Source organism: Maylandia zebra, linkage group LG16 (assembly GCF_041146795.1).
Source record: "Maylandia zebra isolate NMK-2024a linkage group LG16, Mzebra_GT3a, whole genome shotgun sequence".
NCBI classification, from domain to species: Eukaryota; Metazoa; Chordata; class Actinopteri; order Cichliformes; family Cichlidae; genus Maylandia; species Maylandia zebra.
This window is the reverse complement of record NC_135182.1, coordinates 27,896,337-27,968,425: the sequence shown is the minus strand read 5'-3', so window position 1 is coordinate 27,968,425 and position 72,089 is coordinate 27,896,337. Positions and strand designations below refer to the sequence as shown.

Sequence of the window (72,089 nt, the reverse complement as noted above, 5' to 3'; positions counted from 1 at the left end):
TTTGGAGCACAATAAAGCACTCTAGTGGGTAACAGAGCTCTCTTTGTGGCACGGGCCCCTGGGGGCCGCTAATCTCTGCCAACGAAAACAATAGCGTGCTGCTGCAGCAAGGCCCGCTCCTGTCAGTAATGCATCAGGTTCAAACACATGCTCAGATGCACGCACACACTCACATACACACAGGGAACATGGTTGCTGCCCATCCCTACAACCAAAAGCAGCAAATAACTGGATCCCAACCTGAGTGTCAATAAAAAAATGAGCAAATATGGCCAGTTATTTTCCCTGACTGCCTCAACACAACATGTTTCTTCTGTTAAACATGCCACTGCAATTATTACCTAGCAAAGAATATTGTTGATACATGAGCATGCAGTTAATATGTCATCAATAAATAAATCAAACAGTGCTGGGAACCTGATTTACAACACAAATATTCAAAATCAGGTCAACATTAATGAGTGCTGAGAATCAGAGGTTTTCTAAATATCTGTTCTAAATATCTGAAAGTTTAACTTCTTAAATCATTAATTTTTCGTGATAACCTCAGAGCTTAAAGTGTGGGTGTTTGAATGTTGAAAATCCTCAGGCATCCAGACAGCTATTGCAGATGGCTTAGGCAAGAGCGCGAATATCAACAATGAGTCAAGAACAGTCTGAAGCAGCACTCTGCAGAGTCAGGACTGTAAGGTTTTCTGATCTGACTCACTGTTTAATGGCAGTTTGTACCTGCTTCCATTTATGGTATCTTCACTGGACTGCATTCGTAAGCTCTTTTGACTTTTGCGCTGTCCCTCTCTGGTCTCTTCTCCCTTACCTCACCCCCAACTGGTCAAGATGGATGGCTGACCCTCTCTGATCTTTGTTCTGCAGGAGGTTACTTCCTGTTAAAAGTGAGTTACAGCTGAATAGTGTAGTGGTAAGACTACAGACCTTTGGAGCGCGAGTCGCAAGTTAGATTCCTATCCAGTAAGGGTCCTGGCTAGACTCCCCATGCTAAACCAAGCCCTGGAATGGTGCGGCTACGTGCATGGACACAAAAACATTTCACTGCACATTGTACTCTGTATGATATTGTATGTGACAAATAATAAAGCTTGTTTGTTTGTTTTGTTTGTTCCTTCCTACTGTCACCAAGTACTTTTTCACAAGGCTTGTCTGATTGTTGGTGCTTCGTTCTAATATTGTAGTCTTTTACCTTCTAATGTAAAGAGCATTGAGGCAGCTGTAGTCATGATTGGTGCTATATAAATAAAATTGAATTGAACTGAATAATGCAATAATGCTTAAGCCTTAATACAATTTAAACAGTTACAAAAAATCAACTTTTGCACAGTTGTTATGAAGGAAAATTAAATAAAGAGACCAAAACTGTTTTTTGTGATAAGCTGCAAACATGTTTATTTCTGATGTAAAGTTGGACAGCCTCAAGTGGACATTAAGAGAATAACAGCTTTGGTACTAGTGCATTTGCGTCATGAAAGCGTGTTGTGTTCCAGACGTTTTCATTGTTAACACTCTTTCTGCAAAATCATTCAGTTAGAACTGAGTGGCTGGATGGAGACATCATCTTGTTGTGCCAGACTTACAGAAACAAAAAAACTGCAGCAGCATATTTAGCTGCACCTGTCAATTGCTTCAACTTCCTCACTGACTCAAAATTATGTTCAGAGATGTTTCAGTCTAGTCTGGGTGTTTTTCATGAGGTAAATAACTGCCTGTCCAAACAAAAAATGACTAATGGGAACACAATCCCAGACTGGACAGTGACGTCAGAAACTAAAAGGTTATTCGGTCTGAACTCCCTCAGTTTAGAGAGCTTTTTTCACTCTTTTTGTTCCATTAAGTTTTTTCTCGTTAACGCCAAAGAGAGGCAAACTCTCAACATTTAAGTGTGAATACAATACAGTCTTTTGAATTCAGTCAAATGTTCCTCTCCCTCAGAGACCTGACTCAAAGACTGGTGAGGATGATGACTGGCCTGTGTCAAATCAAACACAATTATATTGTTTATAGTCTGACATGAAAACTGTGTTTGTTGTCACACAATATTAAGATTCATGGATGCAGTGAAAGAGGACATGTACATGGTTGGTGTGACAGAGAAGTTTATAAAGCGCAGGGTGAGATGGAGGCAGACGATCTGCTGTGGTGACCCCTAAAGGGAGCAGAAGAAGGAAAAGATTTATCAATTCATTGAAGAAAGTGTGAGAGGGGCTTTTTTCTCCCTTCCCCGCCACCACAACAAATCCAGTCGTATTCTGTGGGAAACACTGGGATGTTGTCACAAATCATGTGATGAAAGTTTCTTATTTATGAGTTACATCACACAAGTCAAATCACTATTTGCGTGTCTGTGTGACCATGTTTTGCGAGATACTTGTGTTTTTCCTGTGCCTGAAGACAGCTCTTAATGACTCTGGTTGCATGTTTGGGCACACTGTCATGTTGCAAAATGAAGTGGGGACGGATCACCTCCCTGATGGTATTGCATGATGGATGGGAATCTAAACATGGGCCTGAACCTTTTGTGAGTTTTTGGCTTTTTTCTTCTCCTGAATGACGTCTTGTAGCAATGCTGCTGTATTCCCAGAGCTCACCACGCCGGTGCACCTTTTTGCACATTTTCCATGTGTGCTGCAAGAGTTTGTCTTGCCATAGCAAAGGTGATAATAATAACATTAGCAATGATTCGGTTCTATTTGATGTTCCAATGAATAGATCCTGACAACCCTTAAAGTGGAATGCATGTAATGCTATAAAGTACACCTGTACTTCTTCTGTTAAGACAAGTTGAAATGTCTGCAGGATTTATAATTAGCAACAAGAGTGTCGATTATGGCTACTGAAATAAAAACTGTCCTCTCACAAAGCCAACTGTTTATTTTCAGCTGCTGTATACCATGAGAAAACTCACTCCGCTTCTGCTATTGGAAACATGAAGGATGACAGAAAACCTCTGGTATACAATAATGACAGGTTGAAAAATATAACTGTCATTTGGAGTCATTTCACCAGCCAATGACAATGCAGTGAGTTGAATTAGAACAGCAACCAAAGCCTATAATCTACATGTTCTCTTTGCATCTGACCTAGATCTGTTCTTTATTGGTTAACCACATGTGCTACAATGGCCAAACCACATGTAAGAGACTGTATCAATAAGAGCAAGTCATCAATCAAGCCTGAACGCTCAGCATCGTGTTTGCTGAGGTTTCCATGCCTTCAAATGAAAGGCGGGATCATTGGCTGACGAGGCAGTGATAGCTTGAAAAACATCAGAGCTTTTTTTTTTCTTCTTAAGTCTGAAAGGGGTGGATGAGCAGTCAACTGTGACACGATATGCCAAACAATACGGCTAATATTTAGAGCAACTCATCTCCCCTGAGGATCACAAAGCGATGTGGCACACTGAAAATAGGTGGGTTTGTATTTCATTCAGCGATCTCTTTTCATATCTGTTGAAATCTGTGTTGTCAAATTTGACAAGATATATGTAAATTCATACCAGTGATATACTAAAGAGTAGAGAACTCCAATGGAGAGCAAAGACGTGATAAAAATATCATTCTCCCCACAGTTTCCTCCCGCAGGATTCCTAGTGATAGGTAGTGGATGGGAAGGAAGACTAAATGGACACAAAACAACCACAATAAGACAAAAAAAAAAAAACTACATGAAGGTACTGAAGGGCTGTATAGAAATTCAGAATCACCAAACAAATGAAAAATGACCGCATTCAGAGGCAAGACAATCAAAGAGAGATGCAAAATGACCACAAAGAAACACAAACTGTCAAGAAAGAAACAGAAAATTGCCACATTGGGAGAAACAAAAAACTTGATTTAAAAAAGACCACAAAGAGATCGCAAAACCATACCTAGAAGGAACAAAAAATCGTGTTTTCCTGTCTTAATTTTTAATTATTGATTTATTTTTTAACTTTTAATATCTTGTTTCTATGTGTGAAGGACAAGGAAGACTTTCTTTCGGAGTCTATCCAAATCCATATCCGTATTTGGATCCAGGGATTTTTGGAAGGATTATTTACCATAGCAAAACTGGCCCAAACTTGACAAACACAATGAAACTTAAGTAAGAAAAATAGGGAGTCATCATCTTGAAGTTCTTTTGGAAATATCACAAATGGATCCAGCTGCAGGGCTCCTCATGGAACCGAGACTTAATTCATGCACAGTGTGGAAGGAATTTTCAGCAGCGTTATAATCTCAGCTTGAATCTTTCGAATTTTAATGTTAAAATTTCAAGAATCTATATAGATCAGTGAATTGAACCCTTAATGTGATTCTCCAGCCCCTGAGTTACACCAGCCTTTTATAGCCATATCCTCTACATCCTGATCCAAACACTGAGCTCTGAAGTGTCTGGACAATATTTGTGTATGAAGAACTACCCAGGTTGACGGCTAGATAATAACCTACCCCCATTACCCTCATCGAACACACACTTTAGACCCTCGATGTGTGCTGTCAGCACACATTGAATAGGACGGATTAAACCCCTCTTTCATCCCCTTCTTACGGGTTTTATATTGGTTCTATGGGTCGCCAGATCCAGCTGGGAGTCTTCACTTTGCCCAGAACGCCTCCCTGTGTTGTGACACAAACAAAGTACACACTGAGGAATCAAACTGCTGAGCTACTTTGAAGATCAGCAGCTATTATTCCTCAAGTACCCACATTGTTCTATGCTTGAATTAGTGCACCTGAATCCACTAATCGATGGCTGTTAGTTCTCTGTGCACATGAATGACATGTGAGGGCTGTTAAGTGATCTTTGAGTGCTTCACAAGGAAAGGCTGTCTGTGTGTCAGTGGACCATGATGCCCATCTGAAGTTAAACAAATCCATGACAATATATTTTGGAAGCCGTGACTTTGGGCTCTCTTATCCTTTTCTTGAGCTAACGAAAACCAAAAACTTTCCAGTGAAGCAGAAATTTTAGTCTGCAAAGTTCCTTCCAACATTTCAGGACTGACTAAAGGCCATTTTACCAGTGTGTATGGAAATACCCAAGAATGGGGGAATTTGTGCTCCTGGCCTCTGTCCAGAGGGATATAAAATTGAGGTCAGAGAACACATCTTTAACATCAAATTACCAGTACACCAATTATTTAGCAATGACTTAAGGTCTCGTTGTTTTCCCTTGGAAAAAATGACTCAAAGGATCTTTGTGTATTATATAGATCTATCCTTTATTTATCCAGCTAAAATGTCTAATTGGAGAGATCTAGCCTAGAGGGCAAGAAGTATAACAAACATAACATAAGAAACAAAAAGCACCCACCATTCAGTACAGGCCAGTGGACACAAACATAGAAATCAAAGATAAACCAATGACAATAATCAATTAATTTGAGATTACACTTTTGCAACAGACCTTCGGTTTTTCACATGAACCTTTTACTTTAACCAAAGCTTTCTCAAACAGTCTCAGTCAATACTATATGGACTACAAGTGGCCCACAAAAGGAAGATTAGTCCTTTTTTTTTTTTTTGCTCTTCAGCCTAAATGAGCTTGGTGAAACATGAAAAGCTCTCCCCCTGCTGCAGGATCCAGCTGGATCGAGCAGCAAGTTAAAGGTTTGAAGATCTGGAGTCTTAGTACTGCTGGCTTGCATGTTTACAGTGTTTAAAGATTCAAGATTCAAGAGCTTTATTGTCAATACAGTAGTATACACAGTATACAGTGTACCGAAATGCTGTTTCAAAGTTTATCATTGTAGAGATCTAAGACTCCTGAGGCTAGCCTTTGCAGAAACAGCCGTGAAACTGCAGTTTCACAGAACTCAAAGCTACTATGAAAAATATCTGAAACCCAAGCAAATCATTCACTGACAGTTTGATGGGTGTTCTTCCCGTGAAGCAGAATGCCACACACGTCTTTTCTTCTAAAACAAGTGTGAGGAAAAAAGGGATCATCTTCAAGCCACCTGTCACATCTACTAAATTTAGCACATGTAGCAGCAGAAAACAACTTTTACCAGAAAATGCAGTCCTGCTCATTCTAACTAATATACTTACAGAATTTTGAATGTTAATGTAATTTTTACTCAAATAAAGAGACAGTTCTGTTGTACACAACAAACTATAAAAGAGCCCCAGCATACTGAACATGGCCACAGATGAGTGTTTGCTTGGGTTATTTGTTACGTCCACTAAGCGTGTTTTCTGCAGGATAAGGCAAAGTTTCTGGCAGGTCAGAAAACACGTTTAGTAAAGGTAAAAAAAAATACTTTAATGTAAAAAAAAAAAGCATTGACACATACCTCGGTCTGTATAAAAGTTGCACACTTTGCTGACAGACCGCACTGACTTCTGTGTGTTATGTCATGTAATTTCTGCCTTCAGGAGGACAGTAATTACCATTATGACAGTCAGAGGGTGTTTTCAGGAAAGCGTCAACACACTGTCGCTCATATTATGTGTTTGAACAAATGACTGGTGTGGCTGTTTTTGTCTGTGAACAACTGAGCTCATAACGTTAACGTTACATTAGAGCTTGAGGGTTTTTCCTATCACACTTTGCAGAAATATTTCAGAAGGAAACTAAAAATTTAATGAACTATCAGGTCAGGTTTGGAGTTCATGCTAACATATGGCAGGAACAATGCTGGTGAATGTTAAATAAATATCCTTGGCCAGTAAAGGCTTTGGAGAGATCAGCAGGCAGGACCCTGCGGCCTCGCTGAGTAATGGACAGTTACAAATCTTTTCCATGGGGATCGAGTGAGGAAGGGCTAGAGACAGACATATACTGGGGAAAGTGTGGGGGAATCATTTGGTCGCACACCTGCACCAAGACTGGGTTGTGGTTTGTGATCCCTCCTGAGGGGACGATGAAAACCGAGGACTCCCAGTGAGATGTATGATAAACTGTTTCATGGTACTGTTCAATGATATGGGAAATTATGAGGTGACAGCGGCGCAGCGTGAGAAAGGTCAGGCAAACTAATTTTCCCTTGCGAGTTCTTTTCCTCTTCTTTTACTAATTCATCCTTGCAGTTTTGTTGCATCACTGCCCAGAAAGTAATAACATATCAGACCTTTGAACAATGAAATGTCTGTTTTGCTTTTGCTGATTCAGCCTACATCATGAAAGTGTTCCTCAGAAATGCAGTGGCGCATTTAAAGAAGATATCCATGTCTTTGCAAGGGATTTAAGTGGCATTACTTACCTAAAAACAGCCACAGATCAGTACAGGTTTTTCAGCATAAGTCTGTAATCAGTCATTTTGCTTTGTGGTTTTTACGATACTCTGCAGACTTTTGTTCACTGACTTCAGCCTTTAAGGCAGTGCCTTCTCCCAAGGCAACTGATGTACCCCTAAGAATCACAGCTCTTGCGGAAAATATCTCCTCTTTCAATTATCTCAACCGAGAGATACCCCAGTGCAATTTTGAGGTTGGAGGGTTTTAGCTGGATAACTCAGAGGTTAGAGAAATTTATGTTTAGCTTCACTCTTGCTATTTTACTTTCAGTTTCACTCACTGGCTGGGTTTATGTACTAATAAAATAAAAATTCAAAAAACATGGATGGATAGTGCTGTCTAGTTAATCGTATTAAAATGATGTTAACGCCATAACCGCATTAACATGGTAAATCTCTATTAACGAGTTAACGCGGCGCTAACGTGTTAACTGTGCCAACGGGTCGGTGAAGCTGATCAATGAATGATCTGATAAACAGAGTGAAGATGACCCGTCAGTCGTATAGATGTATGTGAGGATCCGAGGAGGCATCATACCAGCAATCGTGGGTTTGTGAACGAACTCATTTTCTGTCACATGACTTTTTTTTCCAATCTAATACAAGAGTAACTCACACCTGAAATGAACAAATGATAAATGAGCTCTCTTCAAAATCTCCCTGCTCAAAACTGGTTTATAAAAAAAAAAAATGATGAACTGACTCATTTGTTGACATCAGAAGTAAGGCCTAAATTATTTTTTCCAGTCTTGTTACGACACGTTGTAAATGAGGTCATGTTAAGGATCGCCTTTTTTCCACAGAAGGAAACGTGAGACACAATCATCTCTTCCCTAAATGCATTTGCACTGGCGATGTCTAACAAAACAACTATTGTAGGCTACCTCCTGCACTTAAAATAAAAAGCTAATAGAGGCAGCAAGAGATAAAACGCATAGATTGTTTATTCATTTCTTGAAAGGTGATGTAGCAGAGTGAGGACTGTATGGCAGGCTCCTTGAAAAGTGTAATCTCATAAAATAACATTTAAGGATTAGCTTTAATGTGAGGTTATGCCCAGCACACAGCAGTGTCTGTCATCAGAGGCTTGACTAGTGTTGGCTTGAAGGCAGCTTTGGATGATCCACACTGCTATTAGATGATGATACAAGCGTGATTTAAGGTTCTAGAAAAATCTGATTCCTTTAAAAAAATTCAGAATTCTTTTCTGAAACATTTGTACACATTTTTTTATATATTCACTTCAAGTGAACATAATGTCTGCTCTTGTGTACCAAAATGCTTTGGCTATGTTAGATTTTTATGAAACTGGTAGCAGCCTTTTAGTTTAAAGAGGAGCTCATTTCAAAGACTTTCTTTCTCACGAACCCTCTGAGGTTTAAGTCATCATCTGTGACCCCAACCTGAGCCACGAATCCTCACCATATGTTTTGGAGACAAGCAAAAAGAACTTTACGGGGGGGGGGGACGACGACATGTAAACAAGTTTTTTATGTATGTAACTTAAAACTATATTTTTTCTCCCTGATTGCCACAACTTGGGTTGACTTTCTAATTTTGGAATTGAGCCAAACTCAAATACAACATCTTATTGTTTGAAAGTCAAGACAACATATAGTTTGTTTGGTTTAAGACGCTTTCCAACAATGGAGAAATTCCGCAATGCAAGAAAACATTCTTGCATTGTTTTCCACATAACACTGTCAGAAATTAAGCCTCTATTAACCTATTTGGCTTTCATCTATTTTGCATCCTTGTCAGAGCTACGAGTTTCCTCATCCCCATTTACTTGGACTTAAACTACAGCAAATATCAGCCTGCTCCCATTCTCAGACTGTCATAGTGCCATTTCTCACAGATATGCTAAGGTGTCCTTTGGCAAGGGACCTTGACACACAGAGTTATGTTATTAGTTAGACACGCATGGTTGCAGCTGTGATATTTAACCCAAACCACAGTCACATTTCACTGCGTGAAAACAAAAGCAAAAAGTGAGAAAAAAGCAAAAAAAGGTATGAAACAGAATCAAAACAGCAAGTAATCCATGTCTCGTGGTTGACAAACATGTGACACCCTTCTACTATCCTAATGAGGACTTTGTAGTGTCTGAAATGTCATCTTTTAGCAGCTCACTGCTCAAGAAAACTGAAGGAACATTTTGAAAACACATTAGATGGTAAATGGCCTGCATTTGTATAGCGCTTTACTTGGTCCCTAAGGACGCCAAAGTGCTTTACACGATATTCAGTCATTCACACACTGGTGATGGCAAGCTACATTGTAGCCACAGCTGCCCTGGGGCACACTGACAGAGGCGAGGCTGCCGGGCACTGGCGCCACTAGTGACCACCACCAGTAGGCAAACATGGGGTTAGTATCTTGCCCAAAGATATTTGACATGCTGCCTGGAGCAGCCTGGGATCAAACTACCGACCTTCTGGTTCGTGGCTGACCTGCTCTGCCACCTGAGGCACAACCACCCCAGATCTCAATAGGCAAGAAAAAAAATCACGCTGGACGTCATTATTGATATTGACTGGATAAGGCTACATTGTTCAGTGGAAATGAAAGTTATTGACCTACAGAGGAATTCAAAGAAACCCTGAAAATCCAAATGAAAAAATGATGCAAGTAGTCCATTTTGAAGAAATTACATTGCAGCAATTATATTCATTACTTCATTTGACTCCCATGTGCCTGTATGGATGCCTGAGAACATCAGGGCATTCTCCTAATATGAGAGCAGATGGTGTCCTGGGGGATCTCCTCCCAGATCTGGACTAGTTGCTCACTGAGCTCCTGTAAAGTCTGATTTGCAAAATAGTGACATCAGATGGACCAAAACACGATGTTCCAAACATGATTGTAATTAGGTCTGGTGACTGTGGGAGCCAGTCAGTGCTACCACTTCCTAGGGATGTTGTTACATGTACTACAAAGAGTTTTCAGGTATCGGTGCACTAGAAAGGGGAAAAAAATATAACAAAAGTGCTTTTTTCTTTTTGCGCACTTGTGCTGCCATCAGCTGGTTTCAGTTTGTGTGCAGGAGGAGGAAAACGGTGGTGAAAATGGTGGACAGAAATACAACTTTTGATGAGTATAATTATGGTCATCGCTTTTATTTTTACTCCACAAAGCACAAGACTGCAATGCCAAAGCGGAAATTGCATCCAAGACAGAAAGAGCCACATTATATTGCTAACAGACTCTTAGCGCAAAGCTAGCCAAGAACAAAGCGTGATCTTAAAGCTTAATGCATGTCAACCCCAGCCCAACAGCCAAAGCCTGATTTTCAACATGTAAAAAAAGCAGTGACAAGCAGTCACGGTTGAAGCTTCAGTTTCTGCTTGTTCATTTTTTTTTTAAGTGGAGCCCCTGTGCAGATCACTTTAAAGTCTCTTTGGGCTTGTTTGGGCTTTCATACATGTTCATACGTAAAAACTAAAAGAAAGATGGTATGTGTGTCCTCATTAGGATAGAGATTTGTGTTTGTTTGTGGGATTGGAGCCTTATAGGTTTTATTGTTAACTAGTATTTGTGTGACAGTGCGTCTGAGGTCACTTTACAGAGTAATGAGAAAGTTTCGTAAGGTAAGTAAGGTAACAAATTACCTACGGCGTAAGGTCTGACAATAAGTCCAAGGATTTTATACTGATATTGAATGGCAGTCAGGGAACCCTGGCCTAGCCTGTAGAGGCCTGTGCGTCCCTCCAAACCGGTCATGCCACACAATGTAAAAGACAGTATACATAGCGTTCATCAGAGCCTTTCTCAGGGTGAATGCACTCTCATTTGTTAAAAGCACAGGGCCCCAGTAGTGGACCTATCAATTCTGTTATTCTATGGTAAATGCAGATAGAGCTGGACAGTGAGCCCAGTACGTCAGGCCCTCGGGCCACCCTCATGAAGTCTATTTCTGATTGTTTGGTGGCCTGCTGGAGGTCATTTTGTAGGTCTGTGGCGGTGCTCATCCCGTTCGTCCTTGCACTAAAGAGCAGATAAGAGGAAATTTCCAATTTCAAAAACCTTGTAGATCAGATGTTCTGTCAGACATCCCAGTGACCCTGTGACAACATTTTTTGAACCCTGCACTGCATTCTAGACCCAACTGGATTCATACAGATTATTTCAAAGATGGAGCAATTGTGGCTCAGAAGGTAGGCAGGTTATTTACCAATTGGAAGGTTGGTGGTTCTGTCCCCAGCTCCTCTAGTCTGCATGTTGAATCAGGTACACTTATACTATACAACTAATACGCTTATACTCTGAATCTATCAGTGTATAAGTGTATAAAGGGTTAGGTAGGTCAAGTTTATGCTTAGATAAAGCTTTTCTACACTACTTGACAACTTGTACGACATTCTTACTGCAAGCCTCATTCACCTATGCACTTTCTTCTATTTACAAAAGCCCAATTTATCTACAACAAACAAAATATGAATCTTTGCTGAGACTGCAGCACTTGGTGTGCGATGCTATCAGTGTAAGTGTCCTGAGACTGGAACTTTTTTCCACAGCATGTTTATTACTGTGACATGGAGGAAAATCCCCAAACAGACCACACTACTTCATCCAAATATATGTAATGTAATATAGCGGTGGTAACAAATTTACAACATCAGCACAAACACTCAAAGAGCTTTAATGTATATATGAATGTGTATGCTGACCCTTCCAGCTAAAGGGCAGTGCGTGAGGTGTTCCCAGCTTGTTCTCACTGTCTCTGTGCCAGCCCTAAAGCTATGTAAACAGTCATTACAAAATTACAATCCCTAACCCAAACATTAGGGCTTGGATTTAAACACAGAAATCAGCTGGAACATACTCGAGCAACACTTTGCTTTCTCTTGACGTGACATATCGATGAGTGCCTGAGAGTGGGAATTTTTTCCCCCCCTGTAAACTATAAACTCTGTACCAGATGAGCTTGTTCACAGTAATGTCGCAACACAAAAACAATGACTTTTGTGTCATTCAAAGCCCATGAGAAAACAGCAGGCTTAAAGGCTGGCACTCAGATTTACACAAGGCAACAATAGAGGCATTATGTTTAAAATTGGTCATGGGAGCAGGAAAACACCAGTGTCCATCAACATCAGTAATATTTTCATGTATCAGAGTCTATTCAATTCTGTTCCAATTCTGTTTCCCATCATCACAAAAGACAATAAAGGCCAGCACAAAGCAAAAGCAGATTGTTCTTCCTCATCCACCAAAATAATCAAAGGATGATACAACAAGGAAGCTAAGCGCTTGCCACATTCCTAAAGCCAATTATGGCCTGTGGCCAGGGTTCATTTGTTTACTGTGAACACACATAAATATCTTTAAATTTGTTTGTTTGGGCTTCTATTGTGGGCTTTGATAATTGAGCCTAATCATCAGAAGATTGCACGCTGAGAGCATTTCCTCTGATTTAGGTTTCGATATTAAATTTGCACAGGAACTGCTGAAGACGACAAGTTGAAGCAGCGGAGATGAGGAGCTAAACAAACTTTAAATTAAGAGTTTGGTGGATGTTTCCTGTTTGTAGCCGCTTCTCACACTCATCTCATGCCAAGTTTTCCTACAGCTCTACCCATTAGCTCAACCCTACTGCAACCACTGTTACACGGCTACATTCACACATGGCTCTGCTTAATATTTGCAAAGGTTCAAGTAGAGTGCTGTGATTTACTGTATGCTGATACACACCTGACAAAGGTCAGTTATATAATCTCGAAAGCACTGAAGTCAGGACAGGTTCATGCAAGCATCAAACAGTAAACCCCCAACGCTTTAAAAGATATTTATTGTATGTACTACTTTCTTGCCTCTTTACTCTATCTTTACTCTTCAAAGAATTTAAAGATATGCAAGCACTGAAGAGCGTAACATCAACCAGGTAGCCGGTAACTTGTTGAGGGTGATGATGAGGTACATTTTTAACCCTAACACTCATAAAATTTTCAGCTATTTGGTGTTCCTCAGTGGAGAGCATGTAGAACTTTAATGTCACAATGCTTGTAAAACACTTTAAAGGATCTTCTAGTTTCTGTTTTTTCAATTCCAATTTTACCCTCTCAAGGCAGGCGTTGCTGATTTGCAACAGTTAAAAACTAACAACCTGATTACCCCACATACATATTTTATGAGTTTTTTTTACTCAGAAGTACCACTGCAGGACTTGGTTGTGCATTAGCAACAAAAAGTTTAATTTGAGCCTGAGAGGGTTAAAACATGAAGGGGGAAAAAGAAATATATTAATATATACTTTTCGTAACCACTTATCCAATTCAGAGTCACGGGGTCTGGAGCATATGGCAGCTGTCATAGCGTAAGAGGCCCGGGGAGAGCATATAACCTCCATACAGAAAGGCTCCAGATAGCTGGCAGGTTCAAACCAGGGACCTTCTTGCTGTCAGATGATCAATGGTAAATGGCCTGTATTTATATAGCGCTTTTACTAGTCCCTAAGGACCCCAAAGCGCTTTACATATCCAGTCATCCACCCATTCACACACACATTCACACACACTGGTGATGGCAGCTACATTGTAGCCACAGCCACCCTGGGGCGCACTGACAGAGGCGAGGCTGCCGGACACTGGCGCCACCAGGCTCTCTGACCACCACCAGTAGGCAACAGGTGAAGTGTCTTGCCCAAGGACACAACGACCGCACAACGATCAATGCCAGCCAGTGTACCACGATACAACCCAAAGCTGTATTTTTTACAGTGTTTGACACTTTGTAACTAATAGGATTTGTTTTACAACTCACAAAGTGTCAAACAGGACAAAAACCATAGTCTACTAGCAAACATGTGAGTTTCTCTTTCCCTGCCCCTGAAAACTCCAAATTTAGACTGAGTCATTCTTTAAAGGGGAGTGTTTTGGAGCATTTTTAATCCAATTAAATAACAAATAATACACTGACTGTGATGGACTGGTCACCTGCAAAGGGTTACAGACTAGGCTCCAGCTCTCCGTTCACCCCATGTAACTCCTCCCACTTGATGCCATTTTTTTCTGATTGGCTGCCCCTCATGACCAAGAAAGACTCTGTGAAACTGATGTTCAGAGCAGTCTGAAGCACGAGCTTTCATTGTGTTGTGTCTCTGTCTCCTCATGTGTGTTTTAGGACTAGTTATTGTAATAATTGGCATGACATAAACAGAATAAAACCCAAACATGTGCATCTCCTGTGTCTCAAGGCACAATAAGATTAGCTGCTCAGCATGAAAGGTATAACTGTTTAACCTAAAGTTTTTGCAAACATATAATCTGTATAATAATTTGTTATGAAGACAGTGGGACAATTGTAAACTGAGTAGCCGCAAAAAGAAAGATCCATGTACGATATTCAGCCTGAGGGATTCCCTCGTTTGGCAGGAGCAGCATGCCTGAGAGACTGTGCACAGGGAAACATAAACCACATTGACGAGAACAAAGGTCATGACTCAGAGACTAAGGTGTAAACCCCCCACTCTATTCAGCCATGGTCTTCATCTTGCTTGCTCTTTGGCAGCCACTGATCCTAACCAACTCTCAGCTACAAGGTCGAGAAGCTAGAAACTGCCCCCCGTCCCCCCACTCGCTGTTCCTGCCTGCCTGCGTAACTGAAAACTCTCAGCATAGGCTATGCCCTCCACATGTCACTGCCTGGGCCATGAGTAGTGGTGTAACAATGCCAAATGTATGCCAAATGTTTGTCTTTAATGGCGGGTAATTTATAGACACTGGCAGGAGCAAATTTGGACTTGTGGCCAAAGGTGTTGATTACCCTTTTTATCTGGCCGTTTGTTTGGGAGCGTGATCAAAGCCTCCCGTTAGCGATCATGCGCTTTTCTTCCCCCCACAATTCTGCCCCCCTCTGCTAAAACTCTGGCACACGGCCATGCATCAGCCTACTTTGCTTTGTTTTATTACTTCAAAAGGTTAGCGCCTCACCCCATTCATCACACAACACTGCTCCTGTCGAAGCTGTAACAGAGTCAAATTGTTCAGGCATTTGGGCATCTAACAAAGCATGGTGAGCATCTCAGAATCTGATGTAATTTAAGGAGGGATAATTCAACACTCCCAGAGTCATCTTTGATCTGTGATCTGTGCCATATCTGCACCCACAGTCACCCGTGGCTTGTATTATCATGCTTTGTTACTCTTTTGATATTTCATCTGGCCTAACCCATTTGAGCATATCACCACAAATTAGCACTGAGATGTGGAATACTCCTTGATGATGCCTTTGTTTTTCAGTCCCTCTTTGGAATAACTTTGATATAGATGCATCCTTGTTTATGCTTTTTTTTCTGTTTTGAAGAAAGGACAAAGAATGGAAAACATCCAGAAGAGCTCATGGCAGGGTGGAGAGTTTAGCAGTGTTCCCTCTCCTCCAGGCTTTCTTTCAAGCCGAGCTGTGGCTGCCGGATGGATTTGAGCTTATTTATCTTCCCGTTCAGGCCTGTGTTTGTGCAAAAGTTGGCTGTGGAGGGAAGGCACATGAGACAGAGGAAGCCACTCTGCTGCTTTCAGAGGCACCCTGCCCCTATCTTGAGGCCTAATCCGATGAGCTCACACTCAGCATGTTCCTCTCGTGAGTTCTGCATGACTTACGCTGCCCCCAGAGATAAAGGCTAGATGGGGTGCTGCTGTCCTCATGGGGAGGCCAGTGTGTGCGTGTGTGTGCGAATATGTGTGTATGTTGGGGGGTGGTGTTACAAGAAGGTGGGAGGGAGGGAGTGGGTGAAGAGTTAGGTTTAGATTGTGGGGAAAGGGGTAAGGGAGGGGCTGTCTCATTGTAAGCACCTCTCCTGCCCTCGGACACTGGCCTCGTTGTAAGATTCATATTAAAAACTCCAGCCCTGTGAAGATGACCCCCTAAGACTAATCCTGTGACCTCCAGCGCATTAGAGTGACCGTTAGTGGACATGGCAAGAACAGTCTGTCATTTTGGAATCCCCTTGGAAGGATGGCAATGTGTGTGCGAGTGGTCAGTACTTGTCAGGCCACAAGTACAAGGTGGGGTGTGGGGTCTGTTGGGGAATTGGGCTATTACAGGGGCCCACAACCAGACTAATGTGATGTGGTTGTTACGCACGCCTCACTGAGCCAGCATGTATGCTTCTTCTTATCATCCTTATTAACCCCTGAGCATCCACCAGGTCACCGGCGACCTGCATAGTGTTAGGGTTAGGTTGGTGTCTGCTGCTTCATTAATAATTATCACCTATTTTTAGACAGCGAAATGGATAGAAAGAGCTGTAAGGCCAAAATGCGTGTAAATTATTTGATTTAAAGGTGATATCATCCAGATTATGAAACAACTGTAACTTTAAGCAGTTTGCCAGGATTGTGGTGGATGTTCAATCCAAAAAAAAACAAACAAAAAAACAGTTTTAACTGCAGCAACTTCCTGGTATGTTAAGCATCGTCTTTGTTTGATCCATGGTCTGGTAATCCATGGCAGTTTGAACCTGTCCAAACCTTGGGTTTCAACAGATTTCTTAAACTGTGTGTTGGATTTAGTTTGCACAGTTTGGAAAATATCCCACGTGTCCTATCTCTGTTGTCCTTTGGCCAGCTTCCACATTTGTGATACATAAAACACTGGGAAATATTTAGTGTCCATTGAATTAAAATGTTGCAACAGTTTATCAAAACTAGCTTTGTTGTTGAAATTCCCCCAAAAGTCTGAACAACAGCCCAGTCATGCAGGGGCGTCATTTGGAAAAACCCTTAGTATCTGTTGTGTTGTTCTTTCATTTCTGCTTGCCTACATGAACCGACATGAGAGAACCCTTTATAGCTTCCGAAGTCTGAAACCACCTGACCATTTGGCTGGTAATATTCAATAGCGGCTCAAAGCACCGACTTGTTGTCTCTGGGACCTGTGGACATCTTCTGAAGCTCTTGGAAGCAACTTTATGTGGTGATAAAAAAAAAAGGGCCCAATAAAGCCTTCTCACCACCGGCAGATCCTCCCAGTCCAGCAGTCCTTGTTAATCACAGTAAACAGTTGGAGATCCTTTCAAAGGGGATTAGATCAGGGTCAGGAGCGTTTGGACCTTAATTACCCTTGACATAATGTTTGACCATTCTGTTACCACTGGGGAGGGCAACACTTATTAAGGAGACATGGGTCTAGGGGTCAACAAGGTTACTCAGGTCAACAACACAGCCCATCCCAACCCCCCAGCCAGCTTCTTCCATGTTACATAGGAGGATCCCTCTGCAACAGATGATCCCAGGAAGGAATCTGCTTACTTAAGTTAAACGGTGTTAAACGATGGGGATTGGGCACCAGTGTTGGCTGTTGTCTTCAGCTGGGATGGACCATGTATTGCAGGGCTGAGCCATGACGTGCGGACACATGCTCTGAGAGAGGGCAACTGCAGCCAAAGGGTTAGAGGTCACTGGCTCTAATCCTCAGACTATCAGAGTATATCTGTACTTTAGGATATTGCATCTTTGCTGTAATTGCTTCAGCATCCTGTGTTTTTTCTGTTTGCAATAGGAGTAGCACACCATGTGCTTCTGTTTAGTGTACCTATAGTGTCCAGTGTGTTTGCTCCTGGAGTAATGTGAGAAAGAATGTGTCCAGATTTAGCTCAAACTCTCAGCTCCACTGTTTTCTGTTACTAAAAGAACCTAAACATGAGGTGTCTGAGTCAAGTCTCTACTAGGAATACATATATACTTGTGCCCTGATGCTTTTCTGCTACTCTTGTAGATAACTACTGAAGATTCTCCCAGAATGTATGATGTTAATTCTTTCAGATATCCTTGCAGACTTTCGAAGTCTGTAAAATATAACTATGTCTGGGCGTAATCCACAAACAAGGACACTGAAGACCAGCATGGGAGCTTCTATCGCTTTGTGTGCTGACTACGCAGCATGCACAAGTCAGTAGACACAACCAGAATGTGAAGCAGATAATATATAACGAGGATGCATGGTATGCAGTCAAAAGCATCCAATCTCTGGGTGGCTACAGACTGTATACATTCTGTCAAGGATGTCTACAGAACCGAGAACATTTCCATGTAAACACACAATGCTGTGCTGTGTATCACGGGCATTTTTAGCTTGTTTTTTGAAGAAATATAAACGTCTGTGGGCAGCTGAATTGTAGCAAGAGCGTTTGACCTTGAAATCATACTCTGCTACGATATTTGCACTCCAGTTTTCACCAAAACCAAACCTTAAATAGAAAGAGGATATAAAACCTCCTCTTTGAGACGTCTTGCTGTTTGCCTCCCAGGCTGATGTGTCTTCACTGATTATATGGGGCCCCACAGCATTTGCACAAGTTCAATAATTTACCCAGAGTAAACAGTCTTTTGTCCAGCATCATGCTTCACTGGGAAAGCACAATATCCACCATCAACACATGCACACAACACAAAATCCCCACTACCACAAAATGATGTCTTTCTGTCAACTTCATGCTCTCGTCTGTCAAACTAAAAGTGTATGACAACATGTGTCTGTGAATGTAAAATAAAAACAATCTCCTCTGAGCTGACATGAGGGGGAGCACATAATTGGAGGAGTTACTGTAGCTGTAAGGGGGATTGAGGAAGGATTATGGAAAGGTAGGGAGGGCTGGGAAGGAGGGGGAGGCAGGGAGGGGGTAATCTGTAATTAGTTTGTAATTGCATCTTAGATGGTTCGAATTGCCTTTGTGCCATGATCCATGACTGACAGAGGGCATGAAGAAACTTAGTCACATAGAGTTTTTGCATAAACATGGAAAGAACCCATGACATATGACAGGAGAGCCATTAAGATCCATCACTTTACAGCTGCTTTTAAGCTTCCATAATAATTAACAAGACTGCGTGATGGATTTTGTTCACTCCATTTACTTACTCACCTTTTCATTTTAGAGTAGACACTCTGGAGCGCTGTATGTGTTGTGACAACAAGGTCAAAATCTTTCACGCAATGTCGCAGCCTTCCCTGAATTGTTGGGAACAAGCTAACGCAACCCAAGCCTGATGTTGGAATTATAAAGTTTATTTGTTGTAATATCATGTTCTTTACATAACCTTGACTATACTCTTGTCGAGAAAAACACATTAATTTGTGAATTATTGCATTTCATTGACTGGTTGTCGTAAAGTTGTAACTGGACTCAAACCGCTCGCTGCAGCCTTCAGTTCATACACAAATAAGCTGCCCGTCATCCTTGCTTTATAATGTGTTTTTTAAGATTTAAGGCAGGTTTTGAAAACAATTATAACAGCATAACTTACGATAATTATGTCTGTACTGGAGTAGCAGCGCAAATGTATCTTTTTTTCCAACAAGCTTATTGGTCGTTATGCTGAATGTGACTGTGAGCTACACAGTGTACTGTATATCCAGTCTGGCTCCTGCCTGAGAAGTGCGCAGTCTAAGATTAATATCACCAAATGAATGCTGGAACATACTGCAAACAAGTATGACAGACAGCTGTCTGTGTCCTTAAAAAGGGGAACAGTCGCATGATGCTGGAGTCAACCTCAGACATTTGTCAGGGAATCAAAATGAATAAAGGTTTGTATTAACCACGCAATCACCAACAGGAAAACACTTGTAACCTTTATGGTGGTGCCACGGGGGATGTTGTTAACATACAAGGCATTCATTGGAGCCTCAAGAGCGTCTGTAGAAAAACATTTTCCCCTAATGAAAATGACAAAAGTGTTAGACGTGTACAGTGAGGTGCTGTTTTAGAAGCTGCTTTATGGCCTCCCTTGAGTTTTACATGAGACATGGTGGCTAGGCTGCACAATGAAATAATGAACAGATACTGGGACTGCATTTAAACTGAAACTTTGCCAAGACAAGAGTGGAGCTTTCACTCCTGTCCTCATAAATCTATCACTGGATCTATTAAATGATCCTAAAACGGGCACAGGCGTTTTGTTTGTTTTTTGCTGTAGGTTACAGTAGTTGATGATGCTCGCAAGTAGCAATTTGAGAGCGGCATAAATTGGGGATTTTATGGACTCAGGTCTGCATGGTTTTATTGCAAGAGTGTAAATAAGCATGGCAATGTTTCCAATGCTACATTCTTCACAGGGTCACAGTGATGAAACACGCCACATCACAAATATTAATCTGTGTATGAATTAAATCCTGATGAGCTTTGGGAGAGCCAGAGGTGCATGGACGAAATCATGTTTTGTCATCAGGTTTTCACCAATAAAATAATAAAAAATAGCATTAAGAAGAATTAACATACTCTCTGCCAGCTCGGCAGTCACTGCAAAAAGATATTTGTTAGGGAGAAAAATCCCGCTTATGGTGAAATTCCACACGTGCTCTAAATCAAACATTTAAAAGGTAATCCACAGATGCAGCAGATACTATACAGGCAGTACTTTGTACTTAACAAAAGCCTGAACATAATGCAACCCTGCAAGATCCTATCACATATTATCCTGCTATTGTACTCTACAGAACCAGTACACAATACCTGACATACTTTCATCTGCTCTTTATTTCTTTCATGTGTGTGCACGCAAGCATGCACGTGTCTTTACGAATTAGAAGATGCACTATATTATACTGAGCATACATATATATATAAAAAAAAAAAACCCAGCACGCCCCTGCGGGCGGTTTTATCCTTCAAGCTCGGGTCCTCTACCAGAGGCCTGGGAGCTTGAGGGTCCTGCGCAGTATCTTAGCTGTTCCCAGGACTGCGCTCTTCTGGACAGAGATCTCCGATGTTGTTCCTGGGATCTGCTGGAGCCACTCGCCTAGCTTGGGAGTCACCGCACCTAGTGCTCCGATTACCACGGGGACCACCGTTACCTTCACCCTCCACATCCTCTCGAGCTCTTCTCTGAGCCCTTGGTATTTCTCCAGCTTCTCGTGTTCCTTCTTCCTGATATTGCTGTCATTCGGAACCGCTACATCGATCACTACGGCCATCTTCTTCTGTTTGTCTACCACCACTATGTCCGGTTGGTTAGCCACCACCATTTTGTCCGTCTGTATCTGGAAGTCCCACAGGATCTTAGTTCGGTCATTCTCCACCACCCTTGGGGGCATCTCCCATTTTGACCTCGGGACTTCCAGGTTATACTCGGCACAGATGTTCCTGTACACTATGCCGGCCACTTGGTTATGGCGTTCCATGTATGCCTTGCCTGCTAGCATCTTGGCCAAGCTTGGCCATGATCCTATTTTTCGGTGTATATATATGTATATATATGTATATATATATATATATATATATATATATATATATATATATATATATATATATATATATATATATTTGGGGTGCAACGATACACAAAATTCACGGTTCGGTTCGGTTCGATACTTTGGTGTCACGGTTCGATATTTTTTCGATACAAAAAAATGTTCATGCATTTTTAATTTGTCATTTATTAAAATTATAAATATATTTTTTAACTCAAAAGTACAGTTTTTAAATTTAACCCTAACCCTTGTGCGTGTTTTTTATTTTGACAGCGAATGCGCACCTGCGGACCACTTATGTGCAGCCCTGGTTATTTAGCTTGTCATATTGCAGCCACAGAAATTCTTTTGTCCATGAAACCATAAAGCTGCACTTTCTTTTTGCCTCATAGTCTGATTTGTCATAACTTCTCCGTTTTGTGGTAAGCTTTTCTTTGGCTGTCACTTCTTCACCCTGACCTGTCTTATTTGGCTCAGCAGAACTGAAATGCTTTTACACACTCACTCACATAAGCTCAGCGATTCTCTGCGCGATCAACCTCTCACATGTTTAAGCTTGCTGCGGGAGATTTCACTTGTCATGTTTGCATAGTAAGCTAACGATTAATAAGACGATGTCAGAGGAATTGGTGCACAAATTATCATCACTCACAGATCAGTGCTGTCGCTCTCTATACACAGTTCGCACGATTGCAAAGTGAAAGCAAAAAAACAAGCGCAAATTCAAACGCGACTTCAATATGTCACATATTGACAGTGGCTCACCGATGCCAATGACATAATTACCCAGCTACATTTCCGAAAGAATGCAAAAGCATTGACATATATTTTTCCTACAATAGTCCGACGGGCAGGGAAGAGATAGATTTTGGTAGCCCGACTGAAAAAATCGCTAGCTCCGGGACGTCGGGCTAGCGATATTGCAAGCCCTGTATCTGATTGAGGAATCACTCATCTTTGGAAAAGAGAGTTTATTACAGAGAAATGTCTCTTTCCAAAATAAAAGCTATACTATCCGCTTCTTCTGGGCTATATTCTCAGCAGCATAAGGAGAATCATGTGCTAACAGCTGTCTAAATGACTCGGCTAAAGTTAGTAGCATGCTTGCTTTTTTTTGTCTGCTTCCACTTGTCTTTGCACTACGATGATGTCGGCGTAAATGTGCAGTCATATTCGTTGTGTTCCCGCTAGTGCTTTCAGGTTAATCTCGTTGAAATGACCTTAACGCCACAACACGGCAAATCTCCTTTAACGAGCTACCGCCGATCGCTCCGTGCATGGGGCTAGACGGCCAACACGTTAACGAGCTAACTGCGCTAACACACTAGTTCACACCAATGTAATTGAGCATTGCATGGCACATTCAACATACTGTTTTACTTTAGTCCATGACTCGCTTACCTTCAGGGTCATACGTCACATGAAAACCAAAATAATTCCAAACGCCAGATCTGAATGACGTTCAATTTGCCTGTTGCAAGGAGAGCTTAACTTCTGTCTCGCTAGCTTGCCCTGCGCACTTCCTTCTGACTATGCTGTCTGTGTTGAGCGCTCAGTGGATCTGCGACAGTGCAGCCTAGGCGGAGTAGTCGAACACAGATTCACTGAGCGCTCAACACAGACAGCATCGTCAGAAGGAAAATTGATAAAATAAATTACAAATGTTGTATTGTTCGATACATATGCGTACCGAACCGAAAGCACTGTATCGAACGGTTCAATATCGATACGAATATCGTTGCACCCCTAATATATATATATGTTCAGTATGATGTCCTATAGACAATATTATGCTGAAATCAATACTTTTTGACTTTACACACAAGATTTGGCAGGTAGTATTTTCCATAGAGACTTGGTTTTGCTAATTGTGAGTCAGCTCCACAAATCTGCCAGTGGTTAGCTTGGAATGTTAGCTGATAAAGGGACAACTACAATTCAAAAGAAAGACCACTCAGCATTGGATTTATTCCCAAAAACCACATGACCTCCATGAATCAAGTGCACAAATGAACCTCTATATGCAGGATTATATGGAGGCTATTATACAGAACCAGTGAGGGCTCATAACTACCCATAGATCAGTCTAATGCTTTACTTTAGTTTCTACATTCTGATCCAAGCAATGAGCGGAAATATCATTCCAGATTCTCACTCATTTGTTAGTAACTAAGCAGTTTTTCATATCCCTAATAGTAAAATGTGAAACAGACTTGTATTGCCATCACAGTGTGAAGGCGCTGAAGCAAGAAGCAGCCTGTATCACACTTTATCAGCAGCCAAACTGAATTCGAACAACTTCATGCAGTCATTCTCTTATTTACTTCACTGCAACTCCAATCAGTAAATAAATCCTATCAATAGATAAAGACATACTCAATCTCCACTCGATATGCAGCTGCAATAACGATCAAAAACATCCATCACGTGCACTCAAGACATCTCTGTTATCTCCACACAGTGACTTAGACACTCGACCGGTGCAACAATTTGCCAGAGCCTTATTTATCCCAGCTGCATTCCTAATACTATAGATTTCTAAACAGTTTTTAAAAAGAATATCTGAAATCTATTTACTGAGGTTCTGCTTCCACCTTGTTTCAGGCGCTTAGGGGCTTCCTGCGTGTTGTTGCACGTACATTATATAACTATTTCACAGCTCACTTTAAATGTCAGTAAATAACATGCAGCTCTGTGCTGATCCCAAAGCTTCCAACGATACCAAATATGTCAGGCAGAATAATGATGATTTCGATGCAAAAAAAAAAAATGTTTTGAGTGTGAATGCCAAAAACGTCTTGTATATTCCTGACAGTAAAAGTGTGCTCTGAAGTACAACAAGATAAATCACTCAAAGTGGAAAAGGCGGCACTCCATGAAGGCATGTTTGTGAGTATTTAATTATAATTCCAGGGCTGGATCGAGCTCCTACAGCCACACAGTAAAGAATATGATGATTTTAATGAGCCTGAAGCAAGTTACAGGGAATTAAATTTTGAAATAGTAGAAAGGGAGCCTTTTTTGGGGGGGGGGGGGGGTATGCAGAAAGAACATCAACTCCAGCCTATTTCAACACAGCTATTAGAGTCAATTTAATACTTAAGACTTATATAAGGAAAATGAACATGTGTTAGAAGGCATGAGACAAGTACAGCTGAAACAACCAGTGCCACCTTAAAGTGATTTTTCATATTTGTTTAATTTACAAAAAATCAACATCATAATGATTTTTAAACAAATGTAATGAGCAATTATACATAGACAGCATTTTAACAGAGCATTTTATGGTGTGGCATGTATACTTTCACATAATAGATCTTCCTATTTCTATTACTTTGGACTTGAATTAAAAAGAAACTAAGTAACTTCAGTAAAGAAAGACACGTTGTAGTAAAAGTCAGTAGGTGTACTTACTAACTGACAACTTGTGTAATGTGAAACTGTTATGAATGGTGGGAGGAGCCAGAGATGCTGATCATACCAGCACCACAAACTGTATAAAAGATGGGAGCAGCTTGCTGATTTAAAAAGAGAAGCCAAACCAGAATACCTCCATTCTCTCTAAAGGTCAGCAGGGGGCGGCTCCTCTGACTACAAAAAAAAACACTTCCTGTTGTATAGACATCTATTTGAAATTGGCTCTCAGCTCCCTTGCTTTGTGACCTCAGTAAGCACTGTTGACTTCACTGGCTCATTCACCACTTTCAGTTCATAATAAAAACTTGACATGCTAATCGTTAGGCTCAGAAGGAGAATCATCTAGGGCTTGTGGTTTGCTCAGTTTCACAGTTTGACAGTAACCACTGACACGTCACATCCAGCTTAAAAAACACCAAGAAGGTGACAGTGAAAATGCTCAGCTCAAGGCTTCATAACCAATGGGTGACCTCACTGTGGCTACGTCCATGTTATTTATGGTCAACACTAGAGAGTGAGCCATTAATGAAGCTGTAAAGAGGTGAGCATGCAGAGCAAAAATATAACTTGCAGGGAAAAAATACTAAAACATTTTAAACATTATTTTTCTAGCAAAATGTTTCTATCAAAATTTTACTGAAGCAATAAGAAAGAACAAAGTGTTGATCACAGATTACATACAATTTTTTTATATAGAGACAATTCACAACGTCTTCAGACACTTTATCAAACCTATGAGAAGCATTTGCAGTGGTGTGGAAAAAAAACTCCCTTTTAACAAGAAGAAATCTCCAAAAGAAGCAGGCACAAGGAGGGGCAGCAGTCTGCTGTGGTTGAATGTGCGGTGAGGTAAAAGAGAAGAGAAAAAAGGAGAGTATAGGGAGACTAAAACAAAAGAACTATAACAGAGAGAAGACAAAATTTAATGGCATGTAAAAGTGGCAGATTAACAGATTAGCAGATTAGAGAATAAGAAGAAGGGGTGAAGGAGAAGTGTTCAGTGCTTCATGCGATTAATCTACATGCTCAGCAATCACCCAAATGAAAATAACAGGGAGGACAGGACTCCCGGAGTCATTCCCCATGTTGGAGCAGAGCTAGTGGATATGTGATAGAAACTTCAACACGCTGTGGACATCCAGAGGGACAATGTGAGGGTCTGAAAGACAGAGAGAAAAATTCATGTTGATATTTAAAGAACCAGGTCCAAGAACAGGGTCAAAGATCAGTGGACAATCACAGCAATGCTGAAATTGTGAATGAAATGATTTTGACAGCGTGTGAAAGGGAAAGTGATGATGCACTGAAAACAGCTGGATAAGGGCAGAATCTTCCTGCCTGAACGTCTGCTTTGTGGTAGAGGTCAGACACAGGCCAGAGAGCATGCACAACCGGACTGATATACTCAACATGTCACATCAGGCACAGGTGAGCCCCGAGACAAAAGGACAGGGAGGAATTCTGAATTGGAAAGTGAGCAGGAAAGAGAGGGAGATTGAGAGAAAGCCCTATTTTTCTTTCCATGGTTTCCATAAAGGCAAGCTCTCTGATTGCCTGTGTCAAAGTGACAGAGTCTTTTATGAGCACTTGGCGGGTCCCCGCCCTGGTTTGTATTGCTGGGCAGTGATAGCAGCGGCCATTGTTGGACTAAGGAGAGAGGAGCGGCCCCGTGCTATTGAGAGGGGAGGAGCCCAGCCCCACTTGCCCGTCCGAGGCAGTGTGTTGGTTGAATAGGCAGCTAAGGTGTCCATGCCCCCCAGTGCCCTTCAGTGTGGGAAAGCCAGTGCAGAAAGCACCTGCAGCACCTTGACAGCAGCTGACACAGGATTGCGTGCTAGTTCTGGACGCACAGGCCACGTGACCTGACACTCCATGCTGACGGGTACACTAGGAGTGTCACACTCCCATGCCGTGTTAACATCTCTGGTCAGAGATCAAACGGATCAAGTTCACACACACCATAACATAGGATACACACTGCATTGTGCATGCTCATAGAGATATAGTGTAGAATACACCAGCAGTGTAACCAGACACTCTTTGTGGTACAGTAGATATACAATTGCTCTTATACAATTATTGCAGTGCACATGTATACAAGTTATCCAGGAACAAATTACAGCACATAATGCGGCACGCTTCAAAGCCACTCAGAAAAATGTGCTTGAAATGGTGCTAAAAAGGCTTTTGTTTTTAAAAAATGAATAGCCGAATAATCAGCCGATCTGATGCTTTTAGATGTTCCCTGGTATAAATTAAAGACAAAGGGAGAGAGGGCGTTTGCTGTGGCTGCACCCTGACTGTGGAACAGTTTACCTCCTCACGTCAGATTCTCCAAAAGCCTAGAAACTTTTAAAACTGCTCTTAAAACTCACCTCTTTTCATTGGCTTTTAGAAAGGTTTAATTTATTTGTTTATTTATTTTTTATTTGATCAGCGAGGTGTTTTTATGAAATTGTGTTCTATTGTATTTTTATCTGTATTTACTGTACAGCACTTTGGTCAGCCTTGGTTGTTTTTAAATGTGCTCTATAAATAAACTTGACTTGACTTGACTTGACTTGACTAGAAGAGACACATGCAAGGAGAACATTCACAACCATGACACTAAAGTTGGAGGAAGCCATGAACACTCCTAACGACAGAGTTCCTGGAGTTGATTGGGTGATTTTATTGAAAGTAAATTGGGTGATTTACTGTAACCATAGCCTGCTCAGAGGAGGATTTCTACCAATTAACTCATTAAATAGGGAGCAGTGAATGAGTATAGCTAGAGTGAAAATATCCTACATACCTAACATTTCTAAACTATCTGACAATATGAGAGTCAACGCAGGCAGTAAAATAAAAGTGACTCAAGGAACTTTAGTCACTGTCCGTGGAACATCAGCTGGATTGGACTGCTTTGGGAAAGTAACACAAGAGATGATGTCATTTTCCAAATGTAGTCATTTCTGTCGAATGTACGGCCTCCATCTAGGCTCAGAATCACCAACAATATTTTATACTGATTTCAGTCAGAGCGTCAGTCATTCTCAGTCATGTGTTCCCTGTAAGGTTTCTGTACTGCAGACTTGACATTCTTCACATTCCTCCCTACGATGCACAAATGGGACCTCACAGAAAGGCAGAAAGACCGTAAACCAAGACGACATTCCTTTCAGCTGCACTCGATACTGTAGGTAAGCACTGCAGGAGAAAAGATGGCCATCTTGAAGGCAGTGTTGCATAATCTTTTAAAGAAAAAAAATGTCAGTATTACAGTTCACAGGTGTGCAAAGCACGAGAGAAAAAAAATAAGAGAAGGTACAAGCAACTTTTCTTATTTTGAAAATATACTAGGTAAAGTTAATCTGTACTAATTTGGCCGTGCATATTTGGATATTTTAGAAACAAGGAGTTCACAATAAGGAGATGATGACACACGTAAAGAAAAAAAACAACTAAATAATTAATTAGTAGATCACCTTCAATCACTTATTTTAACTCATTCAGATCTGGAATACTCATTTTTTCTCAACACTTTGAGAAGGAAGAAAAAGGAAGAAAAACATCTGACAATAAATCTGTGCTGATAAAATAAATGCATGACTTAATTTAAAATGTAACATCTTCACATTTTCCTATATGTGCTTATTTAGCACAAAACTCAACACTAATCCTACCTCTAACCTTGAGAAAGTTGTGGGTTTGAGTTTAAGGTCATATTTAAAGAGAAATCAGCCTCTCCCCCCAGGTGTCCTTTGGCACATCTGTTTAGTTAGTTAGCCATCTTTCAGTGACAACCTTTTTCTACTTTTTCTACTTTTCTATTCATCCAAAAAAAGGCCTTGTATTGGTATGCTTGTGTTGAGGACCATAGGCAGAGCCTGATGAAGCTCTCTCCAGTAATGTTGCCTTCATGCCCAGACCACTCTTGAAAAGCAGGGTTTGTTTTTTTTATTTCAGTGAGACTTTTAGCTGGAGAAATAAAGGATCCATTATATATTATTTATTCTGAAAGTGTTCACATACCCAGAGAGTAAGATGGCAGATTGAGAGCTATGCTCCTCCAGCATAAAGGTTTACCATTATCATGGCATGCTTTCATGTGAGGGGTAATAGAGAACTGAGCAATGTTTTCCCACAAAAACATTGTCCATGCTTTTGTGCTTCTCCACTGAACTGGATAACTGGTATCTGCCATCTCTCCCATCTTTTCTTTATTTGTTGTGTAGTGTTTAGACTATGGATGCCGCTCCTCTTTACCATGCGTCTCAGATGGGTCTTTGAAAAGTTCCTTATCGATGTATTATTGTAGGGTTTTTACCTTTTAAAATACAGTAACGCACCTTGAGGTGACTGTTGTTGGGATTGTATGATGTAATTAAAACAAAATTCAATTTCATTGGTTCACTGACTTCTCTGATTTCTCTCCTTTTCCCTGTAGTAACTTTATATTTTGATAAGTTTTTTTTAGAGAATTTGTCTTATTTCCTGTATGATATTTAACCATTAATCGCTGTTAGAGGGAAACCCCTGCAAATGTTGGCAAAATGGACAAAAAAAAAATCAGCTGACATTTCTGAAATTTCTCTTTTATGTAGGATTAATATTATCAGTCATTCTTTCTTAGAGATGACTCCTGATTGGTCGCCGCTGTTTCCTGGGACAACAAGCGGCAAAGCCATTTGACACATGACAAGCAGCTTGAACTAACTTGTTTTCTGATGGGAGGGGGGACTCAACTGGGTTCACGGCAGTGTGGCTGTTGTTCCAGCACAGAAGGATTACAATTAACCAGCCACTCCTGTTGGGCTTAATGACCGAGCACGGCAAAAGCCAGCAGCAGGGACACTTCCTGAACAGCGCCGGGTTAGCCCTAATTGGTTCTGGCACAGCAATCCTCACTGCTTATCTCATAGCCAGCTGAGAAAAATCAGCAGTGAAGTGTGAATCAAAACATGTTGATTGCAGGAAATTCAGCAGCATACCTGATGAAAAGGCTTCTTTTTATGGCATCATGAATAGTCACACTTCCTCAGTTTTGTTTTTTCAGACTGCTGCATTCCGATTGTGTGTTTATGTATAATTATTATTTACATGAAGTATGGAGAACTTATTTTAGATATGTACTGTAAAGGGCTTTAGAAACAAATAAAGCCATAAATTGCATATGACAGGGACTCCCGGAGTCATTATTTTAATATAATAGGGACCCTGTCAACACATGTCCAAGCTCAGAGTCAAATGGGGCTGGGGGGCTTTGGATGGGAGGTCCAGGGGATTTGGGTAAACCATCTGTTGACCAAAGCTTTTGGGAAAGAGCACTAATATGGATTTAGGATATTATTCTCTCTGCAGGTGGGATGGTTAAAAACCCCTGTGGATTTCTCTGTGAGGAGGGGGGGAGCCTTAAGAATAAAAAAAAGATTTCAAAAGAAGGACAAGGCAGCATAAGACCAGACAAAGGCACTGCATTACTGAGGTTTTCCTTAAACCCTACAACATGCTGGAAGCGGAGTCAAGTAAGAGCTGGATCAAATGGGATGGAACAAAAAAAATGGAAGAACAATAAAATACTTCACTGCAAATATTTGATTATTTTTGAGGTGAAGTTTCTTTCCTACTTTCAAATCCTGGCCAGAATAGCAGCAGCAACATTTGGAGCATCTGGGTGGATACCCATATAAGCCAAGACCTTGGACTTTGGTAAACCCAGAGACCCTAGTGTTGGGTCAGGATCTCTTTGGTTCACTTGCCGCCTGGGGTTATTCCAAACGCATCCGTCTTTACTGGGCTTAACTGTGATTTGCCCCCTTTTGCTTACTTGTTTGTTTATCAGGATTGAACTCCAGAGCTTTAAGCTGCCAGTTGCTTTCACTCTATCTCCGGCAGGAAAGATGCACAGCTGCTCGCATCTGCATCGAGATAGCAGCAACAGGACTGTACTTCCTGTGGCCACAAATAGGCCGGATGGCTGTTACAAGTTTAAATATAATCATAATCTCCTTAAACTCCCAGACTCCCAGTAAACTGGCTTCCATGTGACTCTAAATATTACTTCTTTCTGCAACCTGCAGCTTCTAGCCTATGTCAAAACAAATCATTAATGGTATTTGCTACAAATGCTTAACTGAAGACTTAACAAACTGTAAGCCTTGAGGGAAAAAAAGGATTTTCGAGTCACGTAACGCCCAGTAACAAAACATGACTTATAGAGCAAGGTTGAATTCAAGATGAAAATGTGAAATATCTTCAAGATTGTGCCATATGGTCTGTTTTTTTCCTGACACTAATATTAGACACTGAGCTGAACAAGATTGCCAAGCTATAGCATGTACCATCATGCTATAGCTCAACATTAAAGCAAAACACTTCTAAGAATTCAAATCACCAAAGAAAAAAAAAGGTGGTGATAATGTGAAGCTCTTTCCCAGCTCTCAGTCAGTAAATTACAGCTTCACTCTAATCCAGCTCTGATCCCATCTCTCCCTCCCTGGCATCCTCCCTCCCACCACTCCATTCCCCAATCTGAGATACTGAGTGAATTGATTCCGGGAAAATGTCTATTTCAGGAACAGATTGTGGCATTGTTGTTGACACAGTGTGTTAATGTAGAAGTAGACATAGCTAACACACTGGGGTACTTTAATGATTAATGAGACAGAAACACATCTGTCATGTTGGCTTTCCTCTTCTGACCTAATCATATTTAAGGCATTTTAAAGCAGATCTTTAAAACATTGGTCATCAGAAAAACTCGGGAAAGCTTGGTTGGATTAGAGATGAACTTTGTACAGACATTTATCAAGTAATTGATGGATTCCTGTGGAAATTTAAAGCAGATTAATTTACTGTTTTGCATTTTGTAGCCTTAACTTGACCATTACTATGACCATGTCTTGCCTTAGCACACCACACTCTGCTATATGTGGTGTGCTACACTTCTGGCCCCATAAGCAAAGCTAGCCGGGTAATGCTAGCTAGCTTAGTTTTCAAGCTACATCAGTAGACTGTATGGGTGTTTCGCAAAGACACAAATATCTGCTAATTTGTGCTTAGTAACATCCAAATAAAATCCTAGTATTTCACTCACCAAAACTGGAGCTCAGACTTCTTGACTGGTTTTTGAGTACAATTAACTCCATAGCTAGTCCAGAGGTCCAGTTCAGGAACTCTAGCTGAAGTGAAGCTGACAGGTAGCAGCTACAAATGTAATCATCTACCTGACAGTCAAAGAGGCCACACCCCCAAAAATATTAATCTTAGACTTTAATAAAATATTTCCCCAAAATACATTTACAAGAAAACTACTCTTTATAGGGAATTAAGTGCAGAGACCAAAACTTATTTATTATTGAATGCTCAGATGAGACATTTTAAATATGGAGGTCTATGGATTAACATCCAGTGGTTATTTGAGTGTGTCAGCATTGGGCAAACTGAAATTTTGACCTTAAAAAGTACATAAAAAGATGGCCATTAAACACCCATCTCGGTAAAGTTATGTGTGGGGGGCCTTGGAATTAATTCATGGTCAATAAAGATGACTTAAAGCCTGATTAGTGGACTTTACCCCTGCTAGATACAGGATCTGACTGAGGTGAACCCATAAGGATACGTGAATCCAGCCACTTAGGGGTCTCTGCGGTTTAGGGTTGATTAGTTTTGCGGATGTCCTTCCTGATGCTTTGGGGATATCCTGCTGCTTTCTGGTAAACATTTCTGGTTATACAGTGCAAGAACAAAAACGTTTCCCAGCAAGCAGTTTGATCAAAACTGTATATGATCTTATAACCCAGATTTCAAAAGATTTTGCAGCTCAACATAAGACATAAAACTCTCTAAAAATGATTTTATTGACAACATTTTGAACTGCACAGTAGACTCATTTGGCTCTCTGGAAAGTGGCCAGACAGAATATTTTGAAAGCTCCACGTTACCCATTAGAAAAGGAAGAGCACGTCAAAGTAGAATGTGAGCTTGATTAACCACAAGTGATGTGCTGATCAGGGACACATGAGACACTGTGTCAAGGAAACAAGACAAGGAAATACAATCTCTTAAACTGTAATTCAGAATAATAGGCTAACTTCCTCTTGGAATGGTTCTGTTTGATAGTTTAATTGTTTGCAGACATGGGAGTGAGCTAAGTGGAATCTGGCAAGATTTTTCTCTCCGGGATTAATAAAAAGCATGTTTGGAGAAACCCAAGAAGGTCTTACAATCTAAAACCAGTCATTACAGCAGAAAAACGATTGGCATCCCATTGAACTAAGGAATACACACATTAAATTCTTCCAACTTAGATCAAAAATACCTATCAATACTTCAGGTGAGTATATATGCATTGTGTATATGTGCAATTCTTACAGTTTTTTTTATATTTTAATGTCAGTGTTAGTTTTTAATCCCCTTGTTTAAAGCCATTTTAATCTCTACCTACCAACCTTCATTTAAAATAGCCTTTCAGTAACAACATTAACATCAGAGGTATGCTTGCTTTTAATTCTGTGTTTGAGATGGCTGCCTCTCTTATCCCGTATCCTTTTAAAGTGTTAGCTACCCGTTGATCCATTTTCTTACACTTGTCCAATTCATGGTTGCCTACGGCCTGGTGCCTATCCCACCTGCTAAAGGGTGAGATAAATCATGGACAGATCCCCACTCTATCTGAGGATTAGCACATAAAGACAGACCACCCTTTACACTCAACACATGCAAATCCAGGCAATGCCAACCTCCACAACACTACTGTTCCCAGAGTCAATCTGTGACTTTATAAATTAATGCAATGTGATGGAGTCCATAGGCACAATACCAGACAGGATAGCAAAAAGTTTGCCAAGTTATAAATATAGTTCTAAAAAAATATCTGGCAAGAGCTCAGTACTATTTTAGGAATTGACACAAAAACCTCCAAAATTACATGGAAGCAAATCCTAAAAGATTAGGTCCATGCACAACACTACAGGATGGAAAAAGGAGTGGGAATAGTGTCTGAATTATGTGCAGTGTTCAGTCATCAGACTCCTGTGGTAGCTGGTGATTCAGAACTATGAATTAAAATTGAGCACATATGGGTCTGATATCTCAGATTAGGTCCAAATGTGGTGCCTAACTCAGAAACGTCTCTACTGGAATACAAAAACACAAGTGGTATGGAGGTTAGCTATATTTATGACACAGATGAATGTTTATGCAAACAGTGGTTAAAAAGTATATCTCCGGTTGAAGGCTTTGTTCCATCTGCACCCAAATCAGATCCTTAGGACAGGCTGCCCTCACTGACATTTGCAAGTGTCCTTGATTTGTGTCTAGCTAATTTGCATGTATTAACAATGGAGGCATCAGTAACTATGTAGCTATGCTGGTTTCTACTGCAGAAAAATGAGAAGTGAAAATCCACCAAACGTGCACTGTCGTGAAGCAGAAATATATTTTGGTTTGTCATCTGTCAACATACTGTCATCCTCCATGTTGTCCTCCATAGCCATATTCTAGTGGCAGCAAGTATTATGTTCAGTGCAATATGATGTCATCCTTTCATGTGCAGCCTGTTCTCATACATGGGACATCAATTAGTGGCATTTTGTCAAGGTTCAAGGTTCTTTAATTGTCACATGTGTAGCAGCATGTATGCAGCATGTTGTCTTCACTGGGTTATGGTTTTGTGAAGTGGGTCTGTCATTCACTCATTGTAATATTCTGGGTTGCTGCAGTTTTTTGTCCATAAACCCAACCAGTGAAAATGGAAGTGAAAAAGTGTAAAACACAGTGGTCCCAATGTAGTATGAACCAGAGTCTCCTGGTTGACAGACCTGGAATTTATGTCACTCCTCAGCCTCCTAAAACAGACTTTGGACAGTGTTGTAAAAAATTTTCCCCTTCCTGATTTATTCGTTTATTAGTGCATATTTTTCACACTTAAACGTTTCAGATAAAACCAATAATACTGGTCAAAAATAATCCAAGAAGACACAAAATTCATTTTCAAATGATTATTTTGTTCATTAAAGGGAAACATCTTCAAATCTACCTAGCCCTATATGTGGAAAAAGTAGTTTCCACCTAAACCTAACCCAGAAAAACTTCTGAATGAAAAGCAATGCTGACAAAAAAAATAACACAAAAGACTCGTCTCACATTTGCCAAAAAAATATTTTGATCATCCCTAAGATTTTTGAGAAAATATTCTGTGGACCAAAGAGATAAAAGTTCATCTTTTTGGAGGATTTGAGTTCCATTATATCTGGTGCGAAAACTAACAGCATTTCATAAAAAGATCATTATGTCAACAGTCACTTTAGGACCTGGATGACTTGTTATAATTGATCCAACCATGAATTCTTCTCTCCACCAGAAAATCCTGAAGAAGAATTGGGTTATGCAGCAGGAGAACGATCATTGCCAGTTATAACAGACATGTGATTGCAGTTCTTGCTGCCAAGTGTGGCACAACCAGTTATTAAGGTTTAGGGGGCACTTGCTGTATTACAGAGGACCAGATAGCTTTGGATGTCTTGATTAAGAAGGATTTGGGGGATTTTGAGTGCAATCACATTTCAAACAACCATCAAAGGCATTCTGAAGATGGTCCGAGTCTGTTTGTCCATCCATCCATATACTAAACTCCTGTTCAGGATTACAGCTGCAGCCTCTCCCAGTTAGGATAAATCAATAAGCAGGGTACACCCTGGACAGGTTGCCAAACCAGTGATGAATTTCTGTAGGAATTTCTGTGTAAGTTTGAGAGAATTCGATTTTGAATTTTAGTCTGCTTAAATGCCAAATTGTGTGTTTTTAAATTAAAACATATATACTTGTATGTGTATTGCTCCTCCTCAACGTGAAAAATGATGGCGTTTTCTATAGTTGTGTGCAGTATTTAAAGACGGTGAGTGAAATCAACTTCACATTACAGTATGGGAGCTCTACCTTATTTCAAAGTTAAAGCACTTTATACAACATTAGTTTAGCAAACATTATAATAAATAGACTCCAAAAATATCACAATAAGGGGCCTAGTTTTTTGTTTTGTTTTGTTTTTTTAGACATATTGTTCTTGGTGTGTCCCATACACCACACAGTCACAGTAACACTGGTTTTAATAACAAATGTACTACAACTCTGGACATAAGAACTGACCGGGAGTCAATAAATCACAGCAGCCTGTTATTGGCTAAACATTGACATTGTTCTTGGCCACACAGTCACTGTAAACTGTTTTAATATTTTAATAAATAATGATCTCAAAATGGGGCAGCACGGTGGCACGGTGGTTAGCACTGTTGCCGCACAGCAAGAAGGTCCTGAGTTAAATTCCACCATCAGGCCGGGGTCTTTCTGTGTGGAGTTTGCATGTTCTCCCCGTGTTTGCGTGGGTTCTCTCCGGGTACTCCGGCTTCCTCCCACTCCCCAAAGACATGCAACTTGTGGGGATAGGTTAATTGGATAATCCAAATTGCCACTAGGTATGAATGTGCAAGTGAAAGTGAGTGCGAATGGTTGTCTGTCCCTGTGTGTTGGCTCTGTGACAGACTGGCGACCTGTCCAAGGGTGTACCCTGCCTCTCGCCCTATGACAGCTGGGATAGGCTCCAGCGCCCTCCGCGACCCTGAAAAGGATACAGTAAACAGTCTTTTTCACTTGCCACAGCAGTGTTCCACACCTGAAATGCATTCACAATTAGTAAATGAAACAAGTCTCACAACTACAATCCTCAGTATGCTGATAAAAATGACAGTATCATAAGGAATACCTCAATATTAGCAAGTAAAATCACAAGGGCTTTGTTTCCATTTACAGTGTAAAAAGAGTGATGAAAAAGCCAAGACAGAAGAAACTGGAAGAATAAAATGAGAACATGAAATAACTGTATCGAGTAGTTGTATCCAGAATTAATATATTTCCAGTGTCAGAGTTTCACTGCAGCTCTAATATTAGCAGACCACAGTGGAATGACAATGCTGATCTGAGGGCAGTACATCAGACAGAACCACTTCAACACTAAACTGACAGAGCAGCATGTCTGTCCCCTTTGTTAACACTAATATGCTTTATGATATATACACGCACAGTATATCAGGCTTAAGTACAAGCACTATTCCTTCTTCCTGCTCGTTGTAATGGAAGATTGGAGCCAGTAGTGTGCTTCTTTGCAGCTGTACTAACCATTCAAATATTCCTGGTTAGCAGTCATTCACCTTCATTTCTAGTCAATTTAATTCAAGTGCCCATTCACAGCAGTTGCCTCCAGGCTCTTTGCATTGTAAGATTAAGATTTTAGTGTATTGGAGACAAAACCCCAGAAATCCGGTTCAGGCTAACCTGATCCAGTCCTAAGGAAAGCTTTATCAAAAGGAAAGTTGTAAGCCTAATCTTAAAAGTTGAGCGCGTGTTGGTCTCCTGAATCCAAACAGGGAGCTGGTTCCATAGAAGAGGGGCTTGATAGCTGAAGGCTCTCCCATCCATTTTATTTTCAGAAACTCTATTAGGATAATAAGGTGGTATGAGGTATTTAAGATATGATGGAGCCTGATTATCCAAGACTTTGTATGTGAGGAGAAGGATTTTAAATTCAATTGTGGCTGTAAAAGGGAGTCAATGAGGAGACGCTAATATGCAAGAAATATGTTCTCTCATTCCAGTTCCACTTAGTACTCCCACTGCAGTATTATGGATCAACTGAAGGCTTTTTGTGTAGATGTTAGAGTGATCTCATAATAATGGATTACAATAGTCAAGCCTAGAAGTAATAAATGCATGAACTGACACTTCAGCATCACTCTGAAAAATTATGCTTTTAGAGATATTACACAGATGAAAGAAAGCCGACCTACATATTTGTTTAATATGCACATTGAGGGACATACCCTGGTCAAAAATAACTCCAAGAGTCCTCGTGGTGTTACTGGCTGCCAAGGTAATTAAAGCTAAAAATATGTTGGTCCTGGCACAGAACCCTGTAGAATTCCACAACTAACTTTGCAAGCGAAGAAATTGGAGTCTATCTGATAGATATGATCCAAACCACTGTACCACATTTCCTTTAATATCCACTGTGTTTTAATCTCTGTGGCGAGAGTGCAGTCAGCGATATTAAATGCTGCACTGAGGTCTAACAGGACAAGCACAGAGATGAGTCTACTGTCAGAGGCCGAAGATCATTGGTACTTACTGGTTGTAACACTTCACTGCCACTGCTTCGGTGCTATGCTGAAAAATACATCTTGACTGAAATTCTTCAAATAAAAATGAGACTAATAATGTAAACAAAACAGCAATAAGAAACTTTTTAGCAAGTTTGACATAAGCAAGCATTCCTGTATTTAATACTCAGTTCACGAAATCCCTGCTTTTTGCAGCGCACAAATTCTGACAGGATAATGTCTGCAAACTGTTAACAGAACGCAGCTGACCTGTAACTACAGTATCTGCTCATATCTTACTTACGTATTTTTGTTTGTTTTGCTGGATTACAACATAATTATAATACCATACAGGAGACAAGAAGGAACAAATCTTCTTATCAAAATAACTGTGCAGTCAAACATGGCATGCAGATGGAAAATATGCTTCTATAAATATGGCAGTTTATCTAATCAGGTGACGGTGACATGATAGCTCATAACAAACTGAACATAAATACGGGTGTTTTCAAATTATATCATGCTAACTTGAAACCAAATAAGTCGGAAAAGATGAAGCGCAATCTTTGGTTTTGTTATAAAAAACAAATACTTTTGAACTTCGTTTTAAGAAATCACAGAACTTTTCCCACCTTTTGTAGTGAATGTGTTATGTGATCTATGGGAAAAGCATTGAGGATAGAACTACAAAGAAACTTTGAAATGGGAATTCACAGAAAAGAAAATACTTTTAGAAATTCCCGTTGTGTGGCTCTTCTTTCATGTTCACCACAGTACCCTTATCAAGTCTTCCTTCAAGCTCACACAGAAGTATCTCAGGGAATCAAGGGAAATTCTATTTGCCACCCAAAACTGCCAGGTGAGGCTGTATGCTGCTGGGAATGCATTACATACAGTTAGGTGCATAAATATTTGGACAGAGCCCATTGGTTCTGTACATCACCACAATGAATTTTAAATGAAACAGCTCAGATGCAGTTGAAATACAGACTTTCAACTTTAATTTTGTTCACTGAACAAAAAGGTTGCATAAAAATGTGAGGAACTAAAGCATTTTTCTTTGTGTTAAAGTGTAATGGAAAAGTAGGAATAAAAGTCCCTGTCTATAGGTGACATACATACAGAGGATTTTTTTGTTCATTTTTATGCCTCAGTGGTAATTGAGATTTAACCATAACCAAGCTAACGTCAAAGAAAAATGTATTTTGGATGAACCATTTAATCAAAGAAGTGCTCTGTCCAAGTCCAGGTGGAGGTCAAAGCACCCGGGATGGGTGTTCCTGCCCCCATCCAGCAATAACATTATCTCAAACCACTGAAACACCCTACTGGACTGATTGTAGCGCACATAATGTCCTCTTCCTGACATTGTACAAAGGTACATTACCACATTGAATTTTAAATGAAGTTGAAGTGCAGACTTTCAGCTTTAATTTTGTTCGCTAACAAAAAGATTGCATAAAAATGTGAGGAACTAAAGCATTTTAAACACACACACACAATCCATTCATTTCAGGGGCTCAAAAAAAATTAAATAAGTGAAAAAAATGTTCATTTCTATTACTTGGTTGGAAACCCTTTGCTTGCAATGACAGCCTGAAGTCTTGAACGTCACCAGAAGCTGGGTTTGTTCCTTTTGAATGCTGTGCCAGGCCTTTACTGCAGTGCTACCTGGCATGCATACGCAATCCATCACACTGCCTCCGCCGTGTTTTCCATATGATGTGGTATGATGTGGATCATGAGCTGTTCCACGCCTCCAGGTCTTTTTGCGTTGCCGAGTTCACCGGTGCTTTCTCGCTTTCTTTCTCAGGATGTACCAAACTGTAGATTTTGCCACTCTTAATATTGCAGCAATTTATTTTATGTTTTTCTGTTTTCGCAGCTTAAGGGTGGCCTGTTTCACCTGGATTGAGAGCTCCTTTGACCGTAAATCTTCCAAATGAAAGCACCACACCTCACATCAACTCCAGGCCTTTTATCTGCTTAATTGATAATGGCATAACAAAGGAATTGCCCATACCTACCCATGAAATACCCCCTTGAATCATTTGTCCAATTACTTTCAGTCTCTTTCTCTTTCAAAACAAATTTCCCACGTGTGGGACTAATAAAGGTTATCTTATCTTATCTTATCTTATCTTATCTTTCAAAAAAAGGACTGCACATGTTAAGGACCTGAAACTCCCAAATCCTTTATCCAATTTGAATGTGGATACCCACAAAAGGTGAGTCTACACATTACTTTTTTATATAACTGTAATCAAAATATGTTTCAGTAAACGGGTAAAAAAAAAAAAAAGCTTGTGTCAGTGTCCAAATATATATGGTTGAGGAGGAACAATATATGGACTGTAGTGCTCTGAACATGTGTTTGACTATGAAACTCTTGATCTTGTAAGTGAGCCATGGATCTAAAGAACCTTGGTACCCTATCAAGTTTGCCATTAAACTTTATATGATAACAACTACTGAATCATGAGTTGGTTATCGTGGTTACAGTCTGAGGTAACCCATCACTATAACCCTATTTTGTAACACTCGCTCATAACTCCACACACGACATTAAAATTCTACTGAGGCAACATGTTAACTTTGTTACCTGTGGTGTTAACACAAAAGCCTTGACCCAGAGTGTATGCCAATTCTAACCAAGCAGCCAACGCTTGATATTCAAAAGCTATCAAAACAGATGAACATCCATTTATTCGGTCACAATAATCTCGGTTAAGATCACAAACTGAAAAAATAGTCAAAATCAAGTTAATTTATATGGCACGAAGTCAAAACTACAGTCAATTCAAGGAGCTAAAGTGACTTCATCAAAGTTTATTAAAAAAGAAACATGTCTTTTTATTTGATTTGATTTTATATATTTAATTTTAATCACAATTCAACTGATCATTCAATCAATACACTGAATGAAAATGAAGTGAATTGAGATACACTGTCTTTCAAGGAAAAGTGGAGGAAAACAGAATGCAGCAGCATGGCAAAGGACACCTATGAAAGCAGCTTTGGTGAAACTGTAGTAGTTTATGTCCAGTCCCAGGATTGGACCAGTTTTATATAAATTAAAAACAAACAATATTTGCACTGAAGTCTTTCAGATTTGGTTGTTATTAGCTTTGATTTGTTCTAGTATATGTGGACTTAATTCAGCTCAGGGAAAAGTCCTGTACTGTCACATTATGCTGTCTATTCAGCTCGTGGCAGGCCTTTGAACAGCACCTGGGATGAGGCTACACTCAGAGCTATAAAGAAAACACCTGGTATGCCTCTGTCCTGAATAACATCACACACGTAGATGTTGTCATTGGACTGCATCAGGCCAGCTGGTACAATAGTACTGTTGTCACCATATAAAAGGCAGCTTATCTTCTTTCACTTTATTCAATCACAGCAACAAATCTCAGCTGAACCTTAGCTGAACAATCACACCAACAAAGTGGATTAGAGCTGGTCCAGAAACAGTGTGATGGCATTTGAATTAAAGCGCATTTCATCTACTCTTTAGTGTTATACAAACATCTTTACACTCCAGAAGAACAAGTGCAAACATCTGCGTGGAAACAGAGAATTTATTGCTCCTTTATTTACACTGTTGCTCATTACATCGACATGTATAGTTTTACAGTACATGGATGTGAGTCACGTGTTTATCCATGAGGACATCACCTGGTAGCTTGCTTTTCTCTGACAGGACGTGTTCTCACTTGTCGGCTATCCCCTGAGTTTTGGTTACACCCTTGCAGATCTATCTGGAAGGGTTTCCTCGCTTTGAGCCCTCTGGAAGTAAACACACAAATATGCAGTTTGTGAAAAAATAGAGAGAGAGGGGACATCCAAACACAGCACTGGGAGCTTAATCATATGATGAAAAAAAGAGATGTCAGCCCTTGGGCCTCTCACTCTGGAATATTCAAAAATGGCAAATGCTGCTGCTTGACTACAGAAAATCACACTAAATAGAACATGCTTCTACCTAGCAACAGTCTTAGTCATGATTCAAACTTCAAATCAAAAGGTATTTTGTGGAAGAAAATGTAAATGTTTTAATGTGATTCATTTTTTGCAGAAAAACTGCATGTTTTGATAGTCAAGGGTGAGGTTAAGCACAGATAGTGATAGAGAACTCAAAAAGTCCTTAATCTCCTTTTCTGATCCTTGACTTGGTGTATACGTGCACCAAGTGGCGACAAAATTGAGAGCTAAAGAATGTCAGTGTGATGGTGGAAAAAACTGTAGATGCTGTATTGTCCACTTGAGGCTGTCTCAATCGTCAATCCAGGTCATCGGCGGCCAAATTAGAGTTAGACTGATTAACATCCAGCTTCGTGGGTAAATCAAAGAAAGGTGGATGCCAAAATTTGTGTGACTTCATTTGAAATCTTTCTTTTAGTTACTGAAAATTGTTTATTTTATCTTTAAATGCCCAACTTGCATAGAGATATTAGATATCAGTCTCTGTACCTGTACTGAGTTTTAAAGCAGATTAGTATTTATGGTCACGAAGAAACATTTAATTTTAAATGATCTTAAAGCTTAAAAGTAGCCAGGAGGACTTTAAATCAGAGACTCTTTCATCACTGAAACTGCAGAAGTATTTCTTTGTGTTAAAGTGTAATGGAAAAGTAGGAATAACAACCATTGTCCATAGATGACATTTTCCTAAGAGAAAAGCATCTGTGTTGGATCAAGTTTTTACATACAGAGGATTTTTTCTGTTTATTTTTATGCCTCAGTGGTAATTGAGATTTAACCATAACCAAGCTAACGTCAAAGAAAAATTTATTTTGGATGAACCATTTAATCCAAGAAGTGCTCTGTCCAAGTCCAGGTGGAGGTCAAAGTACCCAGGATGGCTTTAAAGTTCCTGCCCCCATCCAGCAATAACATTATCTCAAACCACTGAAACACTCCACTAGACTGGCTGCAGGGCACATAATGTCCTCTTCCTGACATTGTACAAAGGTATATCCCCAGGTCTGCTGTGCAAACATTTCTTTTGTGTAACATTTCCCTCAACCTTTGCTTTTAGGAGGAAATGTTATCCTGTTAGAAGCAATCTGCAAAAACAATAACATTGGGACAATTATATTGTTTTTAAGATTGTGTGTTTAAGATTCAACTTTATTAATAGGAAGAAATCCCAGTTTTCCAAGAAAAGAGATATGGATTCAAAATAATAATATTTTAAATGTTTGGAAACATTCCCTCAGACCTTTGAGACAGCAAATAAATGATTGCTGGGATATTTCCTGTATAAAAGTCTAATGGGCTAACAGTTCAAAATGAGAACATAAAGACACCAACGGCTATGCTGTAGAATCTAAGAAGTACTGTTTCTATGAAATGTGTACATGCTCGTTAAAATAGCCACAGTGGAAAGCAAATGGAAGAACCAGCTGTCAGAGAGAGCAGGGAGGTGCGGTTAGGTTTATAAAGAGAGCCCAGTGGGTACATATTGAGGAAGACAAAAACCACAGAAACTATTGTGAGCTGCACCACATTTATTCTCAACAGCAACCTCAATCCATCGTGTAACATGGAAGTGTCACATATTGCATTTCCTCTGATGTCCACTTTAGATTGTGGCAGTGAGTCACTCCCCTTAGGCTACCTTTTTAGACTGCCACAAAAAAGTACCAAACAAGTTTTTTTTATTTTCAACACATGCAACTCAATTATTTGGATACTCGTAAAGCTCAGAGACTGCAGTACTAATGGCGGTGGCCTCTTTGACTGACAGGTGGATTTTGACAAAGGCAGCTGTAGCTGCTAACTGTTTCCTAGGCTTCACTTCAACACAGCTTTGCCTTGATGTAATTATCTGACCATTAATATGGCTGCTGTGGTGCCTTGTACTAACATTACACATACACAAGATGTTTGGCAGTTTTGGCAGTTTCGAGTGATTCACTTGTTGTATTAGTATTCAGTTGCTTAGCATTACTTAGCTGTTATCGGCCTCTGTCCATGCATGCTGTTTGATAACCAAGATATCCAGTAAGTTAGCACTCTACCCTATCATTCAATTCAATTCAATATATATATTTTATTTATTGCAAATATAAACAGCAGTCTCCGCAAGCTAGCGTAGCTTAACTGTAGATATTTTTTACTTCCCTTAATGAGAATGATCAGAGGGGACTTTTACATTAATCTGTCATTTAGGTGTTAATACATTTCAGCCATTATGGAGGTGACTGAAAGTAGAGATGCATGTTTTTCATTTTGCATGACATCAAAGTTTTAGTTCTGCTGTGGAAGCTTTGCAAACACTGTTTAAACAGCAGGTAGGTATATACTGGGCATCATATCCAAGAGTAAAAAAAGTTTGAATCACTAATACTCAAAAGCTCACTTCGTGTTGAATTGTCAAAGCTGCTGTTTTGCTCTTGTAACTACAAGGTGTCAGATGATCAATGATCAGGTTTGATACTAAAGCTTAAACCCAAGTCACAATCTTTTCTTAATCCTAACCAAGTTATTTTTAGTGCTTAAACCTAACTAGCCAATAAAAGCAAAGACAAAAAAACATGTTATATACTACTTTTGTAGTATATTTGATTTTTAAATTTAGATGCTTTCAATGGAAACATCCCCACTGTAAGGTAAGGTAATGTAAGGTTTGCATAACTAGCCATTATATTATGTAGTATTTATAGTAATGTTCCCTGCTTTAAGTTTTAATATGACTCAGGAGGCTGTGACAACATTGAAGCCTGGTCTGAAGGTCACCGTATGCTGCCATGTGGGCACAGGTAGCACTCTAAAAAATGTATGAAGTAAAGCATGGTGCATTCCCAAACTAAATCTCTTTCTTCTTTTTTTCCTTTTTTTAACAGCCAAACTCATAAACAAAGTCAGCTCACAGGCATAAATGCCACTGCTGCTGTTCTTCTCACTCAAAGCTCACATTTATGAGCATGCAGTTAATTTCCTCAGAGCAGATTTTCCCTCCGCTTTGAAGTGGAAACAATATAATTTTTTGTGCATTCCTAATAACATCACATCTAGTTTGGTGACTTTACATAAAAGGTGTTTGTGTACACAGCACCGTGCGGCAGGAGGCCCTTTTTATGGCAGAATAAAACAGGCTTGGCCTTCATGGTTTTTACAGCTGAAGGCTGATCCCGAAACCCGGTGTTTCAAAGCTTCTTGAGCCCTCCACAACCCCCCCCCACCTCAACTACTTCTCCTCTACAGGGCTGATTACAACAGGGCCCCATTTGTGCTATCTTCTTTTAAACACCACTAAAATCTTTTACATTTCCTCAGCAGGTTCTTGAAATTCAGCTGAGTACAGTGCATTCCCCCAGAGTCTCCTTCTGTCAGGTTTTCAGATGGTGACCTCTCTGCTTTCACTTTTTTAGCCTTGCTTTAACGCTAGCTAACCTTGAGGAGATAACCAAAGAGAAAATAAGCTTTGGTTACCTTGTTTGTTTTACTGGGTTCCCTTTTGGCTCTTTTTGACATATAATAAGGGTGCCTTTATGTAGAAACTGTTACGAGCACACGTCCCAGTTGCCTGAAAGTATGTTGAACTACCTCCATCCTATTTCCAACCTCTTATTACCTCCATGTGCCTTCTTCAACATCCCTACATTGCTTCTCTTCTTGCCACTTATAGCTCCATACCACCCTCTCATTCCTTTTCTCAGTCCGTTCCTTCCCTCTCTACTTATTTCCTCTTCTTTTCTACCCTTCACTCATTCCCTACATTCTTCCCTTCTGCCTCTCCCTCTTTCACTCTCTTTTTGCAATTCAGTCAATCTTCAGTCCCCTCCACCCCACAGTACACCACCCTCTTCTGACATACTCCCTCCCCTGCCCTCTGTCCCATTTTCTATATTTTCTCCTCCAGTTCTGGCCTCTGCACCCACATGACCAACATCATGAGAAAACACTCATGACAGTACGCTCTGCCAACTCTGCCATCCTGTTACACCCCAGGAGCAAAGAACAGTTTTTGCACAAAGCTTCACTGGTGAGTATTGTCTAACCTCAGTTCACTCTAAAAGAAAATACAGCTTGCTTCCAGCAGGATCTTTTCAAAGATCATTTTATGGGGATCCAGATCTTCAGCTGCACGTTTTTCCCAAGGAGCTAGAATTCAGTTTCGCAACTACAGGTCAATGAACTGTCCAAAAATTCGCTATTTACTATGACAAATAAAGAGTTTACTGAGCCAGTCTACTGTGTATCAGTTGTGAACAAGGCGTCCATTGCAGCAATGTGCGATGATGTCACTCCCAACTTGTCATTTTTCAGTATGAACAGCCAGCTTTGTGGAAGGGCATATTTTAAGCCAAACTCCAGTCCTTTCCTAACCCTAACCAACTACTTTAGGTCCTTAGTCTTAGTATGAGAACATCACAAAAATCAAAGGCAAGGGAAACCTGGCTAATAAACTTAGCTCATGCTGTCACAATCATTCAACTTCCTACCACAGACTTTGTAGGTCTGTAACACGGACCGTTATCCCTCAGTGGCTAATATGGATACAGCTGGTACTAAGGCACAGACACCAGAATATACCTTGTACACAATGGTGAGATGCCCTGTGTTGAAAAAATGTTGTTTGACTTGATTTGCAGGATATAGATCAGACAGGCAGCAGTGCAGTAGTTAGCAACAAGGTTCCAGGTTTAAACCCTGGGTTCAGATCCAGCCTGGGGCCATTCTGTGCAGAGTTTGCATGATCTGAGATCAGTGTGAGTTCTCTCTTGGTACTGTCATGTCAAGACATGTATGGAGTTATGTTAGCTGGTGAATTTTAAATTGACCGTAGGTTTGAATGTTTATAGATTTGTGTCCAGATATACCGGTTATATTCCAATATAAAGGTTCTGTTTAGAATCTGAATGTAATTAGTTAATGTGAATTACTGTGCTCATAGATAGCAAGAGATTTGCAAGTTTCACAGATTTATCACAGTTAACTGTTGTATTATCACAAACAGATTGTGTGTAATTGCCTGCTTGCCCTATTTAATCTCAAACTGATAGTGTAGCAATATAAGAATTGCTACATGAAGTGTGAATTTTAAACTCCATAGAGAGAGAGAGAGAGAGAGAGAGAGAGAGAGAGATAGATAGATAGATAGATAGATAGATAGATAGATAGATAGATAGATAGACAGACAGATGAAAAACTTCAAAATGCAATCAAATTACTCAATACTACGCCACACAGAGCTAAAAATAAATCGCCTTTTTTATAGTATTCATCATGATAATAAAAGGCCACCATTCACACATTTTATTGCCTTTTCAGCCCAGTTATTATCATCAGTATTAAGAGTGTTAAGTGCTCCAAGTACAAGGGTGCAAGTTCTGACAACGGTCTCTCAAAAGGTGTGACAGAATTTGATACAGCACTGTTCAGAGGCGTGGGTGTTAACCACTGCACACTGTGAGGCATTTCTAGCATGAATGCAGCCTACCATTAGCCTAGCAGTGAAGATAATACAACTTCCTCTATCCACATGTTAGAACCTGACAGCCAATTGGAGTCATAAAAGTCCAGAAGGTTCCCATAGCCAACAGTTCACACCAGGAAGACTGTTGTTAATGTTAATGAGGTGTGATGGCAGGCTGCTTGGTTGTCAAGGTCAAGGCTAGCGCTGCTAACAACACACAGCAGCAGTAGTATCAGGGTATGAGACAATACACCTCGATATAACAGAGGTCAAACTGATTCCGCTAATGATGACTTTAATAAAAACAATAAAAAGACCAGAAAAAAATGACTGAAGACTATTTTAAATCACTTTCTTTGGTCTTTTATCAGAATCAGAATCAGAATCAGAATACTTTATTGATCCCTGGGGGAATTATTTTTTGTTACAGTGCTCCATTTTAAACCAACATTAAGACAAGACAGACAATACGCTAACTAAGAATAGTACAATATATACATATATATACATACATACATACATACATAAGTCACTTATAAATAAATATTTGGAAAAGAAACATGTGTAGTTGTAGCAGCAAACAGTGTGTTAAGTGGATGCGTTGTACAGGGAGATGGCCACAGGCAGGAATGATTTCCTGTGTCGTTCAGTGGTGCTTTTCGGTAATCTCAGTCTCTCACTGAACGAGCTCCTGTGACTGACCAACATGTCATGGAGTGGGTGGGAGGTGTTATCCAACATTGTCTTTATCTTGGACAGCATCCGCCTCTCCGACACCACCTTGAGGGAGTCCAGCTCCATCCCCACAACATTGCTGGCCTTACGGATCAGTTTATTAAGTCTGTTGGCATCTGCGACCCTCAGCCTGCTCCCCCAGCATGCAACAGCATAGAGGATCGCACTGGCCACCACAGACTCATAGAAAATCCTCAGCATTTTCTGGCAGATGTTGAAGGACCTCAGTCGCCTCAAAAAATAGAGACGACTCTGGCCCTTCCTGTAAAGTGCTGTGGTGTTTTTAGCCCAGTCCAGTTTATTGTCAATTATTGTATTATTTTATTGTATCAAATGAATGCTTCAAATGACCTGTTTACACCGGCTGTTGCTCACCTTTCTAGATTTCCTTCTTTCTACAACGAGATTAAAATCAGGTTTTTCTTGTAGGACTGAAGGGGAGAACACTAAGGTGAACATGCATAACTTCTGCAGTAAAGGATGAAAGGTCTGCATGCACGTCTTTATTGCTCTGAAGCAGCTTATACCTATATAAATTACTGTATATATACTGTATATAGTATGTATACTGTAAATGTGACTGTGTACTTACTATCCTGCCTGTTTCTATTAGAGTTTTCAACAACTTTAAGAAGAGCTTGTTTATTTTGTCTGTGTTATAAAATCCAAATCTCACACTTTCACTCTATCATATCATATATGGCAAAGAAATAGTAAGAAAAAAGTAGAGGCAGTCACTGCCTATTTTTTGTAGCATATTTAACGCATGTGTATCCTGGTACATTCTATATTTTTATCCAGTTAATTATTACTGTATTTTGTGGGATTTTTTTGTTTTTGTAACTGAACATCATAAAGTTGTATTTGTGTTTTGTCACTATAAACATTTAAATGAGGGATAAGATTTGGGAATGATCAAAAGCAATAAACTCTATGTGCAGCAGATCATTTTCATGCTCTGTCTAAGACCCAGAAATGATCGGTCTTCTCAACACATCTCTCATGGGGGAGACTTGCTTATGGAAGAACGTTACTAGCAGCTGGTGGCCAACAAGAGTTTCATGCATTGAGTTTGCAGGAAGGTTGCAGTATTGACCAAAAGAGGAAACAGAAGGGACAAGAGTAACTACCCTAAAACCATATGGAGAAAGCTAACTGTGGTTTACATGCTTTTAGACAGACATGTATTCACATATTATCTATATATATGTATATACACTGTGGAGATAAGTGCTGTGGGAGTTCCATAGCAGACTGATGATATTTATATATATACTCAGGAGGCCAACACAGTCCAGGTTCCTGATGTGGCTTCAGAAAAATCACAGGGCCTGGGCAGCAGTGTAGTCTTATCTTTCGTCACGGCAACCCCACGACACATCCTGACAAGGTCAGGTCACATATTTAACCTCTGACCCCTCCACTACTGTTGAGTTTTGCTGAGAACCACTCCAGAAAGGATAGAGGGATACCCAGAGCGGATAGCACAGAGGCAGAGAGTGTGTTTATGTCCGTCCCAGTCCAGTGTAAACTGCTTGGATGCTGTCTGTCACTACAGCCCAGTAACACGGTTGTCCTGTTTTTACTGTGCCATTTGTAGCTGTTATGAAACTGCTTTTAGAGGACGGGGCTATGAAAACTTCCCATATACTGAAGCAGGACCCGGGAGATTTACGGTGCTCTGAAGAGATGGAGGTAGCTTGTGAAATTACATCTGTTTGTAGGAGGAAACAACACTGCATGTTTACTAGAGGCCAGAGATTCTCCAGACTGATAGAACTGATAGGAAGTGTTCTCCTTGCTGACAATGAAGATATCTCTTGCTCTTCCAGATGGACAGTGGAGGCTGCTCTCTAGCAGGTGCTGAAAGGCCAAAACCCTCCTTTTAAGCACTATACAGCCTTGGCTTTCAAACCATTAAAAACTTCATTTATCAGTGCCTTACTCACTGCTAAAACTAGAGTGGTTAATTGATTCAGAGTGCCTTTAAGTAGGCCATCAAGTTTTACAATTAATAGATTGAAATTCTGCAAATCAGCATAAATAATGAGAGCTGAAGAAAAACTATAACGAATCCTGAAAGGGAAAAATTTATTTGAAAGTAAGTGGACAATATAAAGCAATGTTGGATACATGCTCAAAGGTTCAAAAGATACGGTCTCTCAATCACACCACCACACAGTACTGACCCACACATATGGTTCTTACACACACACTGGACTTTCTGGACTTTGGTTTTGCACAACACTGGTCACTATATTCTTCATTTCCGGTTAATACTTGTACAGCTGCTGTTATTGTGTATATATTTATTTAGATTTAGATTTCTTCATACATTCTTATATAGTTCTATATTGTGTATTGTGTATTTTGTTGTACAGTTATTTTATTTTCAACTTTAATTTATATATTTATCTTTATCTTATTCTTCCCAGTTAAATTTACCCTTCATTCTAATTTGTGTTGTACAGTTATTTCATTTTTAACCTTAATTTATATTTTATTCCTTCCTAGTTAAATTTACCCTTTTTAATTTTTCATATTTATTTCCTATCTTATTCATAGCCTTTTCCTTTTTGTTTTCTTTAGGTCACGAGCAGTTGTCCAAGCATTTCACTACATATCGTACTGTGTATGACTGTGTACGTGACAAATAAAATTTGAATTTGAATTTGAATTTAAAATATTCAAGTAGGTGAGTAAGTTGGACACTACCTGAAAGGTCATGACCTCAGGATCAAAAACAAAGCTCTGCTAGTCAGCTGTTTGAAATAAATATTTTATGTATTAAAATGTGCAACAGAGTGTGAAGAAAATGAAACATAAACTGAATTCAATTTATTAAACTTGCACATTAACATTATTTTTCATTTCACAATAAAAGCTAATCATTTAAAATCAAGTATTTATATGATCTAAGAGTTAGGAAAAGTCAGTGATCCACTGTGAATACAAGCGATTTTACTCGTGCATAGAATGAAGTAAAGGTATGAGCAAAACTTGACAGGTATCCTCATCATCGGTACAACAGCTGTATCGCTCCTCAGACTGCACCACTAAATGTGTCAGGGTCATGTCCTATTTTACGCTCCAAACGTCCTCATTGAGCTTGAGAAAATGTTTCATCTAGTTTAGTCTGCTGCTGCGCTGCTTATTGCCGTACGCACATTGTATAAATAAAGTGAAATATCGCTCACGATATCACTTGAGCCTGTCAAAGGTAAAGATTATAAAAGCAATGGGTTTAGCAGACGTCTGTAGCCCACCCCTCATATCTGTGTCCTTGTCAGAGGCCTGAGTCCTGACGTCAAATATCATTGCTTTACATATCTGTAGTTTTTGCAGCCACAATATTATCCATCCCACGAGCTGGCTGACTGAGATAACCCTGCTGACATAATCAGTTATTTTCCCATGCTCAAAGCTGTCCCAAAGCCTCACAAGATATTTACATTAGTTTCCAAAAGCTAAATACTTCTGTGAGTTACAACTTATCACACATTTATGAGTAAAATCTGAAACATTAGAATTGTTTATGCAAATGGTTACAGTAAGAAACAGTAACAGTATGATTCCTTCGGTCTTTTCCTCAAACAGTATTAGATGTCATCTCAACTGGAGTCTGAAGCTGACTCCTGATATTAGAGACATTTGCAAGAGTGAGAATCAAGGAACTTGAATGGACTGGTGCACTAAAATTCCAGTTTGTATGCCCACATGCACAGCAACATCAGTTTACAATGACCAACAATAGTGAGAGTGACTGATGGGGAAAGTGAATTCTTTGATGATGCATAGCTGTGTACCATGTGCAGAGCAGTGAAAGTGACTGACAGAGCACTAGTGACCTGTTTAACATTAAAGTTAGGTTCATATGCTGTTGTCACCTATGCATAGCTGTGTACCATGTGCAGAGCAGTGAAAGTGACTGACAGAGCACTAGTGACCTGTTTAACATTAAAGTTAGGTTCATATGCTGTTGTCACCTATTTGGCATAAATACCTGAAGTCTTAAAACACACAAAAACATTAAAAAAAAACACATGAAAGTTCATTTGGAACGTAGCATCTTGAGCATTTGGTGAAAATACAACCTAACCCTAACCATGGCTAAGCCCTTATGCAACTGCAAGACTATACAACAAGTTCCACTCATCACAGAGAGAGTAATCGATTAAGAGGCACTGAGGTTTATTTTGCACACTATCTGTGTGGAGAGGTGTGTAGATAATAAACATGATTGTCTGACAGGTTTGGTGGAGAGGATCTAATATTGATGGTAATGTTGGTAATGGTTTTCTGCTATAAAGGCATCTCTGGAACTGAAAAAAAATGATTTTTTTTTTTAAATAAAATCATCTTATGAATGTTTTTCTTAGATTTAGTTTAGGAAATAATTCAAGTCTGACTTAAAAGACTTGAATCGTGGCGATCGTGGCTCAAGAGTTGGGAGTTCACCTTGTAATTGGAAGGTTGCTGGTTCGAGCCCCGGCTCGGACAGTCTCGGTCGTTGTGTCCTTGGGCAAGACATTTCACCCGTTGCCTACTGGTGGCGGTCAGAGGGTCCGGTGGCGCCAGTGTCCGGCAGCCTCGCCTCTGTCAGTGCGCCCCAGGGTGGCTGTGGCTACAATGTAGCTTGCCATCACCAGTGTGTGTGTGAATGGGTGGATGACTGAACGTGTAAAGCACTTTGGGGTCCTTAGGGACTAATAAGGCGCTATACAAATACAGGCCATTTACCATTTAAAAGAAGCCCCATAAAAACATTAACTACACGTTCAAAGTACAAGTATCCCCCCAAAACATCATATGTTCTAATTTTACAATCTTAATGTTAAGAATGATCTGCTGTGGATTTCTACAGTGGACTGAATTCAATTACTGACACTGTGTCGAGTGACTTTCTGTCCACCCTTCAGATGTCTTCAGATTTTCTTTCTCTGAAACACACTTCATGTGTTTCTCATTTCCAAATCACCTCACAGTATACACAGTGCATACCTTCCAACTTACCACAGTCGGTTGCATCATTCATATCCTATGTGTTTTTGCATTCATGTCATCCTGTAACCAGTTTTATTCAGACCTCTGCTACCTACACCTGTCAGCATGTCCAGCTGCCTGGAAGCTTACAACTGCTTATTTCTCCATTTTTTATTCTATTTTTTTAATATATGTATCATACGCTCCCACTCTCACAAAAGTTAAGATGCTCTGTAAAATTTAAATAACAACATAATGCAGTGGTTTACATTGCAAGTCTTTTTTTAAATTCAGAACATAAGAAACACATCAAATGTTTAAACTGAGAAAATGTACCATTTTAACAAAAATATGAGCTAATTTTGTACTTGATGCTAGACATTTTTCCCACTGTCTAGCATCCCTCCGTTAACAACGTCTGGGAACTGAGGAGACCAGCTGCTGGACTTTTGGGAGAAGAATGTTTTCTTATTCCTTTTGAAAATTCCCAACGGAGAATTCAAGCTGCTCAATAGTCTTGGGTCTTCTTTGTCATACGTTTAATTCCATGGTGTTCCAAATGTTTTCCGTTGGTGAAAGGTCTGGACTGCAGGCGGGCCCATTCATGAGCCTTGAGTCTTCTACAAAAGGTATGCTGTTGCAATAGGTCCAGTATGTGATTTAGCATTGTCCTGCTGAAATATCCAAGCTCTTCCCTGAAAAAGACTTCATCTGGAGCGGAGGATATGATGCTCTAAAACCTTTGTATGCCTTTCAGCGCTGATGATGCCCTTCCAGAAGCACAATGTGCGGTTCTCTACTGCATATGGAATTGGTAGGGAACAGTTCTCTACTTTACTCATGAGGTTTAGCACAGAGAAAATGGCAGTTTCATTTTTGCGTGATAGTACGGTGGCCCTGAAGGGCTAAACGGACTACAACTCAAGAAAACACCAGCAATAAGAAAAATGCTGCAAAAGCACACAATACACAGAAATAGGAAAAACAAAAACAGAAAAAGGAAAAAAGAAAACAGAAATAGGAAAAACAGAAATAGGAAAAAACAGATTTTCAAAAGCACAAGGGAAGTGTTTCTGGCGAGACAATAACATGACGGACCAGTTGCAGGAACCAAAATATGCTAAGAATTGCGCTAGGAGACACTTAAACGAAGTGGAGGATCAATGGGTTTTGTGAGGAAAGATAAGATGAGAGGTAAGTGTGTTAGCCTAACTATTAGCCTAAAAATCAGTATTATATGAATCATGAGATTAAAACACACTTACCTAGCATGTTTTGGTTCCTCCAACTGGTCCGTCGGGTTATTGTCTCCCCAGAAACACTTCCCTTGTTCTTTTGGAAATCTGTTTTTTTCTATTTCCATTTTTGTTTTTTCTATTTCTCATTTCTTTTTCTCTATTTACATTTTCTTTTGTCCCATTTCCGTTGTGTTTTGTGTGCTTTTGCAGCGTTTTCCTTATTGCTGGTGTTTTCTTAAGTTGCAGTCCGTTTGGCCTCTCAGGGCCACCGTATGATAGAGCTTTAAACTGTATTTGTGGATAGCAACAGTGTTCACAGACAGTGATTTCATAAGTGTTTCTGGGCCCATGCAATGATTTCCATAACAGAATCATGCCTGTTTTTAATGGAGTGCAGCATTATTCTGAAAATGTTGCACAATTTGTAGACTTGCAAGTCATTGCATTCTGTGTTCATATATATTTTAAACAGCATCTCAACTTATTGGAGTTGGGGTTATACTAGTTCTCTATATTTGACTCCTAATACTTCTACTCTTGATGCAACATTGACTTGAATCTGGGCTGTCTTGTTGATTAGTAGTGCATTACATACATTTGGTTTATAGATGAGCTTCACTTTCTCCCTTTTTCACTTTCTCCCTTTCTCTCCACCAGGTTTTCTTCAGCATCACCTCAAATTTTCATTGTTTGTATCTGCAGCCAGTAGATTTTCCCCCCATTCAATATTTTTATATCTGACAGCTGCCAAAGCCTTTCTAGAACCAAACCCAAAAAAATGAAGTAAAGCAGAGAAACGTCTGAAAACACAAGGTCCGTGCCCATGTCAGTCTTCTGAACTCCAGATTAATCGTCCAAAGAAAACACGTTCCACTTCTCTCTTCATCATCTCAAATCTCACAGCCAAAGAATGTTCAGTTGTTTATATCATCATTTCTAAGTGATGAAACTTGTAAACTGGAGCACATTCTTTGCTAACACACTCACATTCAGAAATAATATTATGAGAAGAAATATGCTCTAGGTACTCTCATAACCAAGTACTGGTGGAAAGTAAATTCTTTTGTAGCTTCAAAGGTTCTATGATATGCTGCCTGACAAATAAATTCCCTGTGGTATGCTTCACTTTTTAATCTTTTCAATGATACTCATGAATATTTATTACAGGCATTAGTGCAAAGTGAGACATGTGCTATGATATTATACATAGAGTCAGATTTCTCTATCATGTCTCTCTCACTCTGCGGTAAACTGAGTTTGAGTTTGTAGGCTGTGGGAACAGAAATGAATGTCTGTCTCTATGTGTGTTAGCCATGCTCCACAATACAACCACTTGGCAACCATTTGTTTTGAGTCTTCCTATCACAGACGAGTTATGCTCATTGGTGCAGAATGATTAAGACTGACTGTGACATGTTGACAATTTGTTTGTGTTTATAAATTAGACGACAACTACTTGCAAACCTTCACCAACACCAATCTGTCTACAAATGACCCCAGTTTGTAGACAGTGGTCTGAGGTGGACCACAATTGTTTGGAGACAAGTTGCCTTCAACCAGGCACCTTCTGCATTTGCCTTCAGGTTAAAAGCAGTTGAGGGTGTTGCATGCTGAGCAACCAGGTTGTGACTGCAACTACTTGCAATCGGTTGCTGAATCCAGAAGGATAGTTACAGGGTGGATGCTGTCCTTGTATTACTTTAGTGTGAAAGAGCAAAAAGTGGGAGAAAATTGAAGGTAGGTAAATTTTCTTGAGTATATAGTTATTTAACATGAATATGAAATTACTCCCAGCTCTGCAACCTTTTCCCAAAAAAGTTCCCTTAGAACTAAAAAGTAAAACAGGTTTCTCTGTCAGCACAGAGTGTTTGTGTCTTGGTGCACTTCTAGCAACAATAGTGAGACTGGTGTCACTTTCAAGTCACATACAGAAACTTGACATCACAGTGTATCACACCGGGTACACCTATAAGCATGCTTTTACTGCCTGAATCTAACCACAAACAGCAAGTGAAAGTTAAGTAGCAAAGCATGGCATAAACCGCAGTCTGCAGGTTCTCACTATCAGTTATAATTATTATAATTGTCAGTTGCAACTTCATAGTATTCATAGAATATTCATGGATGGTTTTCAAATTAAGTAAACCTACCAGATCATCGGCTTGGTTAATGTCAAGCTTTTTGAAGAAGAAGAAGAAGAAGAAGAAGAATTTTCTACTGAAAAGACGAATGAGACTTTATTTGAAATGTAATGTAATGTAAATGTTATGAAAACGTGTCTATTTAGTATGTCCTAACCCAGTTAAGGAAATTGGCATGCTATTCACGATCGCAGCCTGAGTTGGGTGGGTTTTGTACTTCCTTTTTTACTTCGGTACCATGCAGCACCATCTTCCACATTTTCCTAAAGGGACTTCCAATGTGTCCAAGTGTAACACTATGGGTTCCTTACCAGGCAAAAGAGTTGAAAGATGGTGTGAGTAAGAATGCGTTGGCTCAACATGTCTTGCTCTTCTCTGAAGACATCAGTCTTTCAGCTATGCTAGCCCCCAAGTCAGGTGCCAGGCAGACTGTTCATCCAGGCCAAGTTACACTCATTGCTCCTCTACTAACACATTCCAGTTTAAAGTCCGGGCAACGTTCAAAGGAACCAGGCAATTACAGTGCAGCCGCCTGCGTCACTTTTTTGTTTACTTCCAAAATGTTCTGAAGTCTTTAAGCCTTTTGAAGTATTTTCCTTGTGCTAGGGGCTCCTATTTCTCTCAGGGTAGGAAACTAGCTGTGAGCAATGTGCAAAGGTCCAGATGTGTGCCATATTACCAACTCACTCCTGACTGGGCTGCAGTTTCCATTACAGTCACCTTGACAGAGGGATCATACAATGGTCACATGTGTTGAGCGTGTGAGAACTGTTGAAATCTGTTTTCACACAGATTTTTATCCCCCAAAAATCACAAAGGTAAGAAAAAAACAATAAAAAGAAAATGCAATTAAGCTGCTGGAGTACTATAGTGATTTATGGTAAGTATAAAAAACAGTGATGTTTGCACTACAAATGTTTCTGTCCTGCAGAGGTGTTTGGCAGTCTACTGAGGTTACCCTACTGTGGATTATTATGTGATCAAACAGTTCTGGGAACAAGTCCATAAAAATAAAAAGCCTTGCCCGATTTAAATTTGGCCAGTCTTCTGTTCAAAGGTCATCTTTATGGAATGTCCAGACAGCTTCCAGCACATCTGTACCTTTAGATCTCTCCCTGGCAGTCCCGTCCTGACCACATGCACCGTGGCCTCTGAGATTTCACCACAGACCTCAAAGTTGTGCAGAAATCAACCAACTTTTCTCTAAGACTAGTCTGAATTTCATGTAGTGGATCATTACTGATGGTGAGAGTTTGCAAATTTTGCAGGTGGTCAACCAAGCACTCTTTAGATAAGGATTTTTCAAGCCAGAACACAGCATGTCACAGGGAAGACTGAGACCAGAAGTATACTCTTCATTATTTTCTTCTCGACGTATATTGGTTGGCGCACTGTGAATCCTTCCTCTTAGGGTCAGGCAGTGCCAAGCTTTCCCACCAACCTAATACATCAGATTTGCTTCTCAGTGACTTTTTTAAACTTTCTCAAAATCAAATTCAAGTTGAAGAACACAAAAGAAGAGACTCACTGCGATATAACACCAGAGAGCAGGACAACCACTACAAATATAAAAATTGTCCAGAGGTCAATGTGAAGATGAGCTTGAATTAGAACGTTAAGTTTTTTTTATTTTTATGGGTTTATTCTTCAAATACTTGTGCAAATGAAATATGAGTCTGTATGAGTTGATTTAGTTGAACTAGATATTTTATTAATTTATTATAAATGAGGTCGGTATACCCAGATAAATCAGCAGATGTACTTTGCAAATTATTACAATTTCAGATTTTTCAGGAATCATTGAGTTACTTCTATTGAATACACACAAAAACTTGCATTTTGCTCCAGCACAGTTATGTACTCAAATACAAGTATAACCAATTTTCTTCTGAATCTCAAATACAGTGCTTTAAGGCTAATAAAGGTAGCCTTAATGTTCCTCCAAATGGCACTATGCATTTATTGGTTTAAGCTTCCTCCCAGCTGGACATGCTTGCGCTACTTCCTCATCAAGGCTGCCAGGAAGGATGCTAATTAGGTGCCCATCCAAACTCAACAGGTTGCTTATTGTAAAAGCAGCATATATTCCTTCCTTGCTCACAACCTTTCCTGTTCTCGGGACAGGCAGACCGTCTGTGAATAAACATCATGATCGAATTCTCACTCCCTAGACCTCATCACCATGACAAAGCTGGAACATACTGTAGACCTGGTGATAAACTAAAGAGGAGCTATTCTACTTTTCTCGATTCTCTTCATAGATCTATTGTTCAAATGATCATATTACACATGATCAAAGCTTTCAGTAAGTTAACAGACTGCTCCAAACATTCAGTTTATCTCAGTTTTTTCTAGTTTTGGATGCATGTGATGTCATAGATAGAGGATATTCCTCGTATGGCCATTTCAGCCACATAAGCAACACCTTCCTGCAATTCTTTTTTTCTTGAGAAAGAGAAAAATATTCACATAGAGCACAGTTCATAGATTGTCTTGAGGCAGAAATTACTAAACACTGAAAGCCACAATCACATCATTTACAAGAGGCAGTCACATCTCTGGTGTTTCTGGTTGTGGGTAACAGTATCAGCAGGCTATGCAAGATAGCCCAGATGCCTTTGTCTGTTATGGGAATGCTTTAGGAACTTATGGCAAATTATATAATCTAGCTATTGTGTTCTACTCCTGCCCCAGGGTCTACAGGTAGTTCCTTTCACCTTAGGTATCCAGGAGCCATCTACAGTGGTTGCTACAAGTATGTTTACCAAATCAAGCATAACATTAGTTCAGACATGCCACAAAGTGAAACTCAACTGTAATTTCAGCAAATCAGCCGATACCCTCCTACACATAAAGTTGTCGCATCTCATTCAGTGTGCGCCATTTAACTTTCCATACCTGCAGTTTCTACACCCCAGGTCATATACAGAGGTCTCAACGATTCTGTCTTGGCCTTAAAAACAAAAAACAAAAACTAATTTTATGTTCCTTTTACATATTTCATGCCCTGCAAAAAAACGAAATAAACAAAAGTGATATGGCTTCTTTGAGTAATTTGATCTAGACGATTACTTTTTGGAAAAACATTGCTATGTCACTTTTTTCCACCAGACACTATTTGTTGTTTGTTTTTTGGTCTGCACATAATTGCTGAACATTATGTGCAGCAACCCATCCCCACCCTAGCTCTTCCTTTCATCTTGTGTCTGAATCGGTGTCATATCTGTTATCACTGATGCCTGCACATGGAAGGGTGCAGAGGTGTGGTCTGCTCTCCTTTGCTTTCCATGTCTGCACGTGAGAAGGTGGAGAGGTCACCAGAACTGAGTCATAATATCAAACATGAATTACTGCAGAGGGTTTTTTTTTTACTTTTGATCTCAGATATGAAGAAGACAGATGCTTCTTCTGCTGATAAGCAACACAAGCACAAAAGGTTTTACTCTGCTTACAGGTCGCTTCAGCTGAAAGAATTATTCTCTCCCATGATAACTCTTCTTTCTCCTGTGAGGTGACAGACATTTGCTCATAAACACTTTGTTAGCCTATAGGAGGCCCCCCGCCCCTGGCCAGTTCAGGCTAGCTGCTCTCAGCGAATGAAACCAGAGAAATGGCAATGCTCATGGGAGCAGGGTTAGTGACTCAAAGACAACCATTCACGAAGAACACACTCCTCTCAAGGGTGTAAGTCATACAAGTAGCACACATTCTCTGTTGTTACCTACATGGAGTTATTACTATGGACACTTTGATTGATTATTTTAGAAAGCTTAGTAAACAATACCTGACTTTTATTGACTTTTGAGAGGCTGCAGTTTGTTTAAAATGTCATGCATTCATCATTTTTGGACATTGGCTGCATTTTCCCTCATATTCAGTCCAGTCCATTCCTGACCATTTTCAAAGGAATGTTTTTTTGTTCATTAAGCCACTTAACACTGACCTATGAATCATTCATGTATAAAAAAGCCTCGTAACTCAATAGATGAACAAGATAAACTTTTAAATAGCTGCTATCAGCATGTCCTAAAAACACATCATTTGTTCTATTATTTATTTTATTTATTCATATAGCGCCAAACCACAACAACAGTCGCCTCAAGGCACTTAATCCTATAAGGTAGACCCTACAGTAATGCATACAGAGAAAAACACAACAATCATATGACCCCCCATGAGCAAGCAAGTTGGCGACAATGGGAAGGAAAAACTTCCTTTTAACAGGAAGAAACCTCCAGTAGAACCAGTTTCAGAGAGGGGCGGCCACCTGCACTCATTACTTTAGTTGAATGGTACCTAAAACTAAACAGTTTGACAGGAATAAAATAATATTTTTGCGCTTACAAGGTGATTCCCAAAGAGCTATTGGCGCAAAACTTGACATATATCAACATGGTGTGCAGTGAGTGCTTGGAAAAATATAAGTAAACTGGAGAAGTGGAGAACAAAAGCTTCAGGTTTTAAAAAAATATCTACAGTGCCGTAAATTTTCAGCAGGACGATGATCCCAAACACACTTCCAATGCTATAAAAGTAACTGTAAACAACACTATCAGTCATGGATTGGCCTCCCCAGAGCCTGGACCTCGACATTATTGAAGCGGTGTGAGATCATCTTGGCAGAGAACAGATCAAAATGCAGCCAACATCAACAGAAAAGCTTTAAATTTCCTTTAAGACACCTGGAAAACTATTCCTATTCCTATTACAAAAATTACAGGCTTGGCTGAGAGAGTTCAGTTCATGTTTCAATAAATCACTGCACCCATTTCCCATTTCCTAGGGTATATCAAGACTTTTAAACTGTAATGCATAAAGTTCTGTTATATACCATTTGAGTACCACACACACATATTAGTGAAATACTTAAATTCAATAATTGTATAAAAATAAAAATTATATAGTTAACCATCAGCTGTTCCATAAAATAATTTATTAAAACTGCAAGTCTAAATTTTCCTTTTAAAATCCTCTTTCTCGCCTGTCTATTCAGATAATGGCTCAGCTATTGTTGTGGCTACAGCAAATCATGTAAAGGCCTTAATCTAGCTATTATCATAATCTGGATTTTCACCGCAATCAAGTTGTTTGTGAATGTCCCGTGTGAATACTGCTTTTAAGCAATATTCTCATGTTCGACTGAAATAACCCCGCCGCCTGCTGCCTGTCCCCTGCTGCCCTTCCAAAATAACATCACACACTAATCAATATGAATGCTAAAACACCATAATCTCCACCACCACTCCCTCCCTCCCTCCCTCTCTCTGAGTGCTTTCTCTGGGCATCCAGTGCTCACTTGTCAGTGTCCTGCACCTCACGTGGTCGTTTAGCACACATTTAACACATTAAACAATTAGGCTCTAACAGAGGCTGACACCCCCTCACTCCCCCTCCACCCATGTTCAACAGTGGAAAAGCACATATGTCAGAGTGCACGCGGGCAGAAAAGGAAGCAACAGCATGCTGAACATAACCATGGTAGATGGTTAAAGGCAAACATACATGCACAATGCCCACAGTTTATGAGCATTAAATTTACCAAACAAAGTGGGAACAGGCAGGCCTGGGGACAGGTGCAAAGGGGGTGGGGTTGGCTTGGTGGAGGAGAGGGAGGATGAGGAGAAGGGAATAAGCTCTCAAAAAATATTTAAATTGTACATTAGCTTCAAGTCTATTCACTATAATGAGTGGAATTAATTATAGCTGTCATAAAAACACACACTGGCTTCAATAAAATTAGCCAAAGCACAATGTGTGTCGTAAAATGCCAGAGATGTACTGTTTCTGCATATTTTAAACACACAAAAATAAAGTCTTAATGCTTTCATGATACAGTTTCTCATTAATATGCTCCTCTTTTGCAGTGCGGATGGCGTCCGAGCTTCTGGTCCCACCAGCTGCCAGCAGTGTCACAGGGTTAGTGGGCCCTTGAGCCACACAGATAATCAGCTTTATTAGTGCTGCCGCTAAAACCAATTTAAGAGCAGACTAGAGGGATCAGACGGGCCAGCTGTCCACACCAGCGCCTCGGCAGGCACCCTGGCCCCGGCCCACAGAAAACACCAAAACAACAACAACTGCGAGCGCTGCCAATTCAACTGTGTGAACAGGCTTATTACCATATTTGCAACCCTGGCCCAGATCGTGAAAATAAAGCCACACACATGACAAATTCTGTTATTCTCGATACATTTTGGTCAATGCTTATTTAAAGTGTGATTATTTTGGTTGATTTTTTTATATTCCAGGTTTTTCTGGTTTCAGTTTGGCCACGATTCAACCCATTTTATTCTCTCACACATCGAGTCAGTGTTCCTGGTATTTCCACACGGCACCTGAGTCATCAACACAGCAAAACATCCTCACCTCATTAACGACCCTCTGACCCCTACAGGGACCAGCCTCATTACCTCATTGCGTTTCCTGTCTACCTACAGTCTATCTCCCAACTTGCCTTCACTGCTAATTACAGAGTGGCGAAAGGAGGCTAACTCCATATTAGTCAGGCCAACACGCTTTACAACACGCTCCAGGCACGATTTTAGCCTTACATCACGTTTGTGTCTGGGTTGACGAAGAGACAGAGGACGTTAATCTGGCCTGGTCACAGTTTTAGTCACAGTTGCATCCTTTACACAGCCCCAGATCTCGTCTGTTCAGACAGAGGTTTCAAGACCAGATTAGCTGCAAAATAACAAGTGAAAACAGGAAGAAGAAATAGATGGTCTTGCCAATAGCAGGGCACCAGGACAGTAGAGAGACTCTCTCACAAGTGCCTCAGTAATCTGTTTCAGTCAAAATCAATCATGAAAAATTCTTGGTAAATCTGGGATATTAACAGGTTGTCTAGTGTTTAGAAACCTGTGCTGTCTTTCTTAAATTTGTCTTTAGAAATTACCATAACATCACCATTAAACATTAGGTTAAGTGCTTTAGGTTTCAGATTGTGTGTCATAGAAGATGTTCACTAGCTTAAATGAATTCTGTACACTCAGGCAATTAGCATTACTTGTGTTTCTATTCATGAATGAAGCAACCCCTCCCCAGCTAAGCTGAAGGTGACACCTAATTCCTAGTCCTGAAAAGATCTGTTTTGCCAAATGTAAGTGTGTATGGTAAAAAATGTTCTAATGTTTTAATCAGTGGACAGATGCTTTACAATTAATGCTACTCCTGCTTTTGTTAAGGATCTGCAGAAAATAAATGTGAAATTTGCATCTCGGTTCAATGGTAATATAAGCTGCTTTGATATTAGAGTTGAAATTACAATTGATATAAGAGCTGATGTCAGTTTAAAGGCAGTAAAATGTAGGTTTTTTCCAAAGATTTTTGAAAAGGTGTGAAAAATACAGACAATTCCACACCCACTATACACCGTAAAAAAATAAAAAAATCCCAAAAAAACCCAGTAATATTCCGGCAGCTGGGGCGCCAAAATAATACCAGAAAATACCAGAAAATAACTTTCTCATGAAAATACGGTTATTTTCAGTAATGACAATACAGTTTGTTGCCCTAATTTTACATGGGATTTTGTCTTTTTCAAGTGCTTTTAAACATTAAATTAGGAACATTTTAATGTGATTAAACAATGAAATTACCTATAAACAAGGTCAATGAATGCGGCAATATGAATAATAATACTTAAATGTACAGAAATATACAGTTAACAGTTGGTTTAAATGATAATGGATTGCATTCATATAGCGCTTTTCGAGACCCTCAAAGCGCTTTACAATTCCACTTCATAATTCCCCTCTGGCCATCACCAGTAGGTGGTAGGTGAAGTGTCTTGCCCAAGGACACAACGACTGAGAGTGTCCGAGCCGGGGCTCAAACCGGCAACCTTCTGATTACAAGGCGAACTGCCAACTCTTGAGCTATGATCGCCCTAAATAACAATAATAATTATTATTATTTGATGTAAAAAAAAAGTTATATATTTTTCCATAGCATTACGTTTGAATTTAACAGTTCAATCTTTCAAATAACGGACAAATATTTGTGAAATTATGATACATTTGTGAATGTATTTTAACAATCTAAATATGCATATGTACAGACAAATACATTTAAAAAACAAGAAAATTATGTTTTATTACATTTACAGTGATTTTACATTAATTTACATTTGAAATTTAAAATCACATTCTATTGATGTAAATTTAATGATATTCTAGAAGAACAGTACAAAACTGTAAAATTCACAGTAAAATACTTTTATATTACAATTTTTTTTTACAGTATACCTGAAATCATGCATTTAAACAAAGGAGGAAGAACAAGAATCATTTTTTCCTTCTCTCTCTCTCTCTAAGTAGGAAGAAATATACTCATGCTTACTATAATAGGTATATCTTATCAACTGCTCATAACTGCAAATATTTAATCGGCCAATCAAATGTCAGCAAGTCAGTGGGATGGGCATGTAGACATAATTATAATGTGGCATGGTTGTTGGTGCTGGATGGGCTGGTCTGAGCATTTCAGTAAATGCTGATATGCTCAGATTTTCCCCAAACAACCATCTCTAAGCTTTGAATGGTCTGAAAGACAGAAAATATCCAGTGAGCAGCAGTTTTCTCGGAGAAATGCCGTGAAAAAAAGTCAGAGAAGAGCGGCCAGACTACTTCAAGCTAATAGGAAGGCAACGATAATTTCAGTAACTACTCATCACAACGAATGTATGCAGAAAAACACCTCTGAATGCAGAACACATCAAACCTTGAAGCAGATGCAGCAGCAGAAGACCAATCCTGGTGACACCCCTAAATCTTAGCTAAGAACAAGAATGAGGCTCCAGTTGACACAAGCTCACCAAAACTGGACAACAGAAGATTGGAAAAATGTTGTCTGGTCTCTAAGCAGCTAAAAAATTCTGATGCTATCATGTCAACATGGATGAAAGTTTCTTAGGAATATTTCCAGCACCTTTTGGTGGCAATTTTTGCCATTAAAAGAATTAAGGTCTGAAAGCCAAAGTGACTCCATCCTGGTACTAGCAAGTTGTACTTAATAAAGTAAGTGTAGCTGACGTTTTACTTTGTTTACTTTGCTTTGTGACAATCCTTCAATATCTGCCAAAGTAAGCACTATGTTACAGTTTTTCTCAGTCGCTTTGGTGCGTTTCTCAGAACACCATTAACATTTGCACAGCAGTTAGTGCATTTCCCAAAACAATTAGTGCAAACTGCAAAACCTAGTGGATAGCCTGCAAAAGCACGTCACATGCACAGAATTGATTATCCATACCTCAAAAGCAAGTATCCATGTCAACGAAACTGTCAGTGCCATCAAAATGAAAAGTCTTGACACCATCTTTATGAACAAGATAGTCAAATGGCATTGTCATGTTTCCACTATGACAGTTTATAATTCCAGTGTTTCCCATTGCAAAAACAATTGGTGACACCTGAAAATGCTGACGACAGCACTATGGCCTACCTGTACAGCCATCTGAAATGTGCAGTAAAGTCACTGTAGATGTTATGGGAGTCTTGGGAGTAACTAAGACACTGAATACGTACGTTTCACATTTCCATTGTGTAGAAGTGTTTGTAATCCTACAGAATTGTGCAAAAGAAAAATATGCTACAGTCACTTGTTCACTGTAGAATACATGTAAACATAAAATCACCCATTTGGTAGAGCCTCCTCATGAGTGACAGCTGTAATTCACCTGAGATCAATTGTTCAATTTCGGAGACATTTCCAGGAAAAATGTTACAGAAAGGTACAGGATTTGCTTGACAGATGGCCAATATTTGGCATGTGATAACTAGTTCAACAATTTTGTGTGTGATGACTTAAGCAATGGATGTATGACTATTCGTTTTATTGGGAATGACTATTTAGCATCCATAGGTATGATTACTTTTGACTGACATGACATAAGCAAATGGAAATGTCAGAAAGCAGCAGGGAAATGTATGGAAGCAACTGATTCATGTCCAAAATCATTTGCAGTTTGTTCAGAGAGAGGAGAAATTGCTACTATGATGCGCACAAATGACTGAGTGTTGTGGAGGTTGAACTAATAGTTATGAGAATTTCAATTCTGATTTGAGAAACGCACCAAAGCGACTGAGAAAAACTGTATATGCATATCTGTCAGGAACCCACAGGAATCTACAACTTCAGTTACATATGAACACCTGATAAGTCCCAGGAGGAATGCAGCATTGCATGGCATCATGTGAATGATCTACGTGTGGGTCCATGCACACACACAGAGAAGCCTGTTTTTCAGTGTGTGTCTGTGTGGATGTGTAATTCTGCATGTCCAAGCATGCGGACTTTTCTTCAGCTGCAAGTGTGCATGGCATATATTTAAATATATATATATATATATATATATATATATATATATATATATATATATATATATATATATATATATATATACATACATAGATAGGTGTGTGTGTGTGTGTGTGTGTGTGAGAGAGAGAGAGAGAGAGAGAGAGAGAGAGAGTGATCTGTGTGTGATCAAGAGCATAGATCACACTTAATGTGCAATTAACGGCTGTTTAAACAGCCTCCGTAAATGTTTAATGGTGCAGCCTGTACACGATTGAAAGAGAAGCATTGAAAGAGAATGCAAAAACAGGCCACCAGGGGCCTCAAGGGCCCCCCCTTGACTTACATTTAATGTATGGAAGAAGGCAGTCATTATCAGCCTTACAATGACACAATTCACTCTGGTTGTGTGTCCAATATCCCATTTGGATTGTATCAGGGCCCCAGTCCTGCCGATGGCTATCTAATTGGGAGAGTTAATCAAGAGCTAAAGTCAGAAGAATTGAAGTGTTTGTGCCTTTTCTTTCAAAGACTGATTCCTCTACAAATCCAGTGGAGCAGAGCCAGAAGAAAGGTTATGTTCAGACTGGATCTAACAGAAAAAACAGAAGATGGGGTTTTTGGTTAAATCTTTGGTATGACTCTTTCCATTTTGAGCTAATATTTCTGTGCTTTAGCTTTTCCTCCCCATCATAGCTCAGAAGTAGTCTGATAAATTGTTTCCAGAAAAATTAAGAGAATGCATGTATGATGTGTTTTTTATTTATTTTATTTTTGTTATTTTAATGATCTTGACCTGCAAAGTGTGAAGCACAATGTTTCAAATTTTTATGTTCAGATAAGCTAAGGCTAGAAACAGCTTTAAATGCTTTAAATGTTTAACTTTAAACATGGTTTTGAGGTCAAGACAACTTCTTTCCATATGAGTGTTTTAGACAATTTTCTGAAATAATCTTCATGTATCTTAATACATCAGTAAACATGTAACATTTGTGTTTACTATTTTGTAATCATTTAGTCTATCTAGTAGCCCTTAAATATTTACTGCCAAAAGCTACCAAGAGAACCTGTTTGTCCAAGGCACTACTGATAGCTGGAATTCAAGAAAAGCATGATATTTTTGGAAGTAACCAAGAAGCACTGAGATTTCTCTCCCTTCTCTCCCAGCTCTCACCTCTCTTCCTGTGTCTAAATAAAGGTGAACTTGAATCATACAACTTCGGCTGCATGCAAACAGCAATAACCTTGTTCTTCATTTGTCATTATCACTGGGAATTTGTGTGGCTGTTAAGTCTGACATCATTAGCCATTTACAGCTCCAAACGCTCTTTCAGTTCCCAAAGGTAAACACTGACGTACCATGCATCCATCTATTGACTTTCTTAACTGCTTGGGCAGGAACCTACCCCAGCTGACATAGGTAGCTGCACCCTGAACAGTTTGCCAGTCTACCGCAGACCCAATACACAAGGACAAATCCCCATTCACACCTACAGCACATTTCACATCAACAGTTAACCTAAGAAGCATGGATTCATATTGTGCAAGGAAGTAAACATACCTGGAGATAACACAAGTGTTTGAGTCACGAGTTTGAGCCATTACACTGCCATCCCATTAATACCAGTTGTTTCGTACAACATGAAAGTAAAAATAGGCCCTCTGGCCATTGCTTCTGAGCACAAACACACACAGGGCCAGTAGTGTGTGGAGCACAGTGACTGGTGCATTTAAGAGGGCAGGACTCCCTCCACTCAGCGCTCTAGGGGAGCACAGTGATTTACTGTTCCTCTCAGCGGTGCTATAAACGCTGCTCCATTCCTTAATGAGCCACTGACATGCCGCATGTTTCCAGCGTGTTTTCCTTTGGCTCAGTGGGGACGGCTGCCTGATTGCTGGCCCCATTAAGAGGGCATTCCCACTGACACCAGCGCATGCTTTCAGCCATACGCACTCAGGCATTACAAGCAATCAACTAAGGCTGGGTAATAAGGGGTGTCTATACAGCACCTGCTGTGCCACTGGTTGAAAACAGAGCCAGAAGGTGATGCATGCATTCAGACAACTTAGCATTATTAACAGTGTATTCCAGTCATAAGAGGCCAGAAAGGCACTTAGTCTAGCAACAGTAACCAACTTATATCTCCTATAATGACATGATTTGATGGCTCGTTTCAATTTTTTTAATTTATTTTTTTCTGTAGAATCAATGCAGTGGCTCAGGTCTGCATTGGTCAAACCAGCACTTAACACACTATGCATACTGCTATGAAAAGAATTCCACTCACCGGGTATGTGTTGAAACCCTAAGTGCTGCTGCTCCAGTGTTTTTTATAATCCGGTGGAGTTGAAAAATAGCTAAAGGAAAAGAAAAAATCTTCCTTGTGAAACCTGCCTCCAAACACACACAGTCCAAGAACTTGCCACACAGCCACTCTAGAAGCCAATCCAGCAGAAAGACAGGTGGTGACTGACTAGCAGCTGCCAACACAACAGCTGATACCCAATATCTGCTCACCGCAAGTTGCAGCTGGACCAATGGGATGTAGCAACAACCGTTGCTGGGTCAGCTCAGGTTTATGCTAAAGCCCAAGACTTCACTCTGAGGACCACAGATCCCAGTGTGCTCCAGTTTGTCACTCCTGCGTGACCAAATCCTCTCTCTAGGTCTGTCTGGACCTGCCATGCAGAGCCGCCAGTCCCAAGGATGCTGTCCAGACAGCATACGACTCTCGCTCACGCTCTCCTCATAAGGCTGGATTACTCTTTAACCACCTGGCCAGAAGCAAAGCACACTGAGCAAGTTTAAAATCTGTCTACTGTGAATGTAGTCTATTCGAGAAACACATTTTCTATAAATCTGAAAACTAAAGAGCATTCCCTATAAATATATTATGTGTACAGTAATTTGTGTTATATTTATATGTGAATATCTCAGGTTTTCCTAGTATCACACTTGTATCCACTTTATGTATATCAGCTTTTTCTAGCCTATGCAAATAAAAAAGTGTAATTAAATAAAGCTATTAAAAGCAATAACTAAAAAAAAGGAACACAGGGCACATGAATTGTTGTTTATTATGATGCAGAATTGGTAAAATGTAAAAATCAACTGAACAAGCATTAAGAGACAGAGAGCAGGGTTTTTGCCTTTGCGCTCACAGTACATGAGCTAATCCACCCTTTTACAGACGGGCTGCTGCTTTGTCTATTTTACCTTTACATATTTTAGAGTTAAACAGCTCACCACGCAAGCCTGTGACACCTTTTCAAAAGTTCTGAAGCTACATTTTTGTCCCTCAGAGAGATTTAATCACACTTATGATGTCTCTCCCCCAGAAGGACAGATGTTGGATCTCTTCCCACTGTGCATCTTTAGGAACCACATTTAAATTAATAAAACCCAGCAGGAAAACATCTTCTGACTCTGGTCAATAAAATATGATGTGCAGCTGTTTACACTGAAACAAGTACTGTTCAGGTTCAGTAGAAAGCAATAGCAATAATCAGCTGCAACTGGGCATCTGTCACAGACGTTTTAACAAAGTAAACTTTTGTTTGCAACTTGAAATCTTCTGCCCAGTTTGTGTAAATGTAGTTAGTAACATACTCAAAAAGTCAGACTTCACAGAAGTTTTAGATTTTTCCTCTATTAAACATTTTTTTATGTTTAAATTGGTTAGAATGTATCTAAATGTTAACCAGATGTTAATGTGAACGACTCAAGATGAATTAATTAAAAAGAAAAAAGAAAGAAAGCAAAGAAATCAAAGAATGTGAAGTTGGTGCGCCAAATGCTTCAGTGTCTCCTATCAAGAAAACCGCCAGTATGTCACAAACTACACATACAGACAAATAAGGAAGACTGATATGGCTTCACATATGATTTAAATAGAGACCACATTAGAGAGAAAGCAAAACAAATAATGTGTCTCAATTCGCATGCTTCCGTTGGTATGCTTTCATGTTGTACAGTACATGGCTTTTGGTAGTGTTGCCTTTCATCCAACATTGTCAAGACGACCTGCTGAAGTTCAAAGCAAGCATCAGAATGGGGAATAATGGCGATTTAAGTTACTTTGAACATAGCATGGTTGTTGGAGCCAGATGGACTGGTTTGAGTATTTCAGAAACTGCTGATCTGCTGTGATTTTCCCACACAATCATTTCTACATACATACCTTCTGATGGCTGCTTCCACCAGGATAACATATTTGCTTGGTCTCCCCTGTCTTTCTGCTATGTAGTTAAGATGGCAACCACTGGGAGTGCAAAACGTGTACAGTACTACAGTGTCAGCGTTTTGAGTACACAATCTGGGTGCTTGTAGATCACTTCATGTTATCTTATTTAATAGTGTGAATGTACAGGGTGGGCCATTTATATGGATACACCGTAATAAAATGGGAATGTTTGGTGATATTAAAGTCCTGTTTGTGGCACATTAGTATATGTGAGGGGGCAAACTCCTCAAAAGGGGTGGTGACCATGGTGGCCATTTAGAAGTTGGCCATCTTGGATACAACTTTTGTTTTTTCAATAGGAAGAGGGCCATGTGACACATCAAACTTATTGGTAATGTCACAAGAAAAACAATGGTGTGCTTGGTTTCAACGTAACTTTATTCTTTCATGAGTTATTTACAAGTTTCTGACCACTTATAAAATGTGTTCAATGTGCTGCCCATTGTGTTGGATTGTCAATGCAACCCTTTTCTCCCACTCTTCACACACTGATAGCAACACCGCAGGAGAAATGCCAGCACAGGCATCCAGTATCCGTAATTTCAGGTGCTGCACATCTCGTATCGTCACACCATAGACAATTGCCTTCAGATGACCCCAAAGATAAAAGTCTAAGGGGGTCAGATCGGGAGACCTTGGGGGCCATTCAACTGGCCCATGATGACCAATCCACTTTCCAGGAAACTGTTCATCTAGGAATGCTCGGACCTGGCACCCATAATGTGGTGGTCCACCATCTTGCTAGAAAAACTCAGGGAACGTGCCAGCTTCAGTGCATAAAGAGGGAAACACATCATCATGTAGCAATTTCAAATGTCCAGTGGCCTTGAGGTTTCCATTGATGAAGAATGGACCCACTATCGTTGTACCCCATATACCAAACCATCACTTTTGTTGTTCCAACAGTCTTGGAGGGATCCATCCAATGTGGGTTAGTGTCAGACCAATAGCGGTGGTTTTGTTTGTTAACTTCACCATTCACATAAAAGTTTGCCTCGTCACTGAACAAAATCTTGTGCGTGAACTGAGGGTCCTGTTCCAATTTTTGTTTTGC

General features: G+C 39.9%; 1 long non-coding RNA gene across 1 annotated transcript; it reads right to left on the bottom strand.

Annotated features, from left to right (window-relative positions):
* Positions 1 to 25,565: 25,565 nt before the first annotated feature.
* On the bottom strand, positions 25,566 to 69,230 carry LOC143412978 (uncharacterized). The gene is made up of 3 exons (XR_013093517.1): positions 69,080 to 69,230; positions 41,647 to 41,757; positions 25,566 to 25,994 (listed from the first exon to the last, which is right to left on the bottom strand). It is a non-coding gene; the product is annotated as an uncharacterized LOC143412978 (long non-coding RNA).
* Between the last annotated feature and the right edge of the window lie 2,859 nt (positions 69,231 to 72,089).